The 60,948-nt window shown below is 36.5% G+C and overlaps 1 protein-coding gene across 8 annotated transcripts; it reads left to right on the forward strand.

The window, feature by feature from the left end:
- Positions 1-12,938: 12,938 nt before the first annotated feature.
- Positions 12,939-60,267, forward strand: SYDE2 (synapse defective Rho GTPase homolog 2). 8 transcript variants are annotated; one of them, XM_082413680.1, is made up of 9 exons: positions 12,939-17,750; positions 27,220-27,915; positions 32,949-34,051; positions 37,706-37,832; positions 44,322-44,503; positions 45,278-45,391; positions 47,265-47,496; positions 51,667-51,714; positions 52,286-52,372. In XM_082413680.1, exons 1-8 carry the CDS (start codon positions 16,262-16,264, stop codon positions 51,675-51,677), a joined length of 3,954 nt encoding a protein of 1,317 aa, XP_082269806.1. In that variant the 5' UTR covers positions 12,939-16,261; the 3' UTR covers positions 51,678-51,714; positions 52,286-52,372. The 8 variants fall into 8 exon arrangements, 6 of the variants coding, with proteins under 6 accessions (XP_082269806.1, XP_082269805.1, XP_082269803.1 ...); XM_082413679.1 differs by lacking the exons at positions 51,667-51,714; positions 52,286-52,372 and adding an exon at positions 56,646-60,267; XM_082413677.1 differs by lacking the exon at positions 51,667-51,714 and having other exon boundaries at positions 52,286-56,638.
- Positions 60,268-60,948: the final 681 nt, after the last annotated feature.

The raw sequence follows: 60,948 nt of genomic DNA on the forward strand, positions 1-60,948 counted from the left end.
AGATACATGATTAACTGTTGGCCGGAGTAGGATCTCCATAAATGCTAGTTCTCCTCCATTAAGTTCTACATGGAAGAGAAGCAAGGGATTGGTCTAGAATTCCTACCAGCATGTAGAAACTCAGGTGAGGTTCCAGTGTGTACAAAGTTGGGAACAAAGTAGATAGGCAAGTAGAAGAAGGGTGAGGAGACTTGCAAGTTGCAGATTATGGAGGGAAGTGGGTCAATAGCTATCCCAGGGAATGGAATACCCGGTGGTATCAAGTGTGATAGCGGGATTTGAGGAAGACTAAAATCAGGACAGCCCGTAGGAACTAGTTAGAAATTCAAAGCACAGGGATTAGAAAAATTGAATATGTGGACCCTTGGGCTAGGCCTAGTGACTTTCTTTGACCAATGGAACGTGAGCAGAAATAAAATGTCAGCTCCAAGCCTAGGCCATAAGAGACATGCCAGGGGTAGCTACTGCTCCTTCAGCCAGGCAGCAAAATGAGGCATGTATAGCTAAACTGACCTGTAGCCTTATCAGAGCTGCCCCAATTGACTTGCAAACCCATGAGCAAAAAGTAAATAATAATTGTCGTATGCCCTTGAGATTTCATGGTTGTTTGTTGTGCAGTGTTATTGCAGCAGTTGCTGACTGATACACCATCCTTTTTTTTTTTTTTTTTTAAATTCATTTATTTTTGGCTACATTCGGTCTTCATTGCTGTGCGCAGGCTTTCTCTAGTTGCGGCAAGCGGGGGCCGCTTTTCGTTGCGGTGCATGGGCTTCTCATTGCGGTGGCTTCTCTTGTTGCGGAGCACAGGCTCCAGGCACGAGGGCCTCAGCAGCTGTAGCACATGGGCTTCAGTAGTTGTGGCACACGGGCTTAGCTGCTCCGTGGCATGTGGGATCCTCCCGGACCAGGGCTCGAACCCGTGTCCCCTGCATTGGCAGGCGGATTCTTAACCACTGGGCCACCAGGGAAGCCCCATCCTTCTTATCTGTTAGTTCCGTGGCATGAGGAGCCCCAAATTTCCAGGTGGTTGTTTTAAATTACAATTCAGTGGAAACATTTTTGTGTCCCTTGACACAAAATGGATGCATTCTTCTGAAGGGGACTATGATCTCCCCAACAGAGCTCAAAGTTTCAGATACAGAAAGCAAATATGGTGTGTGTGTGTTGGGGAAGGGGGGGCAGAGTGGGTTGTTAGACATAATAGTGAGAGGAAATCTCTCCCTGCTACTTCCACCTATTACGGACTGCATGCTTGTCTTCCCCCCAAATTCATATATGTTGAATCTTTAACCACCAGTGGGATGATATTTGGAGGTAGAGCCTTTGGGCGGTAATGAGGTCTAGATAAGGTCACAAGGGTGGTGCCTTCCTGATGGGATTAGTGTTCTCATTAGAAGAAGAAGAGACACAAGGGTTTTCTCTCTCTCCAGGATCATGCACTGAGGAAAGGCCATGTGAGCACAACAGCAAGAAGACACTGTCTACCAGGCAGGAAGTGGGCCCTAACTAGACACCAAATCTGCCACACCTTGATCTTGGACTTTTAGCCTCCAGAACTGTGGGAAATAAAATTCTGTTGTTTAAGCCACCCAGTCTATGGTATTTTGTTATAGCAGCCTGAGCTGACTAAGACACTATCCTTTGATTCTAGGACTCGTATATTCTTGCTATTGTATAAGTAGTCCCAGATGCTGATAAAAAGCATATACTGCATCCTATAACATCATCCTTTCACAGGGCATTGTCTTCCCCTTGGCACCATAGCTGAGCCTTCAGTAGGCCATTCCACCATTCTAGAAAGTTACCTGCTCTGGGTGATGGGATAAGTGATAAGACCATGAACTCTGAGCACATATCCTGTGCTACACTGCTTTTGTATCATGAATTCCTCATGTGGAATCAAAGTATGACGGAGAATAAGATGACCTTCTGTAAGTCCATGGATGGTGGTGCTGGCCGAAGTGTTCTAGGAGGCCAGAGGTTGTCATATCAGGGAGGACATGACGGAAGTTGTTCAACATAGTCAATCTGCCACCAAAGCGCTGGGTCGCTCCCCGTAGGAACGTTGCCACACTGAAGACAGTGTGAATGAGGCTGATGGCAGATTAGGCAGCAGTTGGTAACCAGGTCAGTCCTGTTGAGGGGAAAACATCCACTTCATTCTACCAGATCATTTCACTGAAGGAATGAAGGAGGAGCAACAGAAATCGTGTATATCTAGGTAAATGTAGTAGTCTATTCTTTTCCTCTTAAATTCTTCAAAATATATTTGAAGATTGAAGTCAAAATTATAGCATTTCTAATTGGATTTCAATGTAGGTAGATGTAAGGGATAAGACAATTATAATATAAAGGGAGAGGGTAAGAGGGCCTATATGGTGGTTGCTTCCACATTCCACTTGAAGTGGCAAAATATTAATTTTAAGTGGACTGTGAAAAGTTAAGTAGATATATTATATCCTTAGATAGACCAACTAAAAAACATTACAAAGAGATAGAGTCAAAATCACCATAGATAAGTTAAAATGGAATACTAGAAAGTGTTAAAAAAACCTAAAAGAAGAGAAAAAATGGGAAACAGAGGAAACACAAAAAATAAGGAAAAAAATGGTAGACTAAATCCAAATACATAAATAATTTCATGAAATGTAAATGGAATGAATACTCTAATCAAGTTTCTTTCTGGTATTATTTCTCTTATGTCTGAAGAACTTGAAAAATTCCTTTAGAGCAAGTCTACTGGCAATGTTTTTCTTCATCTAAGAATGTTTTATGTCACCATTCCCTTTAGGAATCTGAAGGATGGCTTAGGTCAGTATACAATTCTGAGTTGACAGTTTTTTCGACACTTGAAAAATGTTGTGCTATTTTCTTCTCATCTCCATGGCTCTGATGAGAAATCTGTAATCATTAGAACCATTGTCCAATGATAGGTAATGAGATAATGCATAATTTTTTCCCTGGCTGCTTTTAAGATTCTTTTCTTTGTAGTTTTCAGTAGGCTGATTATGATGTCTGGGCATGGATTTCTTTAGATTTATTTTTTTGGGGAGTTAGCTGAATTTCTTAAATCTCTATGTTTATATCTTTCATCAAACTTGGGAAGTTTTCAGTCATTTCATCCTCAAATATTTTTTTCATCATTACATTCTCCTCTCCTTCTGGGGCTCTGATGATGTGAATGTTAGATCTTTTGTTATTAACTCATAGATCTCTGAGCCTCTGTTCATTTTTCTAAAAATCTTTCTTCTATGTTGTTCAGATTGGAAATTTTATATTGATATATCTTTAAGTTCATTGATTCTTTCTCCATCATCTCCATTCTCTTGAGCCTATCCAGTGAAGTTTTAAATTTTGATTGCTATATATTTCAATTATAAAAATTTCACTTGGTTCTTCTTTATGTGTTCTATATTTTTTTTGCTGAAACTTTCTAATTTTTTTACTTCAGAATGTTTCCAATTGTTTGTTGAAGTATTTATGTAATAGCTGTTTTAAAGTCTTTGTCAGATAATACCAACATCTGTGTCAGGTTGGTATTTATATCTATTGATCATCTTTTCCTATGCAAGTTAAGATTTTCTTGGTTATTTGTACGCTTAGTAATTTTGGCTTATAGCCTGCACATACTGAATTTTATGTTCTGAAACTCTGGGTCTTGTTAAAATCCTATAGAAAATGTTGATTTTTTATTTATTTATTTTTTAACAGATAATCAATCTGGCTAGGTTAAGGCTGCAAGTTTCGACCAACTTTCTGTGGGTTCTGCTTCCAATGTAAGGTCAGTTTTTCAAAACTTTGCAGCACTGTTCAGATCTGTCCCACATGTAGGTCATCTGTTAGTTTGGGGCATGGGTGGTGATGTACCTGTTAGTTCAGTTCTCAAAGTCTTTGATATGCTGATTAGGATCAGATCCACATATGCATAGCTCATGGTGAGCCCAGGAGTTCATGAACAATCTGTCTCAGTCTGTTCAGGCTGCTATAACAAAAATACCAGACTAGGTGACTTAAACAATAAACATTTATTTTCACAGTTTATTTATTATAATTCTGGAGGCTGGGAAGTCCAAGATTAAGGCACCAACAGATTTGATGTCTGATGAGGGCTCACTTCCTGATTTATAGGTGGCTGTCTTCTCACTGTGTATTCTCACATGGTGGAAGGGGTGAGGGAGCTCTTTAGGGTCACTTTTTTAAGGGCACTAATCCCATTCATGAAGGCTCCACCCTCATGACCTAAGTACCTCCCAGAGGGCCTATTCCTAATATCATCACATTGGGCATTAGGTTTGAACATATGAATTTTGGGGACTCACACACATCCATTCTATGGCACAATCTCTCAGGTCCTTTTCATTTCCTTGGTGCTCCACTTTTTGGTCTGTGCACCACCAAGCTGAGGCGTTAGTTACATCTCTCTGCTGCTACTTCTATGACTGTGCTTGCATCCAGGGTAAGCAGCAGAAGGATGGAGAGAGAGAAAAAGGCAATGGGGGTTTGTCCCACCTTCTTGGGGGGTTACAGCTCCACCATTCAAAGTGAAAAGTTTCCCTCCCTTACAGTGTTGGCTTCTTTAGCTGCCATTGTGGCCTCTACCATCACTACCACAGGACTGCTTCGTTTCTGGAGCACAAGAGAACAGAAAGAAGAAAAAAAACCCCAGGGATTTCTATACTTTCTCTGAGCATTTGGGGTTCCCTTCCACCTCCATGAGACAGACTACAGGGCTTCTCCTGGAGGTCTCCCTTTTTGGGTCCCAGTGCCCACTTCCAGGTGTGAGGTTACATTGCATTCAGGTCAAGGGGTACTGGAATTTAAAAAAAAGGTAAACTCACCACCAATTTGGTGTCCTTTGAACTCTGATCTTCCCCAATCCACCTGCTACTATTTACACTTCAGAGTTTTCAAACAGGTGTTGTATGCATTCTGTTCATGTTTTATAATTAAGAGATAAGAGTGTACATTTTACCCAAGACCCTAGTTTGCCTTTTTGCTTCACAGATATTTTATTGTACTTGTCATGACTGCATTCTAGGGGGATCCACCTGGACCTGTGGGTGTACGTTCAGTTTTCATTAATAAATTATATCTGAGAAAGAATTCTCTTGTTTCTCCCGTGTGTAGTTTGTGGAGCAAATATAACTGTGATTCATATTTTAAATATGCATTTATTTAATTCACTCCTGGGGTAAACAGAGACATAAAACTTCTCATACCTCTGGGCAGTCTTGACTTATGCATTGAACTTTGTTTCACAGTTTTGTTCCCTTTTTATTTGAACAATATTTGGGTATGGAATTAAGAGGTTGCTGACTGGTGTACAGAGTAAAAAAAAAAAAAAGTTTTCAGATTAGTGAACTTCTGCATTTAAAGAAAGACTTTTTTTTTCAATGTAATTTCACAGAGATCCTGGTAAAAATGACATTCCCTATTGGGTCATTTGAAATTCTTGTTGTAAAGTAAGTTTTTACCTTTTCTTTCCTCAGACATATTAGATCAAATACACTCGCTAGTATCATGCTGCTGTTATAATAAAACATCACATTCTAAGATAATTGTTCTGTATTACCAGAATAGTATTTCAATACTACTATTGATGTAGTTGAAATATTGAAAAACATGGTTTCCCAGCAGTAACTATCCTCCATGTGAAGTTAAATTCCAGTTTAACAGTTATGTGTGCGTGGGGGGGATGGTTACATGAGATTTTTTTCACTTATCTTTGCTTTTCTATATTTTCCAAGTTATCTATGGTTTTAAAGAAATAATCATTTTCATCAGATTCAAATATGCTTTTAAAAATGAAGGTATTTGTGTTAGAAGCTTGGAAAACTGGGCTTGCATCCTCCTTGGTCCTGAATAACTATCATTAAATGTCTTCCCCCTGGGTCTCAGGGGTCTCATCTGAATGTGGTTATGACAGTCTCTGTTCTACCTACTCCCAAAGACTTTTGGTGAGAATCAGACTAGGAGGTGAAGTAAAACCACTTACTATCCATAAAATTCATGAAGCTTATGCTGATGCTGAGATTATAATGAGAGAAATAAGGCAGGAGAAGGAAATTTGATCATCAACATAGACACTGGACCATTGGATACTGGGGTTGACAATAGGTTATTTTAAATTATGGCACTGAACTTTCCTTTCTTCTGGAAACAATTTTTGTGTATTCCTTGAAGGCAAGAGGTCAAAAACTGGAAACCAGTACATGTATTTGGATGATCCACTCACAGTTAGCCTGTATAGTATTTTTTTAAATTCACCTCCTTAGTCAGTTAAAAAAAGGAAGATGAGGGACTTCCCTGGTGGTTCAGAGGTTAAGACTGCGCTTCCACTGCACGGGGCGTGGGTTGGATCCCTGGTGGGGGACTGCATGCCTGTGCAGGGTGGCAAAAAAAAAGAGGAAGATGAGACAAGGAAGAGGGGGTGGTTCTTTGTAGTTCTTCATTCCTTGAGCTGGGAAAGCAGTTGTTCCCTTTTAATAGGGAGGCATGTTCTTTGGTTCTATCCCTGGACTGTAAACTCATTGGTAAGACCTGCCAGATCCTGGTGGGCACTGAGCTTGGACTCTGTTGTAGATGTTTGAGATCAAGCTGTCTTTGCATGAAACTCCTCTTTAGCATTTTTCAGTGCAATTACCAAGTTTTCGTAGGGTGTTGGCCCCTCTGTTGACCGTTACCCTGTTGATAACTTTGTAGGCTCTTATCTTCTCTTAATAAAGAAACCATGGAACTTCCTAGCTGGCACAGTGGTTAAGAATCCGCCTGCCAATGCAGGGGACACAGGTTCGAGCCTTGGTCTGGGAAGATCCCACATGCCGCGGAGCAACTAAGTCTGTGCGCCACCACTACTGAGCCTGTGCTCTGGAGCCCGCGAGCCACAACTACTGAGCCCGCGAGCCGCAACTACTGAGGCCTGCGCGCCTAGAGCCCGTGCTCTACAACAAGAGAAGCCACCGCAATGAGAAGCCTGCGCACCGCAACAAAGAGTAGCCCCTGCTTGCCACAACTATAGAAAGCCCACGTGCAGCAACGAAGACCCAACGCAGCCAAAAATAAATAAATAAAGAAGCCACTTATATGTATTAGTTGAATATGTAGAATTGAGGGCTCTGTTGAAAAACTAGGATACGATGTGTGAAAGCCTTTCTGACAGTGATTGCCCAGTGAAACAAGCTTTCAAGCTAATTATTTGCATCTCTAAGTGCATCTAGGAAAACTTTTTTCATGCTTCATCGTAAATGAGTCAGTAGAGATGGTAACTTTGTTTACCGTGGTGATAAAATAGATGGTCCTATTCTTCATCTTGAATTTATCATTCATGTGTGAAAGAACTTCATTAACTCTTGGATGAGTTGTTTAGTAAAAATGATAAGAAGGTGTGTTTTGTGAACAGGCATGTGACTTGAGACTAGTGTCCAGATTTCAAAGAATAGGTTAGGATGTGCAATGTTGGGCCCTATGGGTTCAAAGAATAACACATGATCCCAGCCATCAATGAAAGTATAATGCAAGAAAGAATTTCTCTGGAAATTATTGTCTTGTAATTAATAACTGGAGGCAGAATTTTTCAGAGCAAAGAAATTGTCATAACTTTCTGGTGTGTTCATCAGTATTGTCACAAATATGCATAAAACTAAATCTTTTACCACTTCAATTTACCACTTCTATAACATGTTACTTTAAGAGCCCTCCTATTTAAAAGAACACACTTGTCTTAGTCTGCTCAGGATGCTGTAACAAAAATACAATAGACTGTGTGGCTCAAACAATAGAAATTTATTTTCTTACAATTCTGGAGGCTGGAAATCCAAGATCAGAGTGCTCACATGGTTGGTTTCTGGTGAGGGTTCTCTCCTTGGCTTGCAGAGGAGCTCACACTAAAGACTGAATGTTTGTGTGCCCCAAACTCATATGTTGAATCTTAATGCCCAGTGTATTTGGGTGGTATTTGGAAGGGAGGCCTTTGGAAGGTGATTACGTCATGTGTGTAGAGCCAACATGAATGGGTTTAGTGCCCTTATAAAAGAGATTCTAAAGAGCTTCCTTGCCCCTTTCACCATGTGAGAACACAGAGAAAAGATGGCCCTATGTGAACCAGGAAGTGGGTTCTCACCAGACACCAAGTCTGTTGCTCCTTGATCTTGGACTTCTCTGCCTATGGACCAGTAAGAAATAAATGTTTGATGTTGATAAGCCACCCAGTCTTTGGTACTTTTGTTATAGCAGCCCAAATGGACTAGACAAGCTCACACGGACTTTCCTTTGTCTGTATTTGGAGAGAGGAATCAAGCTGTCTGGTGTCTCTTCTTACAAGGACAGTAATTCCATTAAACCAGGGCCCCACTCTCTTGACCTAATTACCTCCCAAAGGTGCCATCTCCCGATATTATCACATTGGGGCTTCAACATATGAAATTTCGGAAGATGCAAATATTTAGTCCATAGCACCACTTGAAATGTGTTTCTTGGAATCTACCACTTCTACACTGAATGGGCATTTCTGATCTTGCATATACTATGTTCCCCTCTCTTGTATGTGTCATAAATGATTCATGTACCACAATTTAAAATAGCACCTGAAATAAAATTGAGATTTTTCTAAAGTAAAACCATGGAGGTATTAATAGTTATATGTGCTCTCACAAAAATGAGATTGGGAGGAAAATAACTGGTTTTATACAGTAAAAAGAGTCTAGCATTCTTTCTGGATTACCTGAAATAGTTAATAAATAAGTGCTTACCCAAAGTTCCCTCTTGACATATAACTGAATAATCAGAAGATGATTTTAATCAGGAGGAAAGTTATCAGGCAGTGTTTGGTTTGGTTTTCCCCTCAACAGGTTCCCTGCTATTGCAAAAATAAGTAGCTCCTTACCCTGTGCTTTAGACAAAATCCTCCAGTAGAAGAATACAAAAGGCTAAAACTGTGTTTACTTACTTACCTCTCTCAGTGTAATTATGGGTTTTTTTTTTTTTTTTTCGGTAATTTCTTGCTTATAAGTGTAAGTAATGCTCTTTGGTTTTGTTTACATGAAAGAACCATGAGTTTCCAAGTAAGAAATGAAAGGAGGTTATTTCTAATTGCCGAAAATTCTTTTGTCTTTGTTTTCTTGGTGGTAGTGAGAGGTTGAGGGGGTCAGAAAAGTCTTCTTGTTTATTTAATTTCGTGAGTCTAGATTTGGTAATTGATATTGATAATTATCAAATATTGATAATATTTGATATTGATAATTTGGTAATTGATACCAAGTCTATTACTTGGTAATTGATAGAGAAAAGTAAACTGTAAGTAAGAAGCCACTGGTATATATTTGTTGAATATGTAGAAACTCTATTGAAAACCTAGGATTTGGTATGTGAAAGCATTTCTGACAGATTTTGCCCAGGGAAACAGCGGCCAAGCTGTTCTTATTTGCATCGCCAATCTTCTCTTAAAGGTTCCTTTAAAACATTTTCTTTCATTGAGATTTTCCATGAATATTAGCTGGGAGTATAAAGATAAAAGGGCAGGAAAATAGAGCCTCTTTTAAAAAAATGAGATGTAATTTGCTTACCATAAAATTCACCATTTTAAAGTGTACAATTCAGTGATTTCTAGTATATTTACAAGGTTGTGCAACCATCACCACCATCTAAGTCTAGAATAGTCTCATCATTTTAAAAAGAAATCCCATGCCCTTTAGCAATCAATCCTCATCTTCCCCTAGTCCCCGGCAACTACTAATCCATTTTCTGTCTCTATGGATTTGCTTATTCTGGATAGTTCACATAAATGAAATCATAAAATATGTCACCTTTTGTGTCTGACCTCTTTCACTTATCATAACCCACCTCCCCAACCCCGCAAAGTGCAGCTTGCAGCATCTTAGTTCCTTCCCTGACCAGGGATTGAACCCCCCAGGGCTCACGGTAGTGAAAGCTCCAAGTCCTAACCACTGGACCGCCAGGGAACTGCCGAGCATGATGTTTTTAAGGTTCATCTATACCCTGCTAAACAGTAGCAATCTGATTTTACCAGGGAGGAAATGGAAACATATATTAACTTGCTCTTGGGTGTGAAAGTCACACATTCATTCAACAAATATGTATGGAGCACTCGTCTACCAGGTGAGGTTACAGCATTTGGGGGTGTTGCTGGTGTCACATAAACAAATAAATGGACATCTCATGCAGTATTAAACAGTAATAGGTACAATGGAGAGAAATAAAGCAAAATGATGAATAGATAGGGGTATTATTTTAGGTAAAGTGGTCAGGGAAGGGCTCTCTGAGGAGGTAACATTGGAGGTGAGACCTGAATGGAAGGAGGGAGCAAGTCACCCTGAAATCATTTCAGGCAGAGGGAACAACAAATGCAAAGGCTCTGAGGCAAGAGTGTGTTTGGGGTGTTGGAGGGCAATGAGAGGAGGGAGGAGAGGAGAGAGGTCAGAAGGTTGCCCTCAGGTAGGTGCAGGGCAGCCCATCTAATATAAGGGAGTGGGGGAGGTGGAATACAGGGTAATGCCAGCTGGTAGATTTGGTGGTGGAAGAATGAGGAAGTTCTCTCCTGAATGTTTCCATTATCTCAGTGTAACAAAAAGAAAAGTCATAACTGAGAGTGAGGAGGGGGGTGGTGTCAAAATTAAGTTCAGAAAGGGAAGAGAATGAATGGACTGGGCTATTTAGTGGAGTTGTTTGGCAGCATCCAGGAACCACTTGAAGTTTGTGATGTTTTTCTCCAGTCACATTAAGCCGTTCCAGTATCAATGCAAAGTATGTGGGAAAGTTAGTTTTAACCAGGGATGGGGTTTTGCCAAATGAGTAGGACAATGGGAAAGAGGGACAAAAGAGTTGAGGATGTATGCAAGGGATTGATTATACGAAGACCATGCAATCTAAACTGGGAAAGCATGAAGGGGAGTGATAGACTGGAGGGATAGTGGGATCGAAGTATTGTTGCAGGCAGTGCTATAGGGAGTGAGCTGGAAAATAGGAAGTGGTGTCTGAAGAGTTTGCAGTTATTGGTTATGACAAAGTCTAATATATGACTCTGGGACTGGGTGGCTGAAGTGGGTGAAGGACAAGATTATTAGAGAAGTTCAAGAAAACAACAGGCCAGGGTATTGGGTGGATCCTTTCTGTGAATAATGAAATCACCAAGAGTGATGACAAGAAAAATAGTGGAGAGAAAGAAATAGTGAGGTAGATGTTAGCAGGAATGAAGGGGAAGTTGGTAGATGACTACAAAAGCAGAGGCAGCAGGTGGTATTTCAAAAGAGCTGTGGAATTTTAGAAGGAAGGGGAAATACTGATCTGGAATTGGCAAAGATGAGCAAGAGTTCACCATGATCAGTGGTTTTGGGGTATATGATTGATCAAATTAGGATTTGAACTAGTTCTATCTGATTTCAGATCAATTCCATTATACCACTCAGAGTTTGGAATGATAGTTCTTTTTTTTTTTTTTAATGTTATTTATTTATTTATTTATTTATTTATTTATGGCTGTGTTGGGTCTTCGTTTCTGTGCCAGGGCTTTCTCTAGTTGCGGCAAGTGGGAGCCACACATCATCGCGGTGCGTGGGCCCCTCACTATTACGGACTCTCTTGTTGCGGAGCACAGGCTCCAGACGCGCAGGCTCAGTAGTTGTGGTTCACGGGCCTAGTTGCTCCACGGAATGTGGGATCTTCCCAGACCAGGGCTCGAACCCTTGTCCCCTGCATTGGCAGGCGGATTCTCAACCACTGCGCCACCAGGGAAGCCCGGAATGATAGTTCTTGGACCTAGATTTCAACGTTCTCTTGCCATCCCTGCAGTGTATATTATTTGGCTGCCCTCAAAGTTGTATTGCTTTAAAACAGTTGCCAGGATCTATTTGAAAAGTTGGAATCCAATTAAAATTTTGAAAGTTCATACAGTGCAATTGGTTAATATGTTGAAGAAACTGGATCCTCTGACCTGTAGCTTCCCATAGTCTGGATTTTGTGATCGCATTCCCATGGTGCTATCGAACATTTTCCTCTGTTCTCTGTAATACCTGGAAATTGGTAATCAGATCTTGAGGTTGATCAGACTCAGGTTTCATTTTTGGTAAGAATACATCATAGGTGGTGTTGTGTACTGGATCAGAGGCCATGTAATGTCAGGTTGTCTCTTTCTCCCTTTGTGATGTTAGTAGTCATTGGTGACTTTTGCCTAGGTCCATTAGTAGAGCCATTATTTCTTTAAGATAAAAAATGTTGCTATTGCATCAAATCTTGTTATTAGAATGACAGCTCTGCAAAAGAGCAAATTCCCTTCAACTATGGGTTATCCTGAGGCACAAGTCATTTAGGAAAGACAGGCTATACCAGTTCACTTTTTCAAGGGGCTTATCTGAGAGCTCCTGTGGTTTTAAGGATGCATATATTTTGTCTTTAAAGTATTTAATTGTAGCTCGTCCTACTTTTCAAATTAGACGACATTTACAGGATGCAGTTTCACATTGTGGCTTAATATTTACAGTTAAATGGGAATATATTATAGGATTTAGTTCTAACACCCTTGAAGAGGACTGCACAGAGAAGTATTCCAAACGTTCAACAAGCAGCTTTCCAATGTTCAGCTGCATTTCACAAAAGCTCATAAAATATTAAAATCTTTTCTGAAAGGTGACCAACCTATGAAAACAAAGGTTCAAGTCAGTGCAAGTAGAAGATGTCTGTTCTCTTTTTCTATACAAGGAAATATCCCAGGGCTGTAGTGGTTTTGTAATCAGATAGATGGGGTCTGAATTCCCCTTCACTTATTATGGTGACCTTGAGCAAGTTACTCTGCATATCCCAAATATGTAATAAGAGAAGCTGAAATAGTGAATATTCTAAAACATTATAAATTTCTAAATATTAGAAAATACATATGTACTTAGCAAAAGCCTCCTTTTTATTACTTTGGTTGGGGGTGTGGGATGAGGTAAAAAATATTACCGGGCTTCCCTGGTGGCGCAGCGGTTGAGAATCTGCCTGCCAATGCAGGGGACACGGGTTCGAGCCCTGGTCTGGGAAGATCCCACATGCCGCGGAGCAACTGAGCCACAACTACTGAGCCTGCGCGTCTGGAGCCTGTGCTCCGCAACAAGAGAGGCCGCGACAGTGAGAGGCCTGCGCACCGCGATGAAGAGTGGCCCCCGCTTGCCGCAACTAGAGAAAGCCCTCACACAGAAACAAAGACCCAACACAGCCAAAACTAAACAAATTAATTAATTAAAAAAAAAAAAAAAGAATATTACCAATTGCCAGACACTGTTACGAGAAAATTAACAGAAAAAAATCGCTCTATTGAGGACATGCCTTCTTTGATTCCCAGGGCAGTGGTGATGCGGTCAGCTTTTGGCTGAAGCACTTTTTATTCAATTATTTATGGAACTGCATGGCAGACCAGGTAGGTCTACACCAGAGGATCCCCATAAGGCAGTTTAGAGAGAGAGAACTGGGCAAATGCCAAGTTAAACTGGCCTTTGGTTCCACTAAGAACCAAGAATGGAAGACTGAGTAGCAGTGAGACAGAAATGCACCCTACATTGCCTAGAAAATAACCATAAGATACCTAGATATTTCCCTTCTACTGCTGTTAGACTTAGCCCTCTGCCTCAACCTGCCCTGCTTTTCCTGCCTTTTCCTAGACTGAGTCAGTATGACCCCATCTCTAGTTTACCTCCCTGCTTACTAGAGCCCTGTTATCCCACAGTTATTTTATCTTTTGTGATAGTGCCGACACATAGTTGTTAATTCATGGGGCATCAGAATGATTTCCAAGTCAGTGAGAAGCAAGTACAAACACTGGAAAATATATCCCTACCTCCTAGTTTTCATAGGAATCTGTTGATTAGAAACATATGACAATTGAGGTAACTGCAGGAATAGGGTAGAAATTGTTAAAACACAAAAAGGATTTTACACAATATAGCTTATGTTCATATCTTGTCACTGTCTTAATTATATGTATAGGTAAGTTTTGAGGGCACTGTCTTCTTAGAATTACATTTTTATAAACTTTTTATTGAAGTGTTATGCACATACAGAAAAGTGGGATTTACATTTCTAAAGTTAATAAATAGTGTCACATAGCTATGACTGCCTTCATTGTTGTTGTGACCCAAAATACTTCTTAAAAATTGGGAATTTATGCGATAGAACATTCTCAACTTTAAAGCAACTTTAAGTTCAGTTGTGCCGTACAGCATCAGACTTAGTTCTGAATAATTCTTAGAATACTGCATAATATTTTATACTGGCCAATATGTTTTATAGTTCCTGAACTCAACGAGATGACAAGTTGAATTAAGGATGAAATTCAACCAAGACCTTCCAGCTTATATTTTTTCTATTCATTTTAACATAGATATGCAACTTATGGTATTCTTAACAACTGTGTTAACTACAAAGAATAAAAAGATTTTGCAACCAAGAGTTGGAATGGAAACAATTTCTGAGATAGAGATCAAATTGTGTTTATAGACACCATTGGCAGCTTTATCATCAGTCATTTCCTGTGGGAATATTTCACTGGGACATAATTTTATGCCTTGACTATTCATTAAATAGCTTTGGTTCCACAGAATAAAAATAGTGTAGAACTATAAATAGTAATGTATGCAAATTGTAGTGTAACATTTCACTGTATTTTCCTAGATGAGAATTAAGATTATTTAACAAAGTGTGTTCTTACACATCACTGAAAGAATTTTAAAACAACACTAATAGAGTATGGTCTAGTGGAGAGTCAGGCAATAGACTGGAAATTAAAGTCATTTGCTTCCTTCAAATTAAAGTTGACATTAGTTTTAAAATATTTATTCATCATGTACAGTGTATAAGATGTTATACTCTATGAAGAATATAAAAGTCAAGTATAAGTAGTCTCTGCCCTCAAGGAGTTTATGAATTTTCTTGTACGGGAGATAGGGTGCACCTTGTAAAAAACAAAAAATAATAAACATACTTTGAGTGGGTACGAATAAAGTACTATTGGAGTTTGGAGGAAGAGAGATCATGTCCATGTGGAAGATCAGAGACAACTTCATGAAGAAGGCAGCTGAATGGAACCTTAAAGGATGGGTAAGATTTCTGCAAATAGAGATGCAGGTAAAATTATTCCAGGATGCAGAGACTAGGTACTAATAAAGGAAGTATAGATCAAAGCACATTTAGAGGCTGGAGCCTTTGACTGATTGATAGGAAAAAAAAAAAAAAGGAACTTACATAGAGATATATCGTTGAAAATAGGGTCAGTTAAATTCACTTATGCAAGCATTTGTTTATTCAACAAATATTTCTTGAGTACTTACTAGGTGCAACTACTGTGCTAGGAGTTAGTAGTACACTCATGAGGTACTCAGACAAAGGCCCCTTCTAATACATAAGCGCTAAAAAGTTTAACTCTGAAATCAGATTGATTCTCATCAAACACAAACAAGTCCACTGCTCTGTGGCAACACAAGGTATTTTACAGCTGTTACACAAAACATGGAATTTAATGCTTTTGAGAGAGAGTTGGTATTTCCAAATAACATTGTTTCTCAATTTCAACCCAATTGTTTTTCAACCCAGTTTTAATTAAAACAAAGTGTTAGGTGATGGGGGAGGCTATATTTGCGCCTCCGTTTTACAAGTTTTGGTTTATGCCATAATTAATTTTGTGTTAGCATGCATTAACAGGAAGGAAGGCAGGAAGAAAGAAAAATAGACTTTAAAAAGAGACACCAGTGGTGATTTTTTGGACAAAAGGATTCTTCCTAATTGAAAAGGAATCTCTGCAAATTTCCTTTAAATAGCCAGCTCCCTCAAATTAAAATGATTCGGAACGTTTCTAGAACACACTGCACTAAGTGAGATACACCTGTACTCATACCTTATCCGTCAAAACAATCTTTTTCTCTCAAGCTAGGACTTGCACTATAGGACACGCCTCGTGCAGCGGTGGCAACGCGGAGGGTGGTGAAGGTGACTGAGTGGCAGCCAGGAGGGCACTTTCCCTTTCTCCGTCTCCCCAACCAGAACTTTGCAGCCTCCAGCCAGACTCACCTTCCCGCTCCTTCTTTTTCCCGCCTCGACTCTCTGCACCGCCCCCGACCCCCTCGGTGCGCTCTCTCTGCATCCCTCGGTCTTCCTTAGCTCTCACCCACCTCCTTTCCCTCTCACCCACCTCCCTCCCCCGCCCTCCGCCTTGCCTCGCCCGGCGCCCGCGGAGCGGCAGCCGGCGGCCCGCGCGCCCCGTTGCGGCCCGGGGCTCCGGGGCATGCGCTCTGCGACGCCGCCGCCCTCCCCCACCCGTCCCGCGGCAGAGTTATGCCAAGAATGTGAGGAGCCCGCGAGGGCCAGTGTAGGTCATGGGGAGCCGCCGCCGCCGCCGCCGCCGCCGCCGCCGCGAGCGCGGCTTTCTCCCGAGCGGTGCTCCGAGCTCTCCCCGCACCAGGGGCGAGCCTGGCTGCTGAGGCGGAGGGGGATGACGGACCCTTTGAGGAGGACGCTGTCCAGGCTCCGGGGGAGGCGGGGTCCTCGCGCCGCCGGGGGGCCCGGGCGCCGGGCGGCCGCAGCAGCCACCGTGGCGGCCTCTTCGGCTACCGAGGGAGACGCCGGGGGTGCTCCGGACGGGTCCCTACGGGAGCGCGCCAGCGGAGCCCGGCCGAGCCTGGAGCGACCGCCGCCGTCGCCTCAGGCGTGGGGTCCTGAGGCGCGGGTCCCGGGAGGGCGGCCGGAGAGGTCGGGGGCGCTGGGGCCTCGGCCGCGCAGCGGGAAGGAGGCTGCACCCCCGGGCCGCGGGCTCACTCGCGCCTCTCTGCACGCTCCGCCGGGCTCCGAGGGCAGCGGAGAGGACGAGGAGGACGACGCCGACTACTACGAGAACCTGCCCGGCGGCTCCCAGCCCGCGCCGGAGCCTGAGGGGGCGGAGGCGGAGCGGTGGCCCCCGCCTCCCCCGGCCGCTGGCTCCTCCCCAGGGGCGGAGGGCGGCCGTCTGGAGACAGGCAGGCTGCAGACCCAGTTGCGAGAGGCCTATTATCTGCTGATCCAGGCCATGCACGACCTGCCCCCTGACTCGGGCAGGCGGCAGGGCGACCGGGGCAGGGCGCATTGCGGCTGCCCTGCGGGAGCCCGGGCTCCGGGCCAGCCGCCTTCCCCCTGCGGCGCGGCGGCCCGCCGAGTCTGCCCCCGAGACTGCGAGCGGGGAGGCGGCGGCCGCCCTTGGCAGCAGGTGTCCCCGCCCCGGTCTCCTCCGAAGGAGTCGGGGGGAGGCCGCCTGCGGACTCCTCGGATGCTGCTGTCCTGCAGCAGAAGCCTCGACAGCCTCCGCGTGGGTGCCAAGCCGCCTCCCTTACAGCGGTGGCGGAGCGACAGCTGGATCAGGTGCGGCGCGCGCGGGGAACCGGACGAGCCCCCGCCACGTGGAGGCGGGATGGACGGCTGGAGCGGAGGCAGCTCCCGGGCCGCGGCGCCCTCGGGCCTCCGGACTCGCAGCTCCGAGGACCCCCGCCGCTCCTCAGGAAGCCGCGGCAAAGAAGACGGCCAGGAGGGGCTCCCCTTCCTCAAACCGCCCGCGGTGACAGTCAAGAAGCTGCAGAAGTGGATGTACAAAGGACGCCTGCTGTCCCTGGGAATGAAGGGTCGCGCTCGTAGGACACCCCCCGAAGTCACCCGAGCGCAGGCAACGTCTCCAAATCTGGGCGCTTTGAAAATGCGGGAAAGCCAAGTCGTCTCGGTGCCACCAGACCAAAGAATTACGCTGACAGGTAGGATACCTTGCAATCAAAATGTGTTTACCGACTGGGCTTCTGTCTTAAGAGCGAAGAAGAAGGTATGGTTTTGCAGACAGGTACGTGCCGGTGCCAAAGTGAGGTTCACGTCAGTGGCAGCCTAATGCTATTTCCAGGTTACCTAGTATAATGCCTTATCTCGGTTTTTGTTTGTTTGTTTGTTTTTTTAAGACAGTGGCATGAGGAACTTGGGGTTTTTGTTTTTTCTTCTCTAAGAACCAGTGTACGTAGTCCTAAGCGCAACAGTAAGTAAAGGTTAAGTTCACCACACGCTGCTTTTCAGTCGGCTTAAGAGTTGGGCGGTGCTGCCTTGACTTTTATTCTTTGTAGCTCTGGGCTAATCTGTAGAAGTTTGTGGAGTTTGTGAATTTGATCCATGTTAGACTTTATGGGCTTCATAAACTGTCATTTTACTCATTACACCTCCCGGTCAGAAGCGTTTGTGTACACAGACAGATACACACAACCAAAACCCAAAACCAAACCAAACCGAAAAAACTATCATAGTAATACTTCTTTTTAGTCAGGTGGGATTTCAGGTTTCTTCTCTTCACCTTTCCCTCCCCTCCCCCTCCCCCATTAAAACATAGCAATGTAGTTAATCTTATTATTGTGGAAAATGAAGGGCACTTGGATTTTAATCAGAAGAAAAGTATGTCTTATGTACTTTTTAAGAAAGTGTAGGCATTTAAAGGAATTTGTAAAAAGTCTATTTGTCCTAATAATAGGATTTTACTCCCTATTTTGTATGTGTGTGATTTTTAGTTTTCACTGAAGGTTTAAGTTATCCATTCTAGAAATCTCTTATGTTGTAAGTAGTAAGAGAATTCTCTTGTGAAAGAAGTACCTTTAAACTGAGCCAAAAAGAACATGATCTTTTGGACTACACTTTTAAAGACTTTTAGTGAACATAATGACTTACATATCAGTAATACTTTAAAAAATATTAAATGCTGAAATGTAAAAGTATTCACAGTACTTGGCAGTTTCTCTGTTAAGAATTACAAATCCTACAGGACTAGGTTTGTACACATTAACTTTTTTAACCAATAAACACAAAACGGGGAGAAACAAAGTTCACAAAACTTTTTATTACACAATGAGGACAAATCAAATAATTCACTTCAAGTGTATACAAAACGAGAAGTTTTTTTGAATCTATAAATCTCTAACCCACACCTGTCAATTTCCCTCAAATTTATTCCATTCCACCTGAATAAAAAGATAGTAGAATGTAAATTTTTGTGAAGAGAGGTGTGCTTCATGCTAAGTTCATATTAAAATATGCATTTCCAGTAGTAAAGTATTTGTAATCATTTATTACATTTTAGTGCTATTATATCTTTATCTCCACTGATTTTGGTTCAGTTAACTCTTTGTAAGACAGTTAATTTTTAGCCATAACAAAAATCTGTATAAAACTTAAGTAAAATATGTATTACCCTTTTGTTGCAAAGGTTAGACATTACTATCTGATGGCTTTTAATGCCCTCAGTTGTTGTGTAAACATTGAAGTGTTTTAAAAGTAATAATAACTGTAGAAACTCTTAGGAATGAATTCATTGGTTTTTTCATTGAGAAACTAAATGAAACCAATTTTAAAAGAAATTAAATGACACATTAGAATTATTATGTGATGGTATTTTAGATATTTTACAAGAAATCTAAACAAAAACTTACATAATCTCTGGTTTTAAAAACTTTCTCAGATGTTATTTCCTTTCAAATCATCAGTTCATCTTTTAGGAAAGATAAAAATAATTTGTGCAATGTTTATATATCTAGTATAGATTTGAAGAGTTAATTTTTTAAAAAACTGTTTTTTATGAAGGTTAGTTGAACTTATTAAAACCATTCTGAATACTTTATGGGGTTTTCATATCATCTTTATTACTTCCCTCCCCCCCCCCCCCCATGGAGGTATGACAGCTGTTATTGAACAACAACAGCAAAAGCAAAGAAGGGTTTAAGTAGTTTTCCCAAGGTCACTTAAACTAGTATTTGGTTTATGTATACTAATATATAGATTCAAACTATTATGTGGATTCAAACTCAGGTCTTTATGACTCCAAAACCCCTATTTATATAAGGTCAAAGGGACTCTAAATTTCTTTAGAGGTTTGATCCAATTAATTCTATTAAGTTGCTTGGACTGAGGAGATGGATGGAATTTCAACAAGGTTTAGAGGGGTAAGTAACTTCCTCAAAGTTGCAAAGAAGATGAGGGAATCCTAGAATAGGTTTAAAGTCTTTCTTTTAGTCAATTGCTTTATCCATCTTAAACCTTTACCTTTAAATGTTTAGTTCAAACTTGTTACTTGGATTCTACTTTTAATCATGTTTTCTAAAAAGTTAACTGGGCAGTCGCGATGAAGCAGTACATTCTTGGTTGTATAAAGATGTTAAATAGCTCAGAAGGGGACTTCCCTGGTGGCGTAGTGGTTGAGAATCTGCCTGCCAATGCTGGGGACCCAGTTCCAGCCCTGGTCTGGGAAGATCTCACATGCTGCGGAGCAGCTAAGCCCGTGCACCACAACTACTGAGCCTGCGCTCTAGAGCCCACGAGCCACAACTACTGAGCCTGCGTACCACAATTACTGAAGCCTGCGCGCCTAGAGCCTGTGCTCCGCAACGAGAGACCACCGCAGTGAGAAGCCCGCGCACCGCAACAAAGAGTAGCCCCCGCTCGCCGCAACTAGAGAAAGCCCGCGCCAGCAACGAAGACCCAATGCAGCCAAAAATAAATATAAATAAATAAATAAATGTATTTTAAAAAATAGCTTAGAAGGTTTATATCACATTTTTCTGTACAATATTATTTGTGATGATGTTTTCTTTAAAAGTAAAGTTATAGTTAGAATTTATAACACAGAATAACTATATAAGGAGATAGAAATACCTAATCTACTTAGGTGTTTTGGAAATTTTTGAAGCCATATGACAAATGGAAGCCAAAATGATATTCTGTTTTGATTTCTGGCTCCTACTAAGAACCACTAAAACTTTTGATAGTATAATACTGCCAATGATTTGATGCAGTTGGGAATGTAGTGCTCACAGATTGACCAATTTGTTACTAATTGAGATGATTATTGAAGAAATCTAAAGTCATTACACACAGTAAATATTGTAAAGTTTCTTCAGGCCTTAAGGTTACAAAGGAATTTTAATCTATTTGCTGACTATACTTCATTATAAGTCTTTATAAGTAAGTTTTAATTAGCATATAGTACTCAGAAATAAATCGGAATGCACTGGGTTGAGCTATTTTGGCCTTTTACTGCTTTAAAAAATAATTAGCCTACTTTACTCTTCTTGCTCCGTGATCTGTGAAAGAAAAAAAATTTGGGCATGTAATATTCTGTTCAAAATCTTTAGACAGTTCTTTAAAAGTAGTATTAAATAGCTGGTATGATCTTGTGCATTATATCTTAAAGTGAAGTTGACACTGTTAATGCAGATTCCTATCTATTCCCTTCTCAAGTATTTGTAGCTTCAATTTCTTAACTTTATGAACTACATTATCTTTATGAACTACATTATCTTTATGAATTTTTCCAACAAATTCTTTTATGCATTAGCCCTTTCAAGACTGGTAACTATAGGCAAATACTTTTTGACTGTCTTCTAGCTCTAAATTCTTCTGTTAGAAATTCTGCCATCGTGGCCCCAGAAGCAAGTGAGTCCATTTTTTTGTTTTTGTTTTTTGTTTTGGGAAGAGTGCCATAAAACATTGGAGTTGCTGGTGGCAGGAAAACATTGAGAGTTACAAATTCAGCAGAAAATAGTGTTGTGTTGATTTTTGAAAGTCCTACATTTCTAAGTGGTGTTTATGTTTTGAGAATCCTAAGGCTGTTTTCCAGACCTTTGCCACTCAAAGTGTGGTTGGCAGTTATAGAGCAGAACTTTTCAAACTTAATGTGCATATGAATTCTCTGAAAATCTTGTTAAAATAAAGATTTAATATGTATGGGGGTGGGACCTTGAGATTCTGCATTTTAACAAGCTCGCAGTGTAGATGCTGCTGTTTGGTACACGCTTTGAGTAGTAAGGTTCTAGAATTCTCAGTATCTCAATCACCTATCTTGATATATTTTAAAAAGTTTTGAAAAAGCATTCTACTTTATTCTGATACTTGATACTTAAACTAACCCCTATTAGAGCAAAGCACTTGAGCTCTTTCTGTTTCAGTTTTACGTGTATGAATTTATACTTACTACTTATATATGACAAGTTTAAGCAGATCCCTCCATATTAGTCTCATCTTGCACCAATAAAAGTGAGATTTTAGAATCTGCAAGAGAGAATGCCATATAGTGTAATGGCTAATAGAATAGAGATTCTGGGTTTCTGATCAAATCTACCACTTACCAGGCTTATGACCTTGGACAAATTACTCAGCTCTGCATAGCCTCAGTCCTCAGGTTGCTGTGATGATGAAAAAAGATAATCCATTTGGTACCATGCCTGGCGCTTAGCTGTTATCAAGAGAAAGGCAAGCAGGCTTTGTGAAAATATATTAGGATTCTGGATAGAGAGTGAAATGATCTGAAGTTGAGAAGGACTGCTTTAAGGAGCATTGGGAATTGAACTAGAGGACACCACTTTAGGAGCACTTATTTATTCTACTCATCTTTTCTTCTGTGCTTCTTTTCTCTTGTTCCTCTTCATTACTTTCAGGGAGCTGAAAAGAGTCTCAAAGTTTCCTTCTCTACTTTCCTGTCCCCAAAGCTAGCACACAGCTTTTTTCTTAAGAGTTTTTATTGCTAGTCACAAGGGAGGAAAAATAAAAGATAGAAAAATACCTTTTTTCTTTTCATTGTACCCCTCTCCTCATTTAGATTTATCTGGGAAAGATAAAGACATACACATAAACACACTCATATGTAAACCTAAGGCTTAAGTTTATTCTAGTAATTTCATTTGGGCTGCCAAGCTTGACTCTATAAGCAGGGCTGCTTTTATTTATTTAAGCTCAAATACATTGTTCATAAGAATGCTTTTATTTAGGATTTTTAAAGAGAAGTAAGCTAAAACAACAGTTTGATTTTGCAGTAGAATGTTTTAAATGATGAAAAGATGCTGTAGATACTGTACATTTTCAATGAGGGCTGCAATACATAATTTCCCAGAAAGTTTGCTGTTGATTTTGATCTGGGGCACTAGTTAAATGTTTAGTAATAGTAAATCATCTAGATTTATTATGAAATACGTAATAGTTGAGAACACAAAATTGGCTTGAGTAGTTCACCACTATGTAAATATTTTTCTGAGTGAAAAACTTTTAATTGCCACTTCCGCATTCTCTTACAGATTTTCAAGGAAAATGACTTTAATTAGAGTCTGATAGTTATACCATAACGTGTATAGTTGCAAGAGAATAAAGACTTTTTTGCCTTGCAACTTTGCACCCTTATTTTTATATCTTTTTTACTTGTGTCTTCTTTCAACATACAAATATATAAATGTCAAAATATATATATACACACACACATATATATAAAATTCGAAGCTAAAGGTAACTTTTACATTTATACCAGTAAGGTTTAACATTAATTTTAGCATAAATGGGGAGTGAAGGGACGATGGTAAATAGCTTTCCATTTCTGTGTAACTTATATTCATATGCATCCATTTAATTAACTGAGATAAATATGAAATGCTTTAAGTTATATATAAATAATTGCCCAAGTAAAATTTTCTGCCTTGAATAATGTGTTGCTTATATTCAGTTTTAATAACGGAATAAATTTGGCTTTTATCAGAACGTATAATAATGTACCTATTTATCTCTAAATTTAAACTTCAGCATTATGTGTTTTTAAATATTCAGCAATACCAAGCAGACTGTTTCATCTCAAGTTTATGTAGTTTGTAGTTTCATGAAAAATAGTTGTAGTGTGTCTCACGATGTAATTATTCCTTTTAATATTACATATTCATTACATATCAATAGATGTATCAATTGGTTTAAATATGGGATACTGGTAGCTTTATTTTTCTCATTGTAGTTCCTTGGAATATAGTACAAGTAGAAGCATGTTTATTTCATTTACAATGTACATCAAAAAACTCTGAAAAGACTCAAAATAATGTGTCTATATAAAATTTTGGATGTTTTGAGAGACATCTGAGAAAAAGATAAAATAGATATGGCTCATATCCATTGTGAGTTGTATAATTTTGTAGTTTTTTGCTTTAAATTTATAATTATGTCAAAACTGCATGTAATATCCTGTGAAGGTCTGAAATGCTGTTAAATAGTATAGGATTTGACCTTAAGTGTGAAATAGATCTTAGATTTTAGTGCACTCAGCAAAAGGTTGTGGTCACTAAAAACTCTGAAGTTCCAAGCGATTCCTGAGTATGTGTTGACTTTCAGTTCTTAATTTTTTTTTTAAATTGAAGTATAGTTGATTTACAATGTTGTGTTAGTTTCAGGTGTACAGCAAAGTAATTCAGATATAAATATATATATATATATATATATATATATATATATATATATATATATATATTCTTTTTTCAGATTCTTTTCCCTTATAGGTTATTACAAAATATTAGCTATAGTTCCCTGTGTTATACCGTAGTCCTTGTTTGTCTATTTTATACATAGTCATGTATGTTTGTTAATTGCAAACTCCTAATTTATCCCCCCCCCACCCCCTTCCCCTTTGGTAATCATTAGTTTGTTTTCTATGTCTGTGAGTCTGTTTCTGTTTTAGAAATAAGTTCATTTGTATCTTTTTTTAGATTCCACATACAAGTGATATCGAATGATATTTGTCTTTGTTAGACTTACTTCACTTAGTATGATAATCTCTAGATCCATCCATGTTGCTGCAAATGGCATTATTTCATTCTTTTTTATGGCTAAGTAATATTCCATTATATATATATATATATATATATATATATATATATATATATATATATATATATATATATACCACATCTTCTTTATCCATTCATCTGTCAATGGACACTTAGGTTGCTTCCATATCCTGGCTATTGTAAATAGTGCTGCTATGAACATTGGGGTGCAGGTGTCTTTTTGAATTAGAGTTTTTGCCTTTTCTGGATATATGTCCAGATCAATTCTTAATTTTAAGTGTAAAGAAGACAGAACCATAGAAAGACTCTTGAATCTTCAGGTTTCATTAGTTAAACTAAATCAAATCAATTCAAGATATTTATTGACTATCTGTTACATGTTTGCATGTTAAATCCTGGAGAGTGGAGGTGGGTATCCTTTAGTTAGTAGACCAGGTGTACTACTACAAACTTTGGAGTCAGAAGAGTTTGTTTTGAGTGCTGCCTCTTCTATTTACCAACAGGCGATCTCAGGCAAGTTACTTGACTTTTCTGAGTAGTTTTCTAAGTATTTCAAACATTATCTTACTTAATCCCAAGAGCCACCCTATAAAGTTAACTTGGTGGATATTATCATAATGCTCAGAGAGAGGCACCTACTTCCCTACTTTTAGTGGGTAGCATGGTGTAGGGGAGACAGGTGAGAGCAAGGATTTTAAGGTTAGACAGGCTTAAATTTGAATTCTATGGCTAGCACCTTGGCCATATTCCACATATGTTTGAGGCTCATGGAAATAATCCTACCTGTCTCAGAATTGTTGTGGAGGTTAAAGGAGGTTAAGGGCTTTCTTACTGCTTTATCTCTTGTTCCTGCCACATAATAGGCACTCAATAAATATTTCTTGAGTAAATAAATATCTGACATAGTAGACATTCATGAGAGATTCCTTCCCTTCTTATTCTTAGTCTATTCCTCTATCCCTGCCTCTGGAACTATTGAACTTGAAACCCAGTTTGTGTTTAAGGTTTTGTTTTGTTTTTAAATTAATCTGCTTGATTAGGTATTTAGGGTTATAAAAAGGACAAATTTACATTTTTAAATGATTTTTTTTCAGTAGAAGGGAGATTCCTGAAAACCTTGAGTATGCGTGAACCTAATTTTTTGGTTGTTATTAAGCTCCTCAGAGTTTAATGTGTTTTTATCACTCTCTGTCACTGGACTATTATATTTTACTTGCTGTAATACTAAAATCAATCAACCAAATACACACTCAAAGTAGCATAGACCACGATTTACAAACCTGACATGATCTTAAAATTAGAAATGTGGTTTTGTTTTAATTATCTATGTGTAGTGAATTAGTTTATGATATATATTTATTTAGCTTATTGACTGTCATTGAAGCCGGCTTTATGTAACTCTTTGGAAGTGCAAAAAAATTTTCCCCTTTATATGGAATTAATGTTACATATACATTTTTAGAGTCTTATCTCATTATATTAATACATACACATATCTAAGTATTTGACATCCTCCACTGGGCTATGAATTCCTTAAAAGCAGGGGCTATTTTGTTCATTCTTGTATTCTTGCTGCTTGAGTTTGTGCCTGTCAATAATATAGCTGTGTTGTGCTTATTGTGAGACAGGATACCTGGTCCTAATCAAGGGCCTCCTTAGGGACTTTTATTTTTATTTTTGCCCTAGATATTTATAACTTAAACTCTGCATAAGTTGCTTCTGCACTGTATGGTTGGGAAACAAACGTTATTTTGAATTTTTAATAATCAGTAAGATATTCAGTAATAAGTAAGGCACAATTGTTTTGAAAGATTTATTCAAAGTTAATCTTTGTATGAAAAGGTAGTAATCTTACTTGTGTTTTCCAAAGTCCTTGTAGCAGTGAGTTTAAAATTACCCAAATATTAAAGACACAGACCTCCTAGAGAATGGACTTGAGGATATGGGGAGGGGGTGGGGTGAGATGTGACAGGGTAAGAGAGTGTCATGGACATATATACACTACCAAATGTAAAATAGATAACTAGTGGGAAGCAGCCGCATAGCACAGGGAGATCAGCTCGGTGCTTTGTGACCACCTAGAGGGGTGGGATGGGGAGGGTGGGAGGGAGGGAGATGCAAGAGGGAAGAGAAATGGGAACATATTGTATATGTATAACTGATTCACTTTGTTATAAAGCAGGAGCTAACACACCATTGTAAGGCAATTATACTTCAATAAAGATGTTTAAAAAAAAATTACCCAAATATTAATTAAAGGCATACTGTGTATAAAGCATTCTATACAAGCTTTTTATAAAGCACGTTTTGCTTAGGGTAAAGCTTTTTTTAGCCCTATGATATTTATAAAGGCAGTCTCAGAGTTTGTTTATCCTTTTTCTTAGAATTCTTATGATACCTATACTAGCAGTCTGATATCTAAATAATAGAAATCATGTTTAGGTGGAAAATCCAAAATTTTCTTGTTCAATTTTAGTCTCTGAATGTGATTAATATTACTTTTCTTTCTTTTTATCTTTTTAAAAATCGTATTTTAATAACTGGTCTTAAGTGACATGCCTTTCTTGGTATGCCAGGCATTATATTCTGCCTTCTTTTTTCTTTGAAACAGACTTACTTGAAAATGTCTGTGAGTCTTCAATGAAGAGAAGAGAACTTGAAGATCTGAAGGATAATATTGGCTTCAGGGGTCATAAGCCACTTAATAGCATCACTGTGTCAAAGAAACGCAATTGGCTATATCAGAGTACTCTGAGATCTTTTAATTTGGAAGAAGAAAATAAGAAATGCCAAGATATAAGTCATTTATCCATCTCACCTGTTTCTCTACCTAAACTGCAGCTGTCACGACCTTTCCTCAAATCATCTGAAGAATATTGTACATATATGGTGTGTAATGCTACAAATTCTTCATTATCAAGAAACTGTTCATTAGACTTTAATGAGGAAAATGATGCAGATGATGAAGGAGAAATATGGTACAACCCCATTCCTGAAGATGATGACTTTGGTATATCAAATGCCTTGAGTTTTGGGGAGGCAGACTCTGCTGTTCTGAAGTTTCCTGATGTCGGTTTGAGAGTATTATCTGGTAGTGACCTAATGAAAGGAGAGCAGCACACTGAAGACTTGCTGTGCTCTTCTGAACACACAGGCGATGTTCAGACCACACAGTCAAATGAAATAAATCCTATGGATTCCACCTATTCCACAGAGTTTGTGCAGCAGTACAAGCAAAGGCATGGACACAAGACACAAGAGGGTATAATAGTAGAGGAGAGTCCCATGTTGAGATCTCCTTTTGCAGGTAAAGATGATCATATATCTGCCTTTTCTTCTTCCATTTTTCAATTCTTTGGCAGTATCTAAAACTAAATATAGATGTCTATTGTAGCTATGTACTTTTCCTTACAAAGTGAGTGTATTTTCATGAAAATAAAGAAAACTGAAAAAGGTTTATAAACATTTTTATGCACATGGTGGTTTAATTATTCCTATTACAGACTTGGTTTTATAAGGCGTGAAGGAGCTGGGGTAGTCCTACACCAACTTTTAGTGTGTATGGTGTGGTTTTAGTATGTTTATCCTTTGAGGCAGTAATTACTTTTCTCTTAGTTGACAGAATGGAGTCACAGGGACTGGAAGAGATATATTCTTCATGTATGTCTTGTTTTGCTTTATTCATTTATTCATTCATTCATTCACACCTGATCTGGCCACAGATGAAAAATTGTGTATTCGGTATACTAGCAGTCATTAGTTTTCACTTTTCTGCCTACATTTCTTCAGAAACAAAGGAAAGGAAGAAGAGAAAAAGAAAGGAGAGGTAGAAGTATAGATCTTGCAGATAGGTGCTACAATAGATATGGAACCCAGAAAGGAAATAATTGAAGTTTGATATGTATTAGGTTGAACCATATGAAACTGCCAATATTTAACAGTTTTTGGTCTGAAAACAAAAACAAAAACAAAAACCTGGCATTTCATATAGTTCAACCTAATGGTGTTATTTTCCCTTGATTGCCTTGATTTCTGGTGTGCTTCTTTTTAAATTTAGTCCCAGACGCACTGCCTAGGAAACAGAGCATAAACACTTTTAGTTGCAATTATTAAATGTTGAATAGAAAGCAGTTCTATATAATATCGAGTCATTTTAATTTATAAAAGTTCAAATGATACAGAGTAGTCGAAGATGTGGGGTATAGCAGATGCTGTTAGTACTTGTCCGTATCCCTTGGGTTTTATTACTTATTTAAATGGAGGCGGCCTACTTCCAAAAATCCGTATCTGCATCTCTACTTGAGGACTCCTTCCGAAGTGTTAGGGAGTCTCCTGCAGGACATCCTGGGAGTGCCCCTCAACTAGTGACTGACAGGAGTTGGTATAGGCCTACCCCAGCTCCCTCCACACTTGAGTGGGATAATTCTGTATTGTTTCCCAGAGTTTTCTCATGAAGTTAAGCTCCAGGTGCCCATAGTGGTAGCAGGCTTGATAATTCACCTTGAATTTTCTCCTGAATTTTCTCAGTTTCTTGCTGATCTTTTTTGTACTTTACAAATAATCTACTTGCATTTGGATCCTTCTCTCAGGGGTATGAGGAGAAGGAGTAAATGTTATATTGATAAGAAAAAAAGTGAGTTAAAAAACAGTGTGAACTGTATGATGTCAATTTTGAAAGAAACAATGAAAAGCTGTCCTGGAACTGTTAATGCTTGACCCACCCCTACCCCCTGGTGTTGGGATTAAAATTGTGTGTGTGCATTTCTAATTGTAGACTGATTTTCCAGAGCGAATGTGTGTTTCTTTTGTAGTATGGATGGGAAGAGGAATAAATAGTCTATAAAATAATAGTTTGGAACAGAGGTTGTGATCAGGATGGAGTGATGAGGAAGGCTTGCAGGAGTAGGGCAGACAGATAGTGATGGGTCTGGAATGGTACAGAAAAGGCAAGAGGGCATAAGTATAAGAGCAACATTAGAGAGCCAGTGTCTGTAAAGTGATATACACTTTAAGTACTGTCTTTAAACTTTATTATTTTATGTTTGTGGCAAATTGTGAATCTGTAAAGACTGACAGACATTACCAAAAAAACAAAAAAACAAAAAACCACCCAAATTTGAAAGTACAGTAGGGCTGCCAATTATGTCTCCTTTCTTACTGTTATTCTTCTCTTAAGTATATTAGTACAACAAGCATGTTCCTAAGTTGACCAAAGGAAGTATTTGGACAGTTCGTTTATATGTCATCTTTTTTTTGCTTTAGTTTGATCAGAAAGGTTATTTACCTAAAGTGGTATGTTTTCTTTAGCAACACTGGCAGAAATCTGTTGAGAAATAGGCAAAGAGAATGGTTGAATTTCAAAATAATTTTTTGATTAAGAAATAGGAAAGTTTAAGTATTTTTAATATGAATGACAATTTTATGATCATCCTAACACAATTGTGACTTGTTTTTTGCCTGTTAACTTCTGGATGTATATATATGTATCTTTTACCTAGTTGCTGACATAGTGGACTATTTTTGGGTTTTGTTAATTTCACTTGCTGTCTATATTTTGTATTGTCACATGTAGATTAATGTTATGATTGTTTCCCTATTTTTATAGTATTTAATTGAGTTGATGTGCCCTAATCTGTTTGACTGGTTCCTTAATGTTGGGTGTTAATAGAATCTTTCCACTACTGTTGCAGTGATCTTTATCATGATCTATTTTGCTTCATTAGGATCGATTACTAGTATCTTTACTTGGTCTTTTTAGCTGGTAACTATTATAGGTAATTTCTATATTGTATTTCCTGAAAGGTTTACCAATTTATAGGCAATTAACAATTGGTTAATTCATTTATTCAATAAACACTGAGTTTCTGCTATGTGCCAGTTACTGTTCTAGATGCTGAAGGAGTGTGCCAGTTTCAACTGATTCTAGCCTGGTTCATAAATTTATATTTAAAGATTTTCATTTTATGCTTTCCCCTTACAAGTTGTAGCTAATCTGTGATCTGGTTAGTATAATTTTGGTTTAATTTTAAGTGATTGTTCAGATTGGTCATATTTCAGCTCTTGGATTTTATAAAAACAAAGCATTTTTTAAAAATAAATTCAGTCTTGTCTGCAGTAGAAATGGCTAACAAATACAGTATTTCATTTTAATAATTAGGTAAGGACTTCAGTAGGAAATATTTAATGCATAATATGTAAAAAAAGTCAGTATGTTAGATTAACTCTTTATTGATTTAATAAAACCTAGAGCAATTTCATATACTGGGTAGCTTTTTTAGGCCATGACAAAATAGATTGTAGACTACAGCAGGACCCTGACTACTATAGAATGTTTTAGACCAGGAAACCAGTAGAATTGTACTACAATTTACAGTACAAGGGAACGCTTTGTCTAGTTTATCAAACACTCCATTTCTAATTAGTTGCTTACCAGAAAAGCCCAGCAGGCATACTTAAAATAGTCCTTTCTCTATAAAGAAACTACTTTGTCAATAGGACACATTGAAGGGTGGAGGGAGAATACTATATTAATACTTTAAAGAAAGGTCATTTAATCTACTGATTTTTGAAATGAATAAACACTTTTTTCTCATTTTAATTGTCAAATGTAGTATTACATAGAGTAGCCTCTGATATTAGGGTCATTAAGGATCTTTATAAGGAATAATTAGATAAAGTATGAAAAATTAATTTAAATTTTAAATATTGGGATAATACTAACAGATTTTTAGAAGTTATTTTCACTTTGTTCTATTAATTTGAAAACTTACTAGGAACAGGTTCAGATTTTTAAATGAAATTGATTAGTCTTTACATTCTTTTCTTGGGGGGGAATTGAAAGTTTAAGGTTAAATGGAATACTTTAACTTCTTAATAATAGTTGAGAAAAGGTATTTGAAAATCAGCTTGATGTATACGTATGGACAGAAAAATGTTTAAAAGGATGGAGAGACAGAAAGCGTAGTATTTTAGAGCATAGATTCTGAAAGCCTGTGTTTAGGTTTGAGTCCTGATTCTTCCACTTACCAGCTTTGTGATCTTAGACAAATTAGCTCATGCATGAGGTTCCTTACCTGGAGAATGGGGTGGTAACGGTATCTTAACTCTTAAGGTTATTATGAGAGTTAAATGAGGGTCTGCTCTTACTAATTATTAAATTAATTTTTCACACTTTGTCTAACTCAGTAAATGTTGGCTGGTATTATTTTTAATAATAATTAAATATTAATAATTTAATAATAACAATAGAAACTACTTTTAATATTATTTTCACCACAATATTTAGCATGATTAATCTCCTGGCAGTGCGGTTTTACAATGGTTAATCTCTTGGCAATGTGGGCTATTATTTACTTTATTTGTACTTTTTTGAATTTTTAAAAAACTTTTTATTGTAAACCTGAATAATTTTGACATTTAGGAAAAAATAAAACTATTTTTGTGTGGAGAAGAATTCGAAAGAATTTTAACACTTTACTCTTTATGAAAATTGAAAATTATAAGAAAACATATTTTATCTCTGTACTGTCATTTAATATATTAAAATTGCAAAGAAAGACCCTAATTTAGCTTTTGAAGTTCTACAGAATTATTGCATACAGATAATACAAGAAAGAAAATGTCTATACCGTTTTAAAAATTATTCAGTTAGGTTTATGATATTCATTATTCAGTTATTCTTGATTAACTAGAGTTCATTCTATATAATCTTTGGTGATATGTTCTAATAGAATTTTAGAACAAGAAAGGGCTCTTGGTTGTCAAAATTATACACTTGTTTGGTTTTTAACTTTTTTTTTTAGCCAGGAATGCTATGTGATGAAATTTAGTTTTTAGAGAATTGTGAATATAGAGGAATCATTCTTATATTAAGTAGAATTTATAAATAAACATATTAAAATAGGAAACATGTTGAAATTAATGTTTTAATATGTTAAAATGAACATTATGTTTAATATGTTAAAATGAATATTAAAATAGGAAGCTTTCCTAGTTTTCTCTGATATCCGCTGTTTACAGTTATAAATACATACTCACTGAAGTATATTGCAGTGGGAAAGATTTAAAAGGAACCTATATTACCTTTCCTCCAAAGCGTCAGAATAGAAGGGCAGATGGAGAGGGAGATGTTTCTTTCCACCATGAGTCATTTGTAGATCTTGATATTCTGCTTGAACATGGTAATGGAGATTCATCTAAACTTTTGACTAAATCTCACCCTTAAGATGAGACAGGGAAGAATTTCTGTCCGTGTGACAGCTTGTTAAGTTGGTGTTTTATAAAGTAAAAATAAAAGTAGGAATCAAAACATTTCACCTTATAATGTCTTTTATTTTCAAGGTCCTGGGATAGTAGCTGCTACAAATAAGCCTGATTTGGGAGTTACAGAACCATCTTCTACAAGCCCTAGCCCTGTGAAAAAAGGCAGTTCAATTCATTGGTCTTTCCCGGATAAAATAAAATCTCCACGAACTGTGAGGAAACTTTCCATGAAAATGAAAAGGTTGCCAGAATTTAGCCGGAAACTGAGTGTTAAAGGAAGCTTGAATTATGGAAACAGTCCAGATAATACTCCTTCCTTGTCTAAATGTAACTGTCAAGAAATTCATCATGCTGTTATTCTACCTTCTGGGAACACAACCACAGCTGCTAAGAGGAATGTTATAAGCCGGTACCATCTTGATACTAGTGTGTCTTCTCAGCACAGCTACCAGAAGAAAACCTCTGTGAGTTCTAAGTATTCCTGCAAAAGTGGTTACCTCAGTGATGGAGATTCTCCTGAACTTATAGCTAAATCTAGCAAACATGGATGTGAAAACAAATTTGCAAAAGGAAAAGAAATAATTCCAAATAGTTGCAGCAAGAATGAAATAGACATTGATGCTTTTAGACATTATAGCTTTTCTGATCAACCTAAGTGTTCTCAGTACATATCTGGGCTCATGAGTGTGCATTTCTATGGTGCTGAGGATTTAAAACCACCTCGGATAGATTCAAAAGATGTCTTTTGTGCAATTCAGGTAGATTCAGTAAACAAAGCCAGAACAGCTTTGCTCACATGTCGGACAACGTTTTTAGACATGGATCACACTTTCAACATAGAAATTGAAAATGCACAGCATTTGAAATTAGTAGTATTCAGTTGGGAACCCACTCCAAGAAAAAATCGAGTGTGTTGTCATGGAACTGTTGTTCTTCCCACCTTATTCAGAGTGACAAAGACACATCAGTTGGCTGTCAAACTTGAACCTAGAGGTCTTATTTATGTGAAAGTGACTCTTTTGGAACAGTGGGAGAATTCACTTCATGGACTAGATATAAATCGAGAACCAGTAATATTTGGTGTTGATATTCGAGAAGTTGTAGAGAAAGAAAATATAGGCTTGATGGTACCACTCCTGATTCAGAAATGTATTATGGAAATTGAAAAGAGAGGCTGTCAGGTATTATTTTATTGTGTTTCTCTACTGCCCCCTTATCTATCTATTTGAGTAATAATCTAATTTATTTATAGTTAGTCTTGGGGGAAGGAGTTCAAGGTAAGTTAAAAAAAATCCAATTTAGACTTTTTCTCATTCCGATTCTTTATTTTTATTCCATTACTGTTTAGGATGTAATTTATGCCTTAACCTATGTTGTCAGTGATTGAAAGCATGCTAGATGGTTCCATAATTTATGTTGTGATGCAGAGCTGCATGGTGTTATACCTAGAGATGAAGATTGCTTTACAATGGCATTCCTAGGAAAAGCCAGAGCTGATAACATAGGCTAAGCCTAATTCATTTAAGGAATGTTTCTGAATGGTTTGACATTCTTTTGGTAGAGAATTCGACAGTGAATATTATAACCCTGTTTCACTCCTAAAATTAACTCCCTGCCCTTATTCCCTGTTCTCCCTCAGTTCCACTCTTTGGAAAGCATAAGCTTATCCATGTCTTACCTTTGGGATAGCATGGAGGATAAGGAGAGGTCCTACTAATAAAAGCACATCTCATTCTCTTTTCCTTTTAAAGAAGGTAAAAGCAGTTCATTAGAACAAACAAAAAACCTGGTGTTATTTGTAACAAGATATGTAAATGTTAACAAGTTAGTAGACCTTATCTTTATTTTCATTTATACATGTAGACTATGACAACGAGAAACAGTGTATCACTGAGGATATTAATCTGAGGTATAAGTAATTATTTATACTAATTTTTTGCAATACAAAATAAGCCTAAGCATCATTACGTTCTGAAGTATTTTGCTTTAGTGCTATCAGAATTTATAACATTGATTAAAAAATATCGAGGATAAATACCACAAAATCTGAATTATGATTTCTTTATAAAAATGTAGAAGCAAACAAACTTAACCTACCTTGAATTTAACATGGAAATGATAGAAATTGCATAAGTTAATGGAGTTTTATATAAAGGTACAAGAGACTTGGATTCTGGTTTCTCATCCATTATTGGCTGTGTGATATTGGGCAAGTCACTTAATCTCTGTGGGTCTTTTTTGCTTATATTAAATGTAAATAGATGCAGTAGCTTCCTGAAGCTGAGAGGTAGGACATTTGAATTTTTGAAACCTCTTTTCAGATATGTGATTCCATCAAGTCAAGTTTACGTTGTCTGGGTGGAAGTGAGGCCTTTAGTTTCCAATCCAACTTTTGGTCCAGTTACTTTTTTCTTAAGGTCCTCTGTTTTTCCTGTATTTTTTTTTTCCGTGCAGCATGTAGGGAGGCCAGAGATTAAGCAGACTTTAAAGCTAATTATTTAAACAGAAACTTTTACAATTGTATATTAAAATAAGTAACTCAAATAGCGCTGTACTTTTACAGTCTATTTTCTGAAAATATTTTATAAAGAGCAAGTATATAAGACTGTAATAACTGATTTTAAATGCCAAGAAAATATTTTTAGCAATGCTTTTTATTTCTATACTTAAAGTTTAGAAAGATTTATTTTAATAAAGAATTATTTCCTGTGAAATAAAAAGTAAAAAAATTTTAGAGTTGTATGTTTGGAGCTGTACTTTTTCAACACCTTTTCTTGTTTTGTCTCTTTTGCTTCTCCCTGTTGCACCCCAACACACACACACAGAGGCTGATTGTGCCTGCAGTTTACAGAGCGGCATACTGCTTAAATTTTGTTTACCTCCCTAGTCAGTAATTATTCTTGTTTTTTTACAATGAACATCAGGTTTTGATAGTCAAACAAAAAATGGTTTGTGATATCTTCGAAATACTTTGAAGGCTACTACCACCTATCTCCTGCTTCCAATGGGAAAAATTAGTCTAGAAATCATCCTCATGGTCCATCCGGTTCAGATTCTGTCCTCAATAGAGGCATCAAGCATGTACTTCAAGTGTTTGATTCAAGAAGTCAGCCTCTGAAGGTAGGGATATATCCTAAAGTATCCCTTCCTGACATATCTATATTAGCTCTTCCTTCTTTTATTCACCTTTAAAACTACATTTGTAATTGCAGCTTTTGGTATAACATGTTCCATTAATTTATTACTTGCTATTGAAGTATTGCTTTCTTTAATTTGTTCTAGGTTCATCTCTTTCTCAAGTTTAAGAGGATACATCCTTATGAGATTTTGTGACACTTAAGTGTGCTTACACCAGAAGGGCTGTACTCAAGTTAGTTTCTTCTCATGTGGTAGCATTTCCTTTGATCCTGTTTAATATTTTAGTTTCATTGTCTGGATCATCTACCATTCTACTTTTCTTTCTTGTGATGATGTGAATGTACCATGAATGTGGATAAGAACAGGAAATTTGAATTTTCTTTCCAGTACCTTCCTCGATTTCCCATATCATGTTGATTCGTTTGAATGCAGCAGCACCTTGAATTACCTTCTCTTAGAAATAGTTGTAGGTTCTTTACTGTCTTTCAATTAATACTTAATGCTTGTCATCGCAAGTATTTTGGATAACATTTCCATGTATCCATTACTGACGCTTTCCTATATTGAGATCCACTTTCCGTAGTGTATTCTATCAGTTATTTAAAAATTCAGAAGAGGTTGTCATAAGTAAACCGGGAAATTTCATTTGCATTCTTCCTCTAGATCATTTTTAACATTTTCAAGTTATTCCTAGTTCAAATCCTTGGGGATTGCACTGTGTGTTTTCACTTTATTTCTGTCTTGAAATAATTTCTTTATCTGTAACTTCTTTCAATTCAAGGTGATTAAACTTCCTAAATAGTCTTTGATGTGGAAGTATGTGTGACAACCGCTTTCCTCAATTTTCTTGAAGGTTTATCCTTTTAAAAAACTCCAATTGCTTAATCAGGCATGTTTTCTCTTTAAGATACCATGTTGACTTCCTCTTAGTGAATTTATACTGAACTAACAGTGTTTAAAAAACAAATCTTTTTAATGTAGGTTGAGGGGAGAGTGAGTGGTATCTTTGCATCTTATATACATTTTGAACTAGAAGTTTTATTTTACCTTTAATATACTATTTTAATTGAATTTCCTTCATTGCTTTATAATCAATTAATTTGATAAGTTAAAAAATCCTAGATTTATTTTTATTTCTTCCTCAGAAACTTTTTTTTTTTTTTTTTTAAAGATAACTTTACACAAATAGTATACTGGAACCTTATTTCAAAAATATACTTTTTTTGAATAAATAAACCGAGTTTTAAAGAGATTAAGTACCTTGCTCAAATTCACCAAGCAAGGAGTGATAGTGCGGGGCTTTATGAATCCAAAACCCTAGTTTAACTGCTGTGCTGTATTACTTCATTCTAGAGCAAAAGATGTGAAAGGGCACCATCTTGGGGCATGGAGATATTGTTTGAGCATATAAAACTAAAGAGTAGGGATTGTATCTTTGCTTAAGATATGATAGCCAGCATTACAGAAATCACAGTATATTGTTCAAATTTAAAGGAAAGAATATAATTTTTTATTAAACTATATAAGTATAATCAGTATAGTCTATGGTGAGATTTCAAAAGCTATGTTTGAGATATTTTTAATTAAATGCCATCAGAACGTATTAGATTGCCAAGTTCATGTGATTTATACATACTGCACTATAATATTTTCTCTTTATCCAATTTACCATAATGTGGCCATAATTTTATTTCTAGGTAGTTGGCCTGTACCGATTATGTGGCTCGGCAGCAGTCAAGAAAGAACTTCGAGAGGCTTTTGAGAAGGATAGCAAAGCTGTTGGTCTGTGTGAAAGCCAATACCCAGATATAAATGTAATAACAGGTAATAAATCGATGTTATTTTTAAGTACACATTCTGGAAAGACTACATCTGCAGGAAAGAGAATTGAAATACTATTTTGTAGCCTAAATTTAATTTGGTTTTATTCTGCAGTCTTATTTTCCTTCTTTTACAAACACTACTGTGTTATTTTCTGTGGGGAGATACCAAGATATGGTCCCTATCCTCAAACAGCCAACAAGTGTTGGGAGGAAGAGACCTACATTAAATTAACTGTAGTAGCTAACAGAAGGAGAAGGGTACCTTTTCTTCATAGAGGTATAAATAAAATGTCATCAGAGTTCAGTTTGACTGGAGCAAACATAATATAAGGGGCATTGACTATCTGGTTAGAGAATTTAGATTTATTTACTAGACAGAGGGGATCCATCAATGATTTTTGAGCAGGGGAGTGAAATCTTTAGAGATAGTCTTCAGGAATATTTATCTGGCAAGTCTGTGTGATGGACTGAAATTAGAAGATACAAGAGGAAGGAAAACCAGTTAGGAAGCCTTGGCAATAGTCTCAGCAAGGAGGTAATGAGATTGGACGGCATCTGGCAGCAGCAGCAACAGCAGGAAGAAATAGAATTGAAAGTATTTGAAGAAAGGGAGGGCCCAGACAATCCTGACTTTGACACCTGGTTGATTGGGTTCCATGAGCTGAAATAAGAAAGCTGAGAGGAAAGCTACTGCTTTCGGTGGAGAAATGTAGGAAAAGGTTATGAATTGGGTTTCTTTTTCAAACTTATATATTGAATTTGATGTACTAGTAGGAGATCTCAGTGGATATATCAAGGATATATCTCCTACAGCTAAGGAGAGGATGTAGTAGAATGTGAGGGATCTGCTGTTTACCCAGGTGATGAATGCAATCCAATGTATAGCATTGTAAATACACTTCTAATACCCCGACTGGTGGGGTTAGAAAACGGCAATTTGATGGTCATTGGCACTAGTTGTAATTAAAGCCTTGCAGTTGTCTATAGAGTTTGAAAAGACAAGAACTTTGAGGATCTCCAAACTTTGGAGGCAGGCAAAGAAAGAAGGAACATCTAAAGAGATTGAGAGGAAAGGAGTCAGAAAGTATGGGAAACAAGAGAGTGTTAAGGAAAGATGTGATGCACTGTCATTCTGTGGAGAGATCATATAAAATGAGAACAGAAAAAAGGCCTTTGAATTTGGCCATTAGGAGATTTTTCATAACTAATCAATATTCGAGGTCTATTGGCTTATAATTCCATGTTTGTTTTTTGTTGTTGTTTTACTTTTTATTAGCAAAGTTTTCAAGCATATACACAAGTAGAGAGAATACCATGATAAACCTTCTTTATCCATCACCTGGCTTCCATAATCAACACATGACCAAACCTGTCTCATTTATACCCCTCATTTGATTCTTCCCAAACTTGGATTATTTTGAACCATATCTCAGCTATCACATCCTTTTACCTACAGATGCTTTGGTATGTATTTCTAGATCATCTGTGTATTTTGATAGTCTTTTTCTTCTCTCTACTGTCAACTACTGTTTTCTTTTCTTGCTGTAATAGTGTTTGTTTTTCTCGTCTAATTTGCTTTCTTATTTTACACACAATTAATTGTCTAGGTGAGAATTTGAGGAAGGTTCAACTTGCACATATTCAAGAGATTTTTATTAGTTGAAATCCTTAAAGCTAACTGTTAGGATTGAGACTTTCCAAATAATTGAGCTTCCCAATCTCTGAACTCTGAATGACTGTATTTCATAGAATATTTAATATTATATTCTTAGATAACTAAAACTTTGATCCCAAGCATTTTAATTCTAAGAGGGAGCAAACCAAAGCACTTTTTCTTTCTCTTAAGTTTTAGCAAACAGAAATAATGGTTACTTTTATTTTATAAAGGAAGAAGGCATATTATTTCTACTAAAAAATGGGTCATTTCTACAAAAAAGTAGAATTTTTCCCTTAATAATGTGTAGATAACAAAATCAGCAAAGGACTCATTTTATGAATTTATTAAAGAAAAATTTTATAAATAGCAATTCTCAGACAATTACACTCTATAACTAAATAAAAGGAGATTTTGTCTTGGTTGAAGCCTTGTCTTGGAGATAAAAATTAATGTCAAATGTGTATAATTTAAAAAGATGAAGTGATGTGGTTTGAACTGATTATTTGTTATAAGAGAAGGTCCTTAGTTGGAAATTTGCAGCATATGCAGAAGGTATGACAATAGGTCAATGAAAGATTTATAGAAGCATTCTTTTCTAAAATTGAGAGTTTACATAATTTATGAATTGGGTATTTCTTGGCTTTATTCTTTGTATATTCCATTTCAGTAAAGCTGTTTTTCAGAAGAACCTAGAGCTGTTTTCTTTCTTGATAGAAAGCCAATGGAATGACATAAGGTTTGTCTGAGAAATATCATTGGAATTGCAATAAAATATACACAAGGGCTCATCGTGGCTCAAAAGAAAGGGTATTGTTGATTTGGGGAACTGGCCAGTAATAGTGTTGCCTCATGTGTTTGTTCCATGTGAACTCACATTTCAAGTAAACTTTAAAATATAATTAACAGTTCAGTAGGTCTAAAAGAAGAGATATTAGTGGAGTGAATGATAGAGTTTACTCACAGTTTAATGCATTCTTAGTAGCTGGTTTGTCTGGAATACAGAATGAAGTGCTCCAGACAAACCAGATTTTTTTCAATCAGGTGCAAAATTTAAGATATAAAATCTATTCATAGTACAAGAGAAGAAATTAGAAAAGTCAACATTATTTATTTAGTGATTATTAGAGTTTTAGGCAGAGAGAACAGGGTGAATTTTGTGATTGAGAATTAATAAAATATAGGTACTTCAAACCAGCCTCTGAGAAGAAGTAGTTTTAGAGATGAGAATGACTTTTTTTTAGTGTGGTGACACATATATCCCACCATGGGGATGAGTAGAATTTCTCTGTGTAGTTGGTCCTGTGCCTGAATGAGGGTGAGAGGCATATGGTTTCATAGTATCTATTACAGGGCAGCTTAAGAGATGTAACTTGAACCAGTTCTTTATTTATCAATAATTGCCTGCTTCAAGTACATGATAAAAGATTTACTGTGTTGCATTAAATAAACTTCATCATAAATTCTCCCCAAGTCTTTTTTAAGTAGCTCCTGTAACATTAAAGATTGTCACCACAAATTTATTATCTTATGGTTTTTATGTCCCAAAGTGTTTGAAAGATGTTAAGAAGGCAATACGGCTTTAAGATGCTCCTGCCTATCACTAAGTTTTTGGGATAAGGTCATACAGCTAATTTCTAGATTGATGAGTAGTTATACCATATATGTTACAACGCACTATGAATACCTCCTCTCTGTTTCATTTTATAAAATCTTTTGATTATTTTTCCTGTGACGTTTGTCTGCTTATAGAAAAGCAACTATAATTTTTACTTCATTGAACATAATGTTCACTGAGCATACTTTAAGTGCTTAATATTTGTTATACTAATTCTCTCTTATTTGCCCTCAAATTATAGTGAAGTAAGTAATCTTGAACTTGGGTTAATTTAAAATTCCATTTATATTAATGGTTGTTTAGCATATTAATCATATAAAGGATAATGATATTTGACATATATGTTTCACTAAGGTATAAAGTTATCTTTTCTGGAGATCTTTTAGGTTTTGATTTAATATAATTGCATTATAGGGCAAGTCTCAAGCTACCAGGGCATATTGAGTTTTATAAGAACTAACAATTCTTGCTTTGTCAAGGAACAAATATGGAACCTTTAAAAAATATTATGCCCTAAAGAGTTAGTAGTGTCTTTATTTGGCAGCTACAGAAAATTGCATTTTCACTTTCTAATTGTAACTCAATGCTCTTTACAATGAATGTTGCAATTCATTGTAGGAAACTAATGATAGTAGTAAAGATCACATGATATAAGTTAAGGAATGTGAATAAACAATTGTTGCATGCATACTGTGTACAAAATGCTTTATCATTATCATCACTGTACGTCTAACATGTATTGATTATTATTATATGCCAAGCACTTTATATATGTTATATCTCTTTGTATACATCAAAGAAAAAGTTTGGGGCTTCCCTGGTGGCGCAGTGGTTGAGAATCCACCTGCCAGTGCGGGGGACGTGGGTTCGAGCCCTGGTCCAGAAAGATCCCACGTGCTGCAGAGCAGCTGGGCCCGTGTGCCACAGCTACTGAACCTGCACTCTAGACCCCATGAGCCACAACTACTGAGCCCGCACGCCTAGAGCCCGTGCTCTGCAACAAGAGAAGCCACCGCAATGAGAAGCCCGTGCACCGCAACGAGGAGTAGCCCCCTCTCGCCACAACTAGAGAAAGCCTGCACACAGCAATGAAGACCCAACGCAGCCAAAAATAAATAAATAAAATAAATAAATTAAAAAAAAAAAAGAAAAAGTTTGGTCACTATTCTCTTGGTTCCTTAGTGCTATTTCCTGGTTATTACCTTTTTACTACTGAGTAGGAACTTATGCTCAATGAAGGAATAAGGCTTTTTGGAGGCTCGTGGCACAGTCTTGCACCACCTCTGCCTTTCGTATTTAACATCACCTACAGAACTCTTGGGCATTCCCATTTATTCAGTGAAGACTTTGATACCTTGCCCATGGTTAGATTTCCAACTGGAGTCCTGCCATCATTCTGAATGATTTTAACATACAGATGACCAATCCAGAACACTCTTCTTATCTAACCTAACTTTTATTGGGTATCAACTGATACCTTAAACTCTTTCTTGAAACATTCTTTCCTTGACTTCCTTGCAGCATATTTGCCTGTCTCACCCCCACCCCCATCCTGCCTCTTCTTACCACTCATACTCCTTTAGCCGTTCTTCCTACTGATGTTCTTCACAGCCTTCTCTTATCACTAGGCCTTCTCATATCATGCTGGATGCTGCCCTGATAATCTCAGTCATTCCCAAGTTTCCAGTTATCATCTTTAAGTTGATCATTCTCAGATCTGTGTCTCCAGCCATTTCTTTCCTGAGCCTCAGATTTTTATATCCAGTAGGCTTGAATGTCCCATAGATACCTTAAGCTTACTATGTTCAAAATGAAACTCCTTCCTATACCCTAAAACATGGTTTTCCTCCTTTTTCCCCTATTTCAAGTAATAACGCTGTTATTCACCTAGATGCTGAAGCCCCAGACCTAGGAAATATCCTTACACCTCCTTTTCCCTCAAAATGACAAATGTATTTTTGACCCAGTGGTCCTGTTTTGGGAATTCGTCCTACCAACATACCTGCATACATACAAAGTAATGATGTGCAGGTTATTCATTGTAGCATGTTTTGAAATAAAAGATTAGAAAGAACCTAAGTAGCTGTCTATTGCAACTGACTAGATCAAATTATGGGACATGAATACATTGGAATACTGTGATGTGGCTGTAAAAATGTTTGAAGAAAATCTCTATGTACTGAAAATATGGCAAGGATATGATGTTAAATGAAAAAGCAAGAAACAGAACAGGACATATATGCTATCTTTTATGTAATAAAGGGGAACAAATAGTAATATATTATTTATATTTGCATAAGCAAATACTGGAAGGATGCATAAGAAACTAATGAGCCATGGTCTATCAAATTTAAAAGATTTATTAGATGGGAAACTTCCTTTATGATCATGTTTAAATTCAAATTAAGCTCTCAAACTAAGTTCTCGGCTAAGCTGAGAGCATTTTCTAAATATTGTCTCTATTAAGGTTTTTGGTGTCAGAAATGTCTTCTATTTTTCCTTGTGATCACATCCTAGCCTTTAGCTAGTATCTTACCTACCTTATATGTAACAACCATTAATTCCTCTTTCCTGTTTCCTCTACTATAGGTATATCATCTCTTAGTTCATAACTACTTGTGGTGTGTTTGAAATTGACTTAACCTCATTCCTATTACAGTGACAAGTCTGATGTTTTCTGTTCTTGGCTTTTGGTTTCATTTGTTTGGTTTTAGGGATGATTTTTTCCTTCCATAGTATAGCATTAGAGATTATCCAGACTATCCAGTATGTATGTTTAAACCATATCTTCTGTATTAAAGAGGAGATATATTTATATAGCTCACTTATTTGCAAGGGCTTATGAAAAGCCTAGAAATTAAAAAAATTCACATAATTGGAATAATTTACAATTAATATTAGTATGCCTTATTTTCTTTACATGCACTTAGGAGCTTTTTATAAGGGATTTACCATATGAACAAACCTAATATGTATGATAATCGGCTATTATGTGTGTACATTATTAGCAGGGTTTCAAAACAAAAAGTCAATTAGTGAAGCAATTTCTAAGGATACAAATTGCTATTGTTTTGTTATAATACTTCTTTTTACATTGTTGCTTTTATTGTTTTCAGAATGTTAAAAGTTGGCTGTAATAATTCTTTGAAAAAAAATTCACCACAGTTTATTTCACTCTAAAGACTAATTGCCATCTGTCTCTGGTTTGTTTTCTGAAGGTGTTCTTAAGGATTATTTAAGAGAACTTCCTTCTCCTCTGATAACAAAGCAGCTTTATGAGGCTGTATTAGATGCAATGGCAAAAAATCCTTTGAAAATGTCATCAAATAGTTGTGAGAATGATCCAAGTGATTCTAAGTACACTGTTGACCTGCTGGATTGTCTGCCTGACGTTGAGAAGGTAAGCACAGTTGGTATGCATTGAAGGTAAGCACAATTGGTATGCATTCTTTCTGAAAGCCAGCTAATGAATTGTATACTTAGCTCCAGAGCTACAAATAATTTTTTAGATATTTGACATTTGTAGCACTCATGAGTTTTAGCTCTGCCTTTGCCAAAGGCTACTTAAACAGCATAAATCTAGAAACTGCTTCTTAAACAGAATAAATCTAGAAAATAATTTTATCTTTTCTGTATATGATCTTAGCCTAGGCATGAATACTCCCTATAAGTTTTAAAAGAGTATTGTTATTGTTAAAATGATATATGTTTATTATAGAAAATTTAGGAAGATATAGAAAAGATGAATGGAAATTATAATTATCAATATCTAAAGGCAACAATAATTAACATTTTGGTGTAGTTCCTTTTAGTATTTTAAAAATATGGTACTTATTGGTGTACATGGCTTAGCCTCAAGACTTAAACAACCCTCACCACCACCATTTCCTTCCTCCTTGTCTCTTTCCATTTGCCCCCTCCCCACAATCTGAATCTTGGGACCAGTATCTTCAGATATGCCTGCAGGAGAGGTAGGATGACTGGGTCTGCAGAACTAGTTTTAGCCTAACTTTAGCTCTTGTTCCTTAGAACAAAAGGGAAAATAAGGGAAAGAAATGTGGCCAGGCTTATCCAGATGAGGCCAGCTTTGCCTATATTTCTTTCTTTTTAAAAAATATTTATTTATTTATTTATTTGGCTGTGCCGGGTCTTCGTTGCGGCACGTGGGATCTAGTTCCCCGACCAGGGATCGAACCCGGGACCCCTGCATTGGGAGCACGGAGTCTCAGCCACTGGACCACCAGGGAAGTCCCTATATTTCTTATCATATGAGAACAGAAAGTCAACAGTGAGTGGGTTAAAAAAAAAAAAAAAAAAAAAAAAAAAAAGTGAGTGGGTAGAAATGTTTTAAGCCCAATACCTTCATTCACTAGTTTATTGTAGTCATCTGAATGGCCTGTACTCTGGTTAGATTAGCAATTACTGCTCTTTTGGATGGGGGAGGGGAGCAGCTACAAAGGTAGACAGAAGCAGAAGGGTGGGGTGTGGGGTAGAAATATCCCTTCACCAATATAAGGTAAAGTTATACATATCATTTTACTTATAAGTGAAGATTTGAGTATCAGGGAATGTAAATCACTTGCCCAAGAGTATATAGCTTTTTTGAGTGTTGTAGTCTGTCACATGAACTTAGGTCTTTCTGGCCTTAAAGTTCACGCTGTTAATATTCTTTTTAAAAAGGCTGCATAATATTCCATTGAGTAGATTTGACAATTTATCACCATTCTGTTTTGTGTAATATTTAGGGTTTGAACCTATTTGTATATATTTGTCCACAGACTTCTTTTCAGTTAGAATTACCTAGTTGGAATAGAATTTCAGAGTGGAATTGCTGATTTAAATAATGTGAACATTTTGAGGCTCTTAATACATTTTTCATATTACTTTTCAAAAGGGACACAACACTTACATTTTTTGGCTGATCTTATTTCATAGACAAAAAAAAAAGATTTCTTATTTTAGGTTGTGTTTCTTGGTTTGCTATTGAGATTGAACCTAATGTATTTAACCAGTTGTATGTGTGTGTGTGTGTGTGTGTTAACTGTGTTAACCAATGTGTGACTGGTTTTGATTTCAAAATATCAGTCTAGTCTACTCTAGATCCATTTTGATTTCAAAATATCAATCTAGTCTACCCTAGATCCATTTTTCCCCTCATTCCTTCCCTTCACAGCCAAACATTGAGCAAATGTTTATTCTGGCGTTTATCACTTCTTCACCACTCATTTACTACTCAGCATATTGTCATCTGGCTTCCTGCTCCATCTCTGTGGACCTGTTCTTGCCAAGGTTACTAATTACCTTCTAATCATCAAATCCAGTTGTCACTTTGACTCCAGAAATGTCATTTTGATTTTTTTTCTTTCTTTAATAATTTAAAAAAATTACAAATTATAGTTGGCGCTTATTTCTTCAACACAATTATGAAGAAGAAAATAACACACTTATTTTATTTGTTAAATGATTGATCATATGCTAGTATATCAAAAAACATCATTCCTTTCCATAACTGCTTAAACCTAAATAACCATTCTAACTTCTTGAATAAACACCCCTTACTAGTTTTTTCAAGGATTTAAAAAAATACTTTTCAATCAATTTTTTTTCATTTCTAATTATACTATTCTTCCCTTTTCCATGGTTTGTCTACTTAAAATATTTATTAGCTAAGAAGCGCATTGGCCTTTTTCCTACTCTGGATCACAATAGAACCTGGCCATGGTTGGCTCCCTAGATTTTAGGATGTTGGTCCCTACTTATGACTACAGGATTTATCTGAACTTAAAAATGAACATTCTCACCCTAATCCCCTTTCCATTGCAGCCTTTGCTGTTATCTTTTTAGAGGAGGAAAGAGAGGAAAAAGTTGATGGTATATTTTCCCAGGGACTCCAGCTGAAATTTGGAATGCATTCACGAGCACTTTATAGAATGTATATTTTAGCCATTTAATGAATCAGATTATGTCGTTGAAACCTAAGGGTCCTGTGTAACATTTCTGTAAGAAACTATGTTTCAAGTTCCAAACATCCAACTTACAAGCAAATCTTTGAAACAACCTTTTAAAAAGTGACAGTATGCCCATCTATATTTTCTGCTATAAACTGTGTCCTTGAATTTGCCCCTGTGTGACTGTGTTAAGTGAAATTTAATTTAATTTAGGCAACCCTAATGATGTTGTTGGATCATTTGAAATTGGTGGCTTCTTATCGTGACGTGAATAAGATGACTTGCCAGAATTTGGCTGTGTGCTTTGGACCCGTATTATTAAGTCAGAGGCAAGAGACTTCCACCCATAACAACAGAGTCTTCACTGATTCAGAAGAACTTGCAGGTGCTTTGGATTTTAAAAAACATATTGAAGTTCTTCATTACTTACTTCAACTCTGGCCAGGTAAATGATTCTATGGAAATGTTTTTCTCTTTCAATGATAGGGTGTTTGAATTAGCTAATCGTTAAATATGCCCATGTATGATTGAAGAAAATCTTTTCTAGATTTTGCTTTTTAAAATAATTATGAATTGATACCTGCCCTTTAGATTTCTCCATTTAAATTTTCTGCTTTTGCTGATACTATTGTAGACATAGAGATCAATGTATACATTTTGGATTTGGTCAGCTCTGGATTTGAATCCTGGTTGTGTCACTTATTAGCAGTCTGACCTTGGACAAGTTCTTTAACATCATAGAGCCTCAGTATCATCTTTTGTCATGTGGATTAGTAATATGTTTATAGAATTTATAGGAGGATTAAATAAAGAATTACGTGTATAAGGTGCTCAGCACAGCTCTTAGCACATAATAGGTACTCAGTAAAATATTAATTTCTTTACCCTTCTCGTTTTTATTTCAGCTGATATAAAGCAGAATTCATTTTTCTCCTTAAATCAGTTCTTCCTCCTGATGTCTATACTGTATTCATGGTCATTCTTCAAGTAATCCAGGCTTGAGTTGACGGTTATCTGCAATCTTTCCATCTTTCTTATCCATCCCCATTCTACTCAATAACGAAAGGCTGACAGTTATTTTTCTAATACATCTCTTATGTAGTTTCAGAGCTAAAAGGAATATGTATTTAGTTAGATGTTTTATAAAGGGTCCTGTATTTAGGTTCCAAAAATTTCTTACATGGTAGTAGCCCCTGCTTCCCTCCCCTACCGTGCATAGTACCAAGTGTGAAAGTACTTAGATGCTTAGTGTAGTGCACAGTGGTAGAAGTGCTTGGGCCCTGGAGTCAGGCTTAGATTCAGATTCGACTGTGGCACTCACCAGCAGTGTGGACTCAGGCAAACACTTTAGTTTTCCTAGGCCTCAGTTTGCTTCTCTATAAATAGTGCCTACCTCAGGGTTTTTGTGAAGATTGATTTAAAGCATCTAAGGAAATGAGCAGAGAGTTTAGCATAAAGTTAGCCCTCAGTAAATGTGCTTTGTTACTCTTTTATTAATGTATATGAGAAGAATAGACCAAAGTACAAAGGAATGCTTGATTTAGTCTTTTAAAAAATCTAATTAATTTTAAAAAATGAATTAAAAATTAAGCTAATAAAAATTTTCAACTTTTAAATTTGTAGAGTTAACATTTTTGCTTTCTTTTAAACACAGGCTTAAAAAATCATTTCTAATTTATATTTTACCTGAGTTAGTATGTGTTATTTATTATGTAAAAGTTCTGAATGAAGATGCTCTGGTTAATTGGTCTGATTTCTGCACTTGGTGCCCAACATAAGAAATCACTCAGGTTCAAGTTTTAAATGTGTGTTTCTCAGCTTTTCCTAGAACTGCTTTAATTTTAATAAACATGAGGAATTGGGAAAGGAGCCATCTTATCATTCTAATCACAAATGAAAATTTGTTTGCCTGGAGATACTAAGTTTACTATCAGTACCTGAGTTCTTTATCATTAATTCTGTATCAGTGGTTAATGTCATTTCATTATTTTGTAATAGTCATCTTAGTCTTGGGTTTAGGAGCAAAAACTTAACTTATATTGTATGTTATAGAAAAAAGCCAGGTTCAGATTTGAGATTCACTGTATGGTATTTCAGTGACAACTTTAAGCAACTGTCTCCTAATGTACAGTACCTTATTCCAAAGGTTTGTGTGATTGGATTTAAAAATAACTGCCCCATCATCTATAACCTGTTATTTTTCTTTAGTTATAATACCTCAAACAAAGGACAGAACAGGGCAGAAAGATAAGAGGAAACAGCAGTTAGTTTTGCCCTCTAACATCACTTGCTTTTGGATTCAAGAAGAGGCAGAAATCAAGTAGATATAGTGCACTTACTGAGCCTGAGAAAATTGATGGTGACGTAGAGAATGGGCCACACCATATTAACTTGGTGAATGCTCATCTCTATGCATTCAGTGGAAGGTTTTAGCTCCCTTGCTATCTGTATCCTACTTATTTTTCTTTTGGGAACTTCCCCTACTCCAGAGGTAAAAAGAATTGATTCCACCCTTTCCTGCCCACCTGCCTTTTTACTTCCTTAACTTTTTATTTTGTTTTGTGTTATTTTGGGCAAGAATATAATTTGCTTTGAGCTTTCTACTTGAAAAATCTGTCTTCAAAGTGATCAGTTAGAACCCTGGCATATTGGTACTGGAAGGTAAAAGTCAGCCTGCCAATTGCTTTTCAGATTGTCTTCTGCCAAAGTCCTAAATTCTTTAGAAGCAGCCTTGAGGCCAGATTGGCAACAGGTGAGGGAGCAAAACAGAAACATATTTCCCTTTTGACCAAAACAGTCTTCTTTTCATCTTTCGTATGTACTGGGTTTTTACAAAGTAGTTGCTTTTTAAAAATAGGGTTGCTGTTTTAAGAGTATTGGAAATTAATGATAGGCTACCGTTTCACTTTATAGATGGGGAAATAGCTTTAGAGAGTGTGTAACTCTTAGACCAGCTGTTTGGCGTATCACATTTTTTATGATGAATAGATTTGGGATAGGGCTTTCTCTTTTTTTTTTTTCTTTTGGAAAAGCTATCAATTTTCCCTAATTCTTTTTGTTTCATTTTTCTCACTAGACTAAGCTTCATGAGGTCAGGGACTATATTTTGCTTATCCTTATATTTCCAGGTCCTAACAGAATACTTGGCACTAACTAGACACCCAATATATTGTGTTAAATAAGGTAATTATACTATAGATAAAAAGGTAATAAAGTGGTGACTAAAAATATAAATCTATTGGAAGAAAACAAGATAAGAAAATTAAGTTTCTTAGTAATTATCATTATGTTTGGAAAAATTTTCAGCAAATTTATAGACTGCATGTTCATTTTATCCTGTTGAAGGTGAGTAGTCAACAGTGCTAGGAAAACCAGAACTTTTCTTTTGGGGTTAAAATTAGCCATTTTATCTACATATTTAATAGGAAACCGTTTCACCATCAGTAGTTTAAAAAGCTAGTAAAGTTGATTTTGTAGAAATTGAAGTTTTAGTCTAAAAGATATAAAATATTATAATTGGTTTCTTAAATATTTTCCAAGAAAATATACAAAAATAATGTTTGGATAAGAACTTGGTTAAACAACTTTAAGCACCCGACAGTAAAATGAATGTGAGTTTTGCAGGTGAATGTCGGAAAATGCAGACAAAATAAGACAAGCTTAACACAGAATCAAAAATGTTTTGCTTTGGTTGGATCACAAACCAGATGACCTCAATGTTAGCAGAGTACGGTAATGGGTTGGCAAAAACAATAGCCATGACACTTAAGCACTAAGAAGAACAGGAAAAGCACAGAAAATGAAGGGAGGAAAGCAAGGAGATTTAGAGGAGATAAGCAGTTTCAACAGAAGAAGGAATATGAATAATTAAACAGTGGAAAAATTCAGATATCAATTCTGCAATTACATCAGTTAATGACATAGGACATTATATATTAATATTGTTATTAAATATCAAGGTAAAGTAATTATCAGACCTTTATTTTCTAGAAAGTTTTAGATCAAGAGCTTTTAGCTGTCATAATGATCTGTAATAACCATCATAAAAATACAGATAAACAAAAATGTTAGACATACCTATACAAAGTTATCAAGTATTTTAATAAAATAAGTTAAAAAAATTATGCAGTCTCTGAAAATGTTATAAAATCACTGTATGTCTGGAAAACTAGAACCATATACGTGTTTATATATTATTCTTCAATTATTTTATACAGTAGGAAACAAGTATTTATTAGATGTTGGAGAGTGTAAAGTTGGTGCGTTATCACTGATTATATGTTCCCTTTATCTTAGTGAAGGGAAGTATGAATGGAGAGGTACTTATTAATGGAGAATAAACAAGCAGAAAGAGAAAGGTATTATGGACAGTTTTTAATAGCCGTGCCTCAACATTTAAATTAAGTCCATTCGACAAGTGTTTTGTTCAATACACACAAAAGAGTAAACTGTAAAGCCTTGGTTTGTTGTGAAATAATGTGTGTCTCCATGGTAATATATTTGGCCAGTGCAATGCCTACTAATAGAAGAAATTAGTCTTAATATGAGGAATGTTATTTGAGATTGTTAGATTCCTAACCAGAATGGGAAAATAAAATATCTGTACTATTTTCAGGCAATAGATGAAGCCTCTTAGTAGCTAATGCTGTATAATCAAGCTCAGGTAACAAGTGGACAAGTCTAGATTTCGTTCATTTTATCAAAGTGAAATTTGGGCTGCTTAAAGTAAAGTAAATTATGACACTGCTGCTAATAGAATTGCAAAAAAACACAAAGGTTAGAACTTTTAGAGTGAGCACTTTAGATGCCTTGGCCTCATTTAGATGTTTGCAGATGAAGGAACTTTTGTTTCATTTGTACTCCAACATGCCTTGCCTGCTTTTTGCTGTAGCTTTTAATTTAGAAGAAGCTACCAGCTTAGCTACTGTTTGAATTACATCTAGATAATAATTAACTTGCACAGAAAGTTAATCAACATTGGAAATTTATTTTGGGATGTTGTGATATAGCATGAATTAGCACCACTGAACATTCTACTGGCTTCTGTCCCTAATCTTGATTATGTCTGATGATAGAAAAAATAATTATGGAATGTTTTGTTTTGGTAGTGTGCATGTGTTTGTTTTAATGCATGTTTGTAGTTGATTATTAAATGGCTTATATTTAGCTCTGTGTTTTTAAATTGGATTCAGTTGGATTACTGTCGCTAAAGCAAATTTATTGTTTGTTTCTAGTGCAACGTTTAACTATCAAAGAATCAGCAAACAATTGGTTCCCAGAGCACAAGTCTTCTCTAAATTATTTGAGGCGGAAGAAAGAACGACCTTACCTGTTAAATTTGAGTGGTACTGATTCATCAAGAGTACTTAGGCCAAGGCAAACCAGGTTAGACAGTCCACTAAGTAATCGATATGCAGGAGACTGGAGCAGCTGTGGAGAAAACTACTTTTTAAATATGAAAGAAAATTTAAATGATGTGGATTATGACGATGTGCCTTCAGAAGACAGAGAAAATGGAGAAAACTGTAGCAAAATGTATGAACCAGAGATCATGATTGAACAGCCAACTCCCACATCCAAAGAGTGCGCATTTCAGACATATTTGACAATGCAGGCTATTGAGTCTAGGGACCGAAAAGTCAATCTCAAAGATCTACAAGAAAGTATTGATACTTTGATTGGAAATCTGGAGCGTGAACTCAACAAAAACAAGCTTAATATGAGTGTTTGAGGTTGAGAGTTTTTTTTTTTAATAATGTCTTAAGTTTCACATCAATCTTTGTCACTTTCTTGTATCTCTCACAGTGATGTTTTAAATTTTTTACTCTTGAAAGCTTCAGTTACTTTCTAACAGGTTCATGTGATTCAATTAAAAACACCATTCATTAACATAATTTTTACTTATTTCATTAGAAAATTTTTCTTGAGGTAAAAAGATAACCTGGACTTCGTATGGATATTTGTTTAAATCTTGCCAATTCTGTGGATATAACTTTAAAATGCACTTCTAAGATTCACATAAGTTATTAGCCCCTCAAGATTTTTGTACTTTATAGGAACTGCTTTTCTGAAACAGATGTTCCTTCTAGAAGAATGCTGTGGCTGCTTAGTCTGATTTGCAGTATGAGTCCGTGCACACTGCAACATCATTCAATCACATTTCATTTGCAATGCAAATGCTGCTATAAGAAAACCTTTTTATAAATAAAAGTAAAATTATACAAATAGTAATGTATTCTGTATTAACATTCAGTAATTATTTAAACATAAAATTAAATATTTTTATAATCCCAAAAATATGTATATATTTATAAGTGCATATATATATAGGTATTAGAATGAGGGGAGGGATTGGCTGCAGAATCACATGTATCTTTAAAATATATGTCATGAGGCCAAAATCGTTAGCTTAAAAATGTCCTTTTCAGGGAAAGAACATTTAAGTTAAAGGAGGAGTTGCATAGAAACTCTTGAACCAAAACACTAGAAACATCTAAATATAGAAAAAATAGACTTTCCTTTTTTGATTCATAGAAAGTCACAATATCCCCAGTGAGAAGTCATCCTTTAAATTGAAATCTTCTAACTTTTTAAGAGATTAAGTTTTGAGATTTCTACACTGGTGACTTAAATTTAAAATTCTTCACCTAATCTATGTGTTTTTATCTTCTGCTTTTTAAAACAAAGTAATTATACTTAGAACATATTTATTTGTAATAGTACATATATAACTTTGACTTTATAATTACCTTCATTTGTTTCTAAAGAAATCTTGCCAGCATACTACATGTTATTGATTTTTAAAAATTAACTTATTTTGGCTAATTATATCTTCAAGATAGTCATTATAGCAATCACAACAGTGTTTGAAAATGTAAATTTAGAAGTTGTTTTATTAAATCGGAATGTATTTTTTTAAACTTTTATACCTACAGAATGTGTAATTTAAAATTATTAATAAAATTTGAGTTATCAATTTAAAGATGTAGCAGCCATTAAAAAAACTGATTCCTTGATGTTTTTCTAAATATTAAAGTATTTAACTATTTCTATGCAATATACATTGATAAGTGGAACACCTTGTTATTTAATTTGAAAATTTACTTGTTAAAAAACCAGATAAATAACTATTTTTATATGAAATTTTCATTTTTAAAGCTTTGTATAACAATTCAGAAGAATACCAAAAGAATATGTGACAGATATATATATATTGAGTAAACAGTCAGTAGAAATGTACCTAAATATTTTGTAAGAAGACTGTCTCAGTCTTCTTCCTTTTGTTTGCTATATCACGTATATTGTATGAATTACTCAGTTGTTCCAGAAATGTAAAAGCTTTATTAAAATATATAACCTTGGTGGCATGCTATTAATTATTATAATGATTTTTAAGGGTCACTTATTTTAAAGTCATTCTTTTAAAGCGAACATGTTAAAGTATTGGACCATCATATATTATCCATAAATATATGTAATAACTTTTTTTTGTCCAAAATTGAGTTTTCCAGAATCTGCAGTACTTTAAGGGCCACACTTATTTTGTTACGTTATTTTGAATGGGAATAGTTTTAAAGTTAATCTCTGCCATCTTAAGTAGAAAATACTAAACATTTGTTGTGTAAATCACTGTCATAATAAACCTCTTATTTTTTTATTTTTTAAATTAATTAATTAATTAATTTATTTATTTTTGGCTGTGTTGGGTCTTCATTGTTGTGCACGGCTTCTCATTGTAGTGGCTTCTCTTGTTTCAGAGCACGGGCTCTAGGCACGTGGGCTTCAGTAGTTGTGGCATGTGGGCTCAGTAGTTGTGGCTTGTGGGCTCTAGAGCTCAGGCTCAGTAGTTGTGGCGCACGGGCTTAGTTTCTCCGCGGCATGTGGGATCTTCCCAGGCCTGGGCTGGAACCTGTGTCCCCTGCATTGGCAGGCGGATTCTTAACCACTGCACTACCAGGGAAGCCCAATAAACCTCTTTTATTGACTCTGCTGTATTCAGAAGTGCTCAATAGGTGTATGCCTTTATTTAATATGGCCTTTTACTTCAAATCTATTTTGAACTTCTGTACCTGCTTTTTATAATCTCCTGGGATCTTCCTGCATTGTTAGACAGTCAACTCTCATTCCCGACTAAGCCTGCCAGCCCTAATGGTTTTTAGGATTAAAAACAATTTTAGTTTTAGTACATGTACCTGAACAAAAATTTTAAACAATTCAGGTAGATGGAAAATTAAAAGTGTTCCTCTCTGACATCCACATCAATCCCACTTCTCAGAGGAAACAACCACTTTTTTCTTTAGGTAGCTTCCTCTATCACTCTAGGTTTACTGCTGCTGTTTCTTGATTTGTCATTTAAGTGATATCTGTTGGTTGTCCGTTATGAGTGGTAAGCAATTTATCTCACTCCATTCCTCCTCCCCATTTATTTTTTTAGTTTTTCTTTTGTTTTATAACTTTAATTGTTATTTCTTGATCCATCAGTTTTAAACAGTATCTCTTGACTCCATACCATTGTGGAAATGACCAACCCTGTACTTACTTTCCAAATCATTACTGCCCTTTACCTTCAACTTCCGTAAGTTATACTCTTAGTTTATATAATCAATCATTAATAGATGTGTATTGTTTTGGGGAACTATACTTGACATATGTTTTTCCTTTATATATTGATGCTAAAAACTATAAATCAATAACTAGCAGTTGTGCTAGATTGTGCAGAAATATTCATGGGTAAACCAGGTGATTCTACAATATCTCTAATCTTATATTCTTAAGTCTATATACTGATTTAAGCAGAATACAAACTAAAGGTCAAATGGATTATTTTATCTTATAGCCATCAATTTCTCCAAATCATACTGTGTGTTACTTGCTTCATAATTGGGTCATGGCTTTTGAAATTTTTAATTTTTCCTGGAGTAAGAAATTACCTTTTTTTTTGGACAGAAGAAAAATACTTCCTTTACTATAATACTTGCTTTATCATTGAATTACCAGATTTGTTCAGAGTGCTTTTAGTTCTCATCCTGAAGTGTATTATTGCCTTTATTTTTCTTTGATGGAAGAAAAATATTTTCTTTACTATAAACCCTGAGATCATTTTAAGCTTCTTAATCAGCTTTATCACACTTGGGCAAAGTGATTTTTAGCTGTTATCTTGGGATGTATTTTCTTTGCACTCCTATGTGCTACTTTTTTTGTTTCCTGTTCTTTCTTGTGACTTTTTTTTTTCTTTTGGCCTCGCCGCATGGCATGCGGGATCTTAGTTCCCCGACCAGGGATCGAACCCGTGCCCCCTGCCGTGGAAGCGTGTAGTCTTACCCACTGGACCTCCAGGGAAGTCCCTCCTATTCTTTCTTGTTTTCATTTTTTTTGTTTTTTTGATTTGTTTGCTGAAGTATATTTATAAGTACCCCCCCCACACACACCAACCTCCCAAAACAGGGCGCATGGGAGATAGATAAACTTTGAATCCTTACCTGTCTGACAAGGCCTTTATTTCTTCCCCATACTTCACTTTGATTGGACTTGCAGTTCTAGGTTCAGACTCATTTACCTTTAAAACTTTGAAGACATCTCTCTATTATCTTCTAGCCTCCAGCTTTGCAGTAATCCAGGCAAGAAAGAAGGTGATTCAGACCAGGGAGGAGACAATAGAAGTGATTGTATTTTCAATACTTTTTGAAGTAGGAGCCAAAGAAACCCGCCAGTGGGCTGTGAGAGAAAGGAGTAAGACATGAGCAACTGAAGGATGGAGTCGCTATCAAATGGGACTGAGATGACTCTACTGTATTTTTTTAAATGAGTTCCTTGTAATGGATGTTGCTATTATTAATACAGTGGTTATCGAAATGCCTTATAAAGTCCTTTTAACTATAAGTAATAATGCTTCTGTACCTGGTGATGATGCCCATAGAGTCATTTCAAGAATAAAAAAGCAAGAAGACTTCATATATATCTAAGCAAAGTCCCACATCATAACTGTCTTTGGATATTTTCAGATTGTGTAGCTTTATATTAGGGATCCTAAAGAAACAGGTTTGGGAGTGATACGGTTCCTGTAAAGAATTTAGTTTCAAAACCACAGAATGACTTTGAGGCTTAGGATTTTATAATTTAAAAACATCAATTTTTAGCTACTTGGATAGTGATAAAGTTGTAGTATGTTTAATAATCAATAACAAGTCCTAATTTGAATCTTGCTGACCTGAGGAATCTGGTACAAAGAGGAATGCCCTTTTCTCTTTTCCCTGTCCAGTGTTCACTTTGAATTCAGTAAGGCTCATACATGATTAAACATTGAAGTGCTATCATTCCCGATTCAAAGTCTGTGACAGAAACATCAGATTGTGCCCCAGCTTCCAGGAGTCAGAGAGCAATTAGTCAGCATCGTTTCTCTGAAACTTACACAAAGGTAAATGCTATGAAAATAAAAAAGAGATTTAGATGCTGAGCAGGCTGAGCAGTGACAAATGTCCACAACAGTTCCCTAGGCTTCATCTCGCCCTGTTGCCCAAAACGTGGAGTCTTTCTCTTACCCCTCATACACAACCTGCCAGCGGTTCTGACTACGGTATCTCCTGAAACTGTGCACTTAAGTTTGTCACTACTAACACCCTAGTCCAAGCCACCATCATCTCTCAATAGCTTCCTATTTCATCTCTTTGCTGTCACTCTCCGCTCTCCACACCCACAATCCATTCCATCCATTGAAGCTAAAGTAATCTTTAAAAAAGATAAACCACATCCTTTCCTGGGCTTTTCCTCTTGCTCTCTGTGCTTCAGCAATACTGCAGACCTCATTTCTGTCTTAGGATCTTTGCTCTTCCATTCCCAGTGTCTGGAAAGCTCCTTATCTAGATCTTACTTGGGTGGCTTTTTTGTCATCTCACATCTCTGCTTAAATGTCAACCCAATCAGTAACTGCTTTGAGAAATGGTGGAGGAAGAAGATGGAGATTTCTGTTTCTTGTAACAAGTACAAAATAGTTATGCTATTAAATGATTAAACTATAGACATTTATAACTTTGGAAAATGTTTCCTGCCTTATTTTTATCAAGACGTGTATCAATATCTGAAATTACCTTGTTTATTTGATTATTATCTGTGTCCACCCTTCTTGAATGTAATTTCCGTGGCGGCGGGGACCTTGTATAGCTAGTTCATTGCCTAGGCCTAGGACTTTTAACATAGAAGATATTCAGTTAATTATTCATAAATGAATGAATAAAAAGGGATTCTTAGAGAATGCTTTTCTTTTTTATAAAATTTATTTTATTTATTTATTTTTGTCTGTGTTGGGTCTTCGTTGCTGCGTGCAGGCTTTCTCTAGTTGTGGCGAGCACAGGCTGCTCTTCGTTGCGGTGCAAGGGCTTCTCATTGCGCTGGCTTCTCTTGTTGCGGATCACAGGCTGTAGGCTCACGGGCTTCAATAGTTGTGGCTCACGGGCTTAGTTGTTCTGCAGCATGTAGGATCTTCCCAGACCAGGGCTCAAACCCGTGTCCCCTGCATTGGCAGGCAGATTCTTAACCACTGCGCCACCAGGGAAGCCCCGAGAATGCTTATCTTTTGTCAGGAAAAGACGAAGGACTATGTGATGCAATGTCTCTGTAATATTTCAAATATTCACTCCTGAGCAATAAATCATTTGTGGTTAAGAAGGTAATGCCTTCTCTCTCTTTCTTTCTTCCTTTCTTCCTTCCTTCCTCTTTCTTTCTTTCTCTTTCTTTGTTTCTTTTTCTTTCTTTCGTCTCTCTCTCTTTTTAAAATAATTTGTTTCTTTTGGAACTAGAGTGGCATTGGGAAAATTAGTGACTTAAAACGTTAGTGGATTGGTAATTTGGGGTAATTTTTGTAGTAATTTTTTGCTACAGAGCTCAGTAGAACCAATTATTTAACGATGTGTGAAAAAGTACTTCTCACCATAAGAAAGGAAGGTTTCTAAGAAAGCTTTTGTTAAAACGCATCATTTATTTCTTTACAGAAATCGTGATGAAAAATATCCTCTTAATTTTTGTGCACTTATTACTAGATCTAGAAAAACCTATTTTTCATTTTATTAAAAAATATTTTCATAAAGTTGAATGAACCCTATAAATATTTAGAATTCTTTTTTTTTTAATTAGAGAGAATATCAGAGACCACTGTGGGAGCCAGGCACTACATTTAATGTTTTTATTTTTCTCAAACAAGTGTTTGTTTTAACTAAGTGAAAAAATGCCTAAATATTGCCTCTGAGTTGGGTTAACCTAATCCTTATTTGTTTGATAAGGCCATTGGCATGCTTTTAAGTCAGTTGAGTTAATCTTTCTTTTTTGGCTTAATGGAAGTATTATGTAGTGAAAACTTGGTGTTGGCCTCAATATTCTACATATTTCTTTGACTGGAAATTCTACTCTTCAAAACAAACTCTTCCAAGGAGAGTTTAAAATTCCAACTTTAGTAAAGTACAATGGGTATTAAATCAAGAAAAGGGAAAGTTCTTTGCATTCAATATGTTTATGTGAAAGTGATGGGCCTGCAGCTCACATTTTTTCACAGCAACAAGATACGGAACAGTGACCCCTTGTTCCTGACCTTTGTTCAAGAAAAGGGATCTCTCTGCATCTCTTCTTGCCCGACTTTCCCCCCTGTCACCAGTGTAAAGCCCACATTTTAACCCAAGAGCAAGTTTGAATCATTAGGTAAGTGAAAACAGCTTGTCTAAACCTGGTAGATGAGAAATGTCAGAGCATAAAGTGCCATCTGTCCTAGGTTATGAATCTGTGTTTGATCTGTACATGATGTCAAAAGTCCCCTGTAAAGTCAATCAATCTATACATAAAAGAAGGCACGTTAATGTCTTTTTCCATCAACATTTTATTATGAACATTTAAAGTATAAAGAAAAGTTAAAAATTATACAGTGAATGCTCACATATCTATCATCTAGAGTCTATAATTGTAAGCATTTTGATGTATTTGCTTGATCAAGTATCCATGTATCCACCATTATCTCTCTTAATTTTTGGTACATTTTAAAGTAAGTCACAGAATTCCTGTACATGTCACCATGTGTCATTTTGGACACCACAAAAAATTGAATTGGAGATCAACTTTGTGTGATTATAATTAACCTCTAAAAGAGTCATGGAATATGTGAATTCACCACAAATCCTAGGTTTCATCATCGTTAGAAAGATCAATTTCTATGCAAATCCTCTAAAAAAGTAATACGTATTTTGGATATTTTGTGTTCCTTTCCACATTGCTTTTGGCTATCCCAGACTTCCATCATTCACAGACAACCTCTACAATTTCTGCCATATTCAAGTACCATGTGTAATATTATTTTCTAATTTTCTCTAAAATTTTTTCAATTAAATTTATTATTAAAGTAAAACTTCATATTGCTACCATAAATGGAAAACCAGTATCATTTGTCATAAACAAGTTAACTACATATATTTTTTCAATACACTAAAACAAATTCATAATGTACACCTTGGCATGCATACCACACTTAGGGCAATACTGAATTATAGTCTCTGTTCTATCCAATTTTCCTACCACAAATATTGGGACACGAGAAAAGTCAAAGCTGCATTGGAAGTTGGACACACAGATGACACCAGGCTGTTCTCTTTTTTTTAAATTTTTATTTATTTATTTATTTATTTATTTATGGCTGTGTTGGGTCTTCGTTTCTGTGTGAGGGCTTTCTCCAGTTGTGGCAAGCGGGGGCCACTCTTCATCACGGTGCGCGGGCCTCTCACTATCACGGCGTCTCTTGTTGCGGAGCACAGGCTCCAGACGCGCAGGCGCAGCAGTTGTGGCTCACGGGCCCAGTTGCTCCACGGCATGTGGGATCTTCCCAGACCAGGGCTCGAACCCGTGTCCCCTGCATTGGCAGGCAGAC

The sequence above is a fragment of the Balaenoptera physalus genome, assembly GCF_965194825.1.
Source record: "Balaenoptera physalus genome assembly, chromosome: 1".
Lineage (NCBI taxonomy): Eukaryota > Metazoa > Chordata > Mammalia > Artiodactyla > Balaenopteridae > Balaenoptera > Balaenoptera physalus.

Excerpts from the sequence above, each read along its gene's own strand:
- SYDE2 (XM_082413677.1), top strand. The coding sequence starts at position 16,262 with ATGCGCTCTGCGACGCCGCCGCCCTCCCCCACCCGTCCCGCGGCAGAG. Across the intron at positions 37,833-44,321 it reads AGATATAAATGTAATAACAG|GTGTTCTTAAGGATTATTTA; the intron begins GTAATAAATCGA and ends TGTTTTCTGAAG. Across the intron at positions 44,504-45,277 it reads GTCTGCCTGACGTTGAGAAG|TTCCCCGACCAGGGATCGAA; the intron begins GTAAGCACAGTT and ends CGTGGGATCTAG.